Consider the following 72,089-nt stretch of genomic DNA (forward strand, 5'->3'; position numbering starts at 1 on the left):
CCCTAAACTCAGCAGTGCAGTTTATTGCCTGGTGCAGTGGTAAATAATCCTTCAGGCAATGCAGGAGACATGGTTAGATCCTGGGGTCAGGAAGATCCCCTGGAGGAGGAAATGGCAACCCACTCCAGTATTCTTGCCTGGAAAATTCCATGGACAGAGGAGCGTGGTGGGCTACAGTCCATGGGGTCACAAAGTGTCAGACATGAGTGAGCATGTATGCACATATGCAAAGGATTAATCTAGGACATTTTGACTCTGCATAATTTTTGCCTGAAGACTTGAATATCCACCATACCCCTTTACTTGTCAGATTTTATATGGCAGGTTCCTCCAAGAAGACCTTTTAAAACTGACACCATGGTAGGGAAGACAAAGATATATGTACCAACCACTATCAAATTAGGCAGAAAGCCACAGCACCTGTTAGACTGTTAAAATATGTGAACTCAAACGGTAAACTAACATTTCTGTCAGCTCGAAAGAAGACGTCTTAGAGGAGGTAGCATTTGACATAGGTCCTCAAGGAAAAGGAGGACTTCAAAAAACAGGAATAGGATGGAACAACTTTATACCCAGCAGGCAATTGCATAAGTAAATCCATAAAAATAAGAAATTAGATTTTGTGCTGAAGAAATAGACAATATTCCAGTGGGACCAACATGTAGGAAGCATTTTTTTTTTTTTTTAAGTAGGGAAATGTGTGTGTAAATAGAAGCTTGGGCCCAATCCCAATATGTCGATCGTGGTAGAACAGGCTGTGATTCTAAGCCCCAGCGTGCATAACGGCCCAAACACAGCAAACGCTTACTTTCCATCCGTGTGACAATGTCCAGCAGAAACCTAACCTGAGGGGCGCCTGTCCTCCACAAGGTGATTCAAGGATCTGGGCTCCTTCCACCTTGTGGTTCCACTGTATTTCAGGGGGAAGAGGTACAATAAGGTCTGTATTTCAGAGAACTAAGTATGACTTTTACATTTCTAAAGAGTTGTAAAATACTCAAAATAAGAAAGATTTGTATTGACATACCATTCCACAGAGCATGAATATTGACTATCTGGTCCTTTCCAGAAGAAAGCCTTGGAAGCGTCTGCCTCAAGGCCTCACTATCTCCCATATGCAACAGTCACAAAGAGAAAAAATTTGTGGAGTGGCTTCAGCCCTTTCTTAAAAGCCTTGCCGCCAAATGACATCCATCACTTCGGCCAAACATCACTTCTCCTTCTATTGGCTAGAACTCAGTCACATGGCCAGCCCTACTTCCAAAGAAGGCTGGGAAAGGTAGTCCAGCTGTGTGTCCAGGAAGAAAAGGAAATAGGATTCTGGTAGACAGCTATCAGTCTCTGAACGTCCAGCTTATATTTTCTTCAAAAAGCAATGAGGAGCCACAGGGAATTTTAGGAGAGAGAACTGATGTGATAAAATTGCTTAAAAGCATCTCCTTCTGAAGTTTTAATAAGCATTCATCTGCAAGGAGCAGAATCAGGCATTCTCAAGGCAAAGAGGCACTAACCAGACTTACATGCACCTGGCAAATGGCCCAAACCATTTTTAAAACCACCTATTTGTCAGTTAAACTTCACCACAAAGCAATTAGCATACTGATTTTTATTTCCACAAAGCACAGACTGTAGTTGTAAGGATTTACAATAACAGTAGATTCTCATTAATGGTATGTGAAAAACATCAACAGCAAAGTATTGATTCAAAGATAAATTTCCTTCAGTAGAGAAGCACAGACCAGATACCATGGAAACACAAGGAACATACAGGGAGTCAGCAGTTCAGGCTCTGACAGTCTCTCCATGAGATGAAACGAACAGAGGCTTAGAAATCAGAATGGCCTGGCCTCTGATTTCCACTCTGACACAAGCTATATGACCACAAAATCACTTCATGTCTCAGTTCCATCATCTGTAAAACAGAAGTTAAAAAAAAAAACTGCTTTGCAAATGATTGTAAGGATTAATAATAATTAACAGAAGGCAGTTGATGCAGTGTCTGGCACAGAATAAACCTAAATAAATTTTAACTACTACCAGTACTATTATCATTAGCATGCCCATTTAGGCCTCTTTTGAATAAAAATGAAGTCATTTGTATCTTAAAATGGTTTGCCAATGACACGTAATTTACAAACATATTAAAATATATAGTTACAACTTGCTCTTTCATTTCAAATTTACAAGAGAAGCAGAAGTTCAAAAAGCAATTTCCTTAATTAAAAGGAATCTGATATTCAATACGCAAATGAGGTTTCAGAGCCATTAGATGAATGAATCCAGCCCATTCTTCATGCTCCTTCGTGGTTTTCAAAACTAGTCTACCTTTAAACACTTAGAACCTAGTGGTTGCTGGATGAGAGTTCCAGGAGAGTCCTTCTCCATTATGAGACCCTTGCATAAGTCACACAAGTCATCATTTAGTAGAGAAAGGACATAAAAGACAATGTAAGAACACAGCATTTTGTGACATTCATCTGGGGCTTTTTGCTCCATGACAAAATCAGTGGTCAGCTTATTAGAGCATTATGTACTATGAACTTCTTAGCTGAAGCACAAAGCAGGCATTCAGTGAGGATCTGTTGTTTAACAAAATGGTGTGGACCTTGGGCCTCTAGTTTATGAGTTACTCTTCTTAAAGGCACCTGTCATCTGCTTTCAAAGTTGATATGATTCCCACCTTAAGCTGGGTTCCCTTGAAAGCAGGCCTAAGACAAGAATTTGAAGGTGCATGGTTTATTTTTTTATGCTACCCCAGGAAGAACCAGTGGAGAAGCCAATGGCACCCCATTCCAGTACTCTTGCCTGGAAAATCCCATGGATGGAGGAGCCTGGAAGGCTGCAGTCCGTGGGGTCGCTGAGGGTCGGACACGACTAAGCGACTTCACTTTTACTTTTCACTTTCATGCATTGGAGAAGGTAATGGCAACCCACTGCAGTGTTCTTGCCTGGAGAATCCCAGGGACGGGGGAGCCTGGTGGGCTGCCGTCTATGAGGTCGCACAGAGTCGGACACGACTGAAGTGACTTAGCAGCAGCAGTAGGAAGAACCGGGAGGGAAGCCAGGAAGTAAGGTGCAGAGAGGGAGGGAGCAAATTAACCAAGTTTCAACAAGAAGGTTACCCCTGCCAGAAAGTGGGGCTCAGTCCTTCTGGGAGCCTCTAGGGGGCAGTGCCTCAGGGTTGTTCCATGAGATGCAGGGAAAACGAAGGTGTTTAGCCACTAACTCCTTTTGTTAGGTTGATGGAAAGGCCTGAAGGTGTTAAGAGCCTGGTACTGCATCCCGCCCAGTTAGGCCAAAAACTTTTCTCTTCCTACAGCCAGAGAAAACCCCTTTGTGGTGCTGAAGAGGCATGGGTAAGGTGCTAACAATGTGTATTAATACATACCATTATATTATATGCTGTGGAATTACACTAGCTATTACATATAAACATAGTAATAATTAACATTCTATTATATAAAAATTAGTTAAAATAATTCTAATAATATTTAATGATAAAATAAGCCAAGTATTGTCATCACCACTGGTACTTTACCCAAAAGGAAATATGTTTAGCTACCCGAAACCATGCCAGAAAATCTGTCTGTTGTACTAGGGTTCTCCAGAGAAGCAGGAGTGGTGTGATATATGTATAGCTGGATACAGATATAGAGATGGAGAGGGAGTTACAGAGACAGATAAGGAATTGGCTCACACATCATGTTTACAGAGGCTGCCGAGTCCTGAGGTCTGCATGGGGAGCTGGCAAGCTGGAGAGCCAGGAAAGACAACAGTGTGGTTCCAACCAAATGACGCCAGGCTCCAGGTCCACAAAGAGACGCTGTTTCAGTTCACACCTGAAGGCAGGATAAAACCAAAGCCCCAGATCAAAGGCCCTGGGGCACAAAGAATGCTCTCTTTCTCGGAAGAAGGCCAGTCCCTCAGTTCAATGCAAGTCTTCAACTGATTAGATGAGGCTCACCCACATTAGGGAGGGCAATCTGCTTTACTCAACCTACAACTCAAACGTTAGTCTCATCCAAAAGCACCCTCACACTCAGTCATAAAAGAACGAAACTGGGTCATATGCAGAGATGCAGATGGACCTAGAGACTGTTACACAAAACGAAGTAAGTCAGAGAAAAACAAACAGTGTATATTAATGCATATATGTGGATCCTAGGAAAATGGTACCGATGATCTTACTGCAAAGCAGAAACAGAGACACGACATAGAGGATAAGCATATGGACACCAGGAGGGGAGGGGGAGGTGGGATGAGGTTGAGACTGGGATTGATGCATATGCACTATCAATACTACGTATAAAACAGGTAACTAATGAGCACCTACTGTAGAGCACAGGAACTCTACTCAGAGCTTCATGGTGACCTAAATGGGAAGCAAACCCAAAAAAGTGTGGGTATGTGTGTATATGTATGTGTATATATATATATATATATATATATATATATATATATATCTGATTCACTTTACTATACAATAGAATCTAAGACAACATTGTAAAGTAACTTATACTCTACTCATTGAAAAATAAGAACAAACAAAAAAAACCAGAAACAAAAACACCCTCACAGAAACACACAGGATAATGCTTAAGCACCTACCTGGGCAACCCGTGACCCAGCCAAGCTGACACATAAAACTAACCATCACATTCATTTAGCAAATGGAGTACCCATTAGTTTTTTTTCAGATTGAGAACTCAAAATACTTAAATTTCTTCACACTTTCACATGACAAGAACTAAACCAGGGAAAACAATTATAGGAAAGAGTGTTTGAACTAGCCCCCACCGAAACACATTATGAGAATAGCTATATTTTATGCTCAAACATTTCCATCAGTCCGACTTGTTTTTAGGGTCAAGGGTCACAGATCTGCAGTCAAGGATGTTTATTTCTAAGAGCTCTGGACAGACCACTATGGGAAGAAACACCAACTTCCTTATATATACATATGACACACAGGTTTCTATAATGAAGCAAGAAATGCAGAGGCCAACCTGCTTTGTAGATACATCAGTAACCTAAATAGCCCTGGCATTTGAGTTCCTAGATATATACAAACACATCAAAATCTAGTTAATGACTGATCTTTGTTGTGTATGATAAATCAGGTTCTCAGTTCAGTTCAGTTCAGTCACTCAGTCATGTCCGACTCTTTGCGACCCCATGAATCGCAGCACACCAGGCCTCCCTGCCCATCACCAACTCCCAGAGTTCACTCAGACTCACATCCATCAAGTCAGTGATGCCATCCAGCCATCTCATCCTCTGTCGTCCCCTTCTCCTCCTGCCTCCAATCCCTCCCAGCATCAGAGTCTTTTCCAATGAGTCAACTCTTCGCATGAGGTGGCCAAAGTACTGGAGTTTCAGCTTTAGCATCATTCCTTCCAAAGAACACCCAGGACTGATCTTCTTTAGAATGGACTGGTTGGATCTCCTTGCAGTCCAAGGGACTCTCAAGAGTCTTCTCCAACACCATAGTTCAAAAGCATCAATTCTTCGGTGCTCAGCCTTCTTCACAGTCCAACTCTCACATCCATACATGACCATATCCTTGACTAGGTGGACCTTTGTTGGTTTTACCTTTATAAATATTAACTGCTTCATACAGTTATCTCTGACACCCTCTGCTTAAAATCCAATAGGTCAAAGAGATTAGGACGCCTCTCTTTCAAGGTCTGTGTGCTTATTGGAAATCACAATGAGTGAGTGTTAGCTTCTCTGCTCTGGGTTTATTTGCCAGAAATCACAGTGTCTCACCACAAACTTTATCAGCTAAATGTGATAAATTCATGGTACCTCATTGTGTGTTTTTAATACTTTTTGTGGTAAACATGATATTTTACCCAAAAAAAACAGAAGAGAAGACTTTGTAAGGGGATGGGAGGAAGGTGTTTTTTATTAATTATTTTCTTACCTAGGTGTCAGGTAAGAAGTTAGTCAGGATCTCTTCCTGTTCCTGGGATGTAAGAGAAAATAAACTAGATAGAAATATATGCTCTTGTGGTGTTTACATTCAAGGGCCAGAGAGGGAAGATAGAAGTAAGTCACTAAAATGTAAGTAAAGTCCTCAGAGAAAGGCAAGCTGTACAAGAAAAACAGGAGAAAACTGACCACTCCAAACCAGCAGCCAGGAGAGGCTCAATGAGCTGTGCTAGACAGATAACAAAGGTCCGTCTAGTCGAGGCTATGGTTTTTCCAGTAGTCATGTACGGATGTGAGAGTTGGACTTATAAAGAAAGCTGAGCGCTGAAGAATTGATGCTTTTGAACTGTGGTGTTGGAGAAGACTCTTGAGAGTCCCTTGGATTGCAACGAGATCCAACCAGTCCATCCTAAAGAAAATTAGTCCTGTATATTCATTGGAAAGACTGATGCTGAAGCTGAAACTCCAATCCTTTGGTCACCTGATGTGAAGAGCTAACTCTTTTGAAAAGACCCTGATGCTGGGAAAGATTTAAGGTGAGAGAAGGGGAATACAGAGGATGAGACTGTTGGATGGCATCACCAACTCAATGGACATGAGTTGTGTAAGCTCTGGGAGTTGGTGATGGACAGGGAGGCCTGGCGTGCTGCAGTCCCTGGGGTCTCAAAGAGTCGGACACGACTGAGCAACTGAACTGAACTGAGACAGATAACCTGAGTGAGCACTTGTGACAGGAAATAGAATGGATAACAGAACTAACTCTGAACTTTAAGACTGTAAAAACCTAACTTTAGGTTATTAAGTGCGATTTCAACTGTAGCAGGGTCTGTGACATCACTGGGCTCTCTACACTTACTCACCTTATAGATTTTCTTAGAGTCCAGAGTGAGAGCCTGGAATGGCCAATTGCCCATCATGGCAGCCCCTCCTGTTATCTGGCAGGTCATACAGACCTCTGCAGCTGTGGATGCAGGTATACACATCCTCACACTGCACCAGAAACTGGAACACGCCAAGGAAGAAGCAGTGTCTCTGGTTTAAAAATTCAGTTACTCCTGCAAATTTCCCCGTGATCTGCGGATAGTTGGGACATACGTCTTCTTGCTGCCTAATGTAGCACACCACAAGTTATTAGTAGTAAAAACTTATTTTAAAAGAGCCAGACACCCTTTATGCCTTGACTTGTATTTCCGGGCCTCACCACTTTGATTAGGTCATTCCTGCAACAACCAGCTGCTGGAAAGGTTACCTGGCGGCACACCTGCCCAGGGCTGAGGTCGGATGCCTGCCAGAGACTGCCAAGATCAACTTGAACTTGGACGAGCATTAACACTGCTAGGGGAGTGGTTCCCAGGGCTGAGGTCGGATGACTCCCAAGATCAACTTGAACTTGAAGGAGCATTAACACTGCTAGGGGAGTGGTTCCCAGAGGGTGGCCTCTGGATTAACAGTCTCAACATCACTTTAGACCTTGACAGAAATGCCAATTCTCCAGCACTACCCAAGACCTACTGAAACTCAACAGAGAGAGTTCAGCAATACAATAGAATCTCATACCCTTGGCTTGGCTTTCCTTCTCTATTCTGCTCTTCCGAGCCCCATGCTTCAATTCCTTGGGAATCACTTCCCAAAATAAGATAAGTCCTTGTCTCATGCTCTGCATTTCTGGAGGAACTCATGCTAAGCAGCACCTATTCCATCAGTGTCAACACACAAGCTTACTCTCCCACAGATCTCAATCTTCTTTGCAATATCCACTTGCTCAGTGCACAACTCACTCCCCTCTGATTTTAACAAGTGCTTGTATTTATTTCCTTTGGTTTGTTCCTAATATTCAGGAGGAATATCCCAGCTTCTGCCAGAATCACCATTCACCATGTCTTAAGAGTACTCTTTCTGTTTTCATTCCCAAATGAATACCTTCTAACTCCCAAATTCTTCAATATCAGCATTCAGATTATTATCAAGCAATCAGCATCACTATCTGTGGCAGGATAACTGCTACTAGAATATAACGTCCTGGTGACATCCGAGGTGACGTCAGTGGCGTGTCCTCTGGAAAGCAGGATGGCACATGGTTCATTGTGCTCCAGTGGGACTGCTGATTAAGAAAGCAAGACCCTCACTCAGTTTGCAGTGGTGAGCTTCTTCTCCCTGGAGTGTCCCCATGCCCTGGAATTCCTTCCAATAAAGACTCTTCCTGTGATCTTTGGTTTTTTAGGACCCTCCATACTGTTCTCCATAGAGAGTGCACCAATTCACACTCCCGCCAACAGTGTAGGAGGGTTTTCTTTCCTGCACACCTTCTTCAGCATTTATTGTTTATGGATTTTTGATGATGGCCATTCTGATTGGTTTGAGGTAACACCTTATTGTAGTTTTGATTTGCATTTCTCTACTAATGAATGATATTAAACACCTTTTCATGTGTTTATTGACCATCTGTATGTCTTCTTTGGAGAAATGTCTATTTAGGTCTTCTGCCCATTTGTTGTCTTTTTGATATTGAGTTGTACTAGCTGTTTCTATATTTTGGAAATTAAGCCACTCCTGGGCATATATCCAGAAAAGACAAGAACTCTAATTAGAAGAGATACGCACACCCACAGTGTTCCGTGCAGCATTGTTTATAATAAGATATGGGATTTTCCAGGCAAAAGTACTGGATATGGAAGCAGTCTAAATGTTCATCAATAGATAGATGGATAAAAATGAAGTGGTACATATATACAATGGAATATTAGTCAGCCATAAAAAGAATGAAACAATACCATTTGCAACAGCATAGATAAAACTAGAGATTATCATACGAAGTGAGGAAAGCCATAAGGAGAAAGACAAATATCATGTGACATTGCTTATATGGGAAATCTAAAAAAAATTATAGAAATGAACTTATTTACAAAACAGCCCACAGACACAGAAAACAAACTTACAGCTGCCAAAGGGGAAAGGGGAGGTGGAGGATACATTAAAAGCTTGGGATTTACAGATACACACTAGTTAGTATATATAGAATAGATAACCAATACGGATCTACTGCATAGCACAGGGAACTATTCAATATCTTGTAATAATTTATAATGGAAAATAATTTGATTCTGTACACCCGAAACTAACACAAAACTGTACGTCAACAACAGTTGCATATAAACATTCTTAATGTTTTTAAAGTAAGAAAAAGGAAAGGATTTAGTTAAACCTAGGTCTTCTATGATCAGGAAAGAAAGTCACCAGCAGTCAAGCAGCCAAGAAACAAAGGAGGGAAAATGAACAGGAAGTATGTCCAACTCCAGGCCCATTGAGAACCTCTATAGCTTGCTTTAAAATTGCTGAGATGAGAGAGGAGCATCAGATAGAAGTTCGGGGTGTGTTTCTCTTTTCCTTTTCTGTCCAGAACATTTGTGTGAAAAACCGTTCAGTAAAAGAAATAAGATCAATCAAAAAGGGTCTGTGGGAAGAAAAAAAAAAGTGTAATGAAGCCTGTACTCCATGTTGTCGCTGTTGTCATGGTACAAGCAAGAAAGAACGGGATTGTTAAAGCAGGAGGAGAGGTGGGCTCCAGGGAAGTTTCAGCCGAAGGAGAATTCTAGATCTCAGCACCTAGTAACTTACAGCATCCTGATGTGAGATAAGTCATCTCACCTTTGCCGCTTTTGCCTCGCTCATTTATTACAACAAATGACTGGAAACCCAGAGCATGTGATTTATTTATCTATCAACTTGCTAAAGTCCAGACTAACCCAGAGAGAAAACAGGAATGAGAAAGCCATCTTTCATTTTGAACTAAACACTTGTTACCAAATCATGAAAATTTGTCCTTTATCCAACCTACATCCAAGATCAATAATAAAAGGTCATGTCTTGGGACCAAGGTGACTTCAAGGCTTCCACTAAATCTCCAGCCTTCCGTGAACTTGAGCTTCAACCTTCAGAGACAACGGGGTACAGAGTTTGGCAGCAAATGATCCAATTACTTTAATGCCAATGTGAAAATTGTGACTCGGTTAATTTAAAACATAGTTTCACTGTGAATAGTTCAAGTTTTATTTTTATTCTGGCTTTTAATACTTACTGATAAGTATTCAGAAAGAGATACTTTGGGACTTTTTATTACCATATTTCCATTACTGCTTCTGTGTTTAAAAGATCTGCTTATTGTAAGCAGGGTACAGTCAATTGTGCATATTGGATTTAATTTTCTACTAAGCAAATAAAAATGCTTAAATGCAATTTACAGATCTTCTTTTTTTTTTCAAATACTGTATATGTATATGTTGGTTTCTAGTGCCATCTGAATGACCCCATGCTGAAAAGGTTTTCATTTTGCATTTCCAAAATATATACAGAGCCCATTAAAAGAAAAAACGTAAGTCATAACTTAGATAGGAAAGAAAATGCTCCAATCATAACCCAATGGTTTTACATAACCAATATGTCTCTGGCCTCATCAGCCTACAACTATAAAATAAGGTCACATTTTCTTTTGTTTACCAAACTGCTACAGCAAAATCCTTTCCTAATCACCAGCCATTCCCCCAGTGACCTTCAGCTATTTCTGAGGGTGTCGCAAGATGCTCCTTGCCACCTGTGAAACCGGGAACAAGCCCCTGACTCTGGCCCTCCACTTCTGGGGTCTTTGTCGTTTGACCGCTACTGCCTATGACCTGGACCATATCAACAAGCGCGTGACATAGCTGCCTTGTCCCACGTACTGCTGCTGCTCCCAGACTTCCCTTGGGGAGACCCTGATCGTCCAGTCCTGCTCCACAGGCAAAGGACAGGCAAGGGCCGCTACTGAACTCGCCAACATGCCAACAGATGATCTCTTGGCAAAGAGAACTAAGGTGATTCAAGCTCACTGCAAGAAGGGAGGACACCATCTTCACAGAGGCTCCACAGCATCTTAGAAGGAAAATCGGAGGTAAGGTATTTACAGGGCTATAGGGTCCAGGCTCAAGTTGGTTAGGCCCTATCTTTTAAGGTGGGGAATTAGCTGGGATTGGGCAAAGTCTGTGACCTGATAGTTTAGATCAGTTGATACAGAGCTGAGACTCTGGAAGCAAATACCAATAAGTAAATTGTTTGATAAGCAGGCTGTTTGCCTTGGTGAGCAGACTACTGGCTCTGATCAATTAATCAGTGGAAATTTCCCAAAGCAAATGGTCAGGTTATTTACTGGCATACCATCTCATCTTTCCCAGGCAAAGGCTTCCTGAAACGAAAACCTGATGTTAACATAGGTGCCCTAGGCCTTATGCACATATTGTTCCCACCAAAGGGCTCCGTTTCCCCTCAAAGTCCAGCTTCCTGTCTCACTCCTGATCAGCCTCACTCGGCCAAGGGCAGATCATTCCTTTCAGATTCTCAGAATCTGCCCAACTGACCCTCAACCTTGTTTGGGAAAAAGAAGGAAGGAGGGGAGGGAGGAAAGAAGGGAGAATGAAGGAAGGATGGAAAGAAAGGAGTGGGGAGGGACATACACCTTCACCAAGCTCAGCCTTTCCCGTCCCCTTTTCTCTCGCCTACACTTCATATGGGGGCTTCCCCGGTGGCTCAGTGGGTAAAGAACCTGTCTGCAATGCAGGAGACACAGGACATGTGGGTTCAATTCCTGGGTCGGGAAGGTGCCCTGAAGGAGAAAATGGCACCCCCTCCAGTATTCTTGCCAGGAAAATCCATGGACAGAGGAGCCTGGTGGGCTACAGTCCATGGAGTCGAAAAGAGTCAGACTTGGCTGAGGCCACACACACACAAACTTAATGTGGACTTGCAGTAAGAACCCCCTGACTCCCACTAAGGATATGGTCTCGCCTTAACCTGATAGCCCAACAAGAGGGTCACATTCGTGTATTTCCCAGTTTCTGGTTCTTTTGATCTTTTTCATGGTCCACATGTAACTTACATTTTCTAGAAACTGGACATAAAGCACATGTTTTTTATGTTTCTATGAATATATTCCTACCCAGATTTTCCTTCTAAGCATCAACAAAGAGATTTATTCTAACTGTGGAGGACAACGAGAACCTTCTGCTCTGCAATTCAAAATTTGACTCTAGGTAGCATATTAATTTTTAAAAAGCCTGACCTTAATAGTCCAAAGCAAAAGAAGCCTAGAACAAATAAATATATACCAATTTAAACTAAGAAAATAAAAGCTATTCAATACATATTTTCTTTTAAGTATGTACTGCATTTTTAATCCATTCAAGGAAATAGCCTATCCCCAAGCTAGAGCCATTCATTCACATGTTGTTTAAAATATGAGTTGCTACCCATTGATGACTTCAGTCAATGCCTTAATTCTAAATACAATGTCAAAACCATCCAACTCTAGGATATAAATTCTGGAGCCACAAAAGCACTAAGGTCTATGCAACATCCTATTTTGTTGGGGAAATGCTTGAAATTTCAAAATCAAGAGACAACTGGGGTATCTTGAAATTAACTCCACAGTGAATATCCTCCTGGGAAAGACATGTCCAAAATGATGAGTTGAACGTGCACAGGGACTGAGACTAGTATTATTATTTTTTCTGAGTCTATGAGCCCTCTGAAGGCAGAGCCTGTCCCCAGTACTAAACACAAAATAACTGTTAAATGTTTGATGACTGACTGACTGAGTGAGTGAGTGAATGAGCAAACAGAAGACTTGCCACCAGCCGGCCTGGGCTCTGCACCCTGAATCTGGTCTAGAGGCCTTGGAGCCACCATCAGGTAGAGCTGCATCAAGAAGAATTCTTCATTTTGAAAACTGCTGATGTAGCAAATTTATGGGAACTTCTAAGTTCCACAGAGAAGTGGTAGACCATAAAATGGACCTAGAAATAGTAGAGCAGGCCAAAATATCAACAGACCTGGAGACAAACCCCTGGAAGAGGCTGGGAACCAGGGCGATGCTAAGCGGTGGGGAAGAGCCAGAACATCACACTGGGCTGAAGCTGCCCCTCCCTCGGGAAGCACAGTTAATCCAGACAAGCTAGGCCCTCAGACACTGTCCACACCTCACAGCGGGTGGGAGACTTTGGGGATCCTGCCTCCTGGCATCTTACAATTGACCGTGGTGGCAAGTGCAGAGAAAACTGCAAGGTCGGGGCCTCTAACCACCCAGCAGGTACCCTGCCACTGAAAGGAAAAATCTTCTCAAGCTTTTCTTTTCTGGTGAAAAGCAATGTGACAATCCTTCAAAATCCTTCAGGACTCGGGTCCCAAGTATTGCTCTTCCTAATAGAAGACTGTCGTCTCTGAGGTACTGCAGGATGATTAATTCTGACTTCAAAGGAAGTAAGGGCTTCCACTTGCCCCTCACCAACAGCTAGGCTTCATGGTGAACACGGCAAGTCCCCTGCCTGCAAACCTTCAACTCAGGAGCCTTCAAAGATGCGGACATGGCCCTGTAAGCCAGCTGTCATACTCTACCTTTCAAGGTACCATTTTGTAAAACTAAAAATGCTTTCTTTATATGTGTTTGTTTTATGCATTGTTTGTATGAAAAGTATTATGACCCTATTACAGTGCAACACTGTTAACACAATATAGCTGATTGTGCTAGTTGGGTGTGTAGGCTAACCTTGTTGGACTCACGGACAAATCAGATCAGGAACGCACTCTCAGAACAGAACTCTTTCATATGTAGGGGACTCACCATACATGTTTCAGAACGTATTTAAAATCTGATCCACACTCCCCATAGGAGCTATTCTTGTTTGGACGTCAGTATCCTTCTCACGAAAGCAGGAACAGAATTATCCCCTCCCGTGGGAAAACCTACGGACACTTGGGCCAGATCTTAGAGAATTCATCTCAGGGATTTTTTTACGGCTCCCTCCCTTTCTTCTCTCTCTCTCTCTCAGGTCCCCAAGGCTGTGATTATCTACTTTGGCAGCACAGAAATAACATCTTACGAGCTTCTTTGAAAACTGATTCCTGAGTCCACACACTGACTTTCTGGCCTGCTGGGAAGGTCCAGGTGTCCAAAAAAAATTTAGGTGATTCTAATGTACAAGCACTCTTGGCACATACTCTCTCCCTGAGCTCACAATGAGGCTGAAACAGAAATTCAGCAGAAGAGACCCTCCCAAGAGCAGAGCAAAGGCCTGCATTTACAACCAGGTTTTCCCCCCAGTGGAATGAAAGCCTGAGGCTGCGGAGAAGGAGGCAGAAGGTGAGGGAAGGGGTGCAGGAAGACAAGGGCATCCCTGACGTGGGAGATGGAGCTCCTGCTATAGGGGATCCGAGACTGGGATGAGGGGACTTCCAAGGCCAGCCTGCCTTCAGCGAAAACACTCCCCTCTGCCCAGAGTCAACCTGCCAATCAAGGGTACTAGATTCTTATCAGCCCTCCAGACAGCATGGGGGATTTTAGACTTTCTGTGTTAAGATGTGGGCATGAGGGGAGACCCGCTTCTCATAGAGATGTATGGACACAAACAGAACAAAGAGTATCACTCACCATCCGGTTACATAAAGGGTTAAGTCACAGCCCACTGCAGCCCACCCGCTGGTCACAGTGCCCCCTGGGGGGAATTCAAGATGGAAAAAGCAGGATGAGGCATTCCATGCTTTAGACAAACTAGCTTTTAGATAGTTAAGCTGCAAACCTCAGGAAGAATTCCATGATCCCAGGCTCATGCACCTTCTCCTACTTAGAAGAGCACTCAAGTCATTTTGAGATGCTGGTTCTTTGTGATTGCATGCGTGTATGCCCAGTTGTCGGAGAAGGCAATGGCACCCCACTCCAGTACTCTTGCCTGGAAAATCCCATGGACAGAGGAGCCTGGTGGGCTGCAGTCCGTGGGGTCGCTAAGAGTCGGACATGACTGAGCGACTTCACTTTCACTTTTCACTTTCATGCATTGGAGAAGGAAATGGCAACCCACTCCAGTGTTCTTGCTGGAGAATCCCAGGGATGGGCGAGCCTGGTGGGCTGCCGTCTATGGGGTTGCACAGAGTTGAACACAACAGGACTTAGCAGCAGCAGCAGCATGCTCAGTTGCTAAGTTGAGTCTGACTGTACTGGGACCCCATCATCTGTCCGTGGGATTTCCCAGGCAAGAAGAACACTGGAGTGGGCTGCCATTTCCTTCTCCAGGGGATCTTCCTGACTCACGGTTCAAACCCACGTTTCCTGTGTTAACAGGAAGTTTCTTTTACCACTGAGCCACCAAGGAAGCCCTTCTTTGTGATTAGCAGTCATCTTTTTACCAAGATATATGCTTTACTACATGTATTTCCCAGCCAAAACTTTATGTGTGTATATATATACATATATATATGTGTGTATATATATACATATATATATATGTATATATATGTTCAGTCTCTCATTCATGTCCAACTCTTTGCAACCCCATGGACTGTAGCCCCCCAGGCTCCTCTGTCCATGGGATTTCCCAGGAAAGAACCCTGGAGTGGGTTGCCAGTTCCTCCTCCAGGGAATCTTCCCGACTCAGGGATGGGACCCACCTCTCCTGCATTGGCATGTGGATTCTTAGCCACTGAGCCACCCGGGAAGCTGCTCCTGGGCTACTCCACAGTCATACCCTGACTAAAACTTAAACTCACAGCTCTTACGTTGTGCGTTTTCTTTTAGTTGACAGATGGGACTTGGCATTGCTGATGAGGAACGACCTGCAGGCTCACCCGAACCGTCCACATTCTTTGCTTACGTTGTGCAACATAAGCCACCACAAAATGTGCTGCTCTGCATGTGGACTGTTTGGGGTTGAAATCAATTACAACCTCACAGACACAGGAAAAGATTTTTACCACTCCCTTAACTGCCTAAAAGAATTTGGTGGGGGAGGGCCTGTACCAAGAAGAGAAATATTACCAGAGACAACGTTTTATATGAAAAAGACTTATCTGCATGGCCTGGCAAACATTTTCTTCGTATCTTCCTGTGAACTGTCTTTCATCCCAGCCCCAGGCTCTGAACTCTTCTTCTTAGCTCAGGATGGCGTGTAAGTCTCAGTATCCTGTCTTTGAGTCTCTTATTTTTATTGGACTCCCATAATATGAAGTTTGCTTTTCTCCTGTTAATCTTTCTATATCCATTTAATTATTACACCAGTCAAGGAACTTAGAAGTTCTTTACCCCCACAACATCAATTCACCAAACTCCCAGTACTGCCATAACTCTGACAGGAGCTTCACAGGGAAGGCAAAACATTTTAAAAACCCACAATCTCAAAAATACCTCAAGAAGTTCTATCCCACATTCTCCTTCCAACCATTAACAATTGTTCTGTGATGTAGAATATTTCAGAGAAAAAACAGACACACTTAATAATGTGGTTTTATTTGGTGGCTGATAACATCCACATAGAATTTCAGATACCATGGGCTAACTGGTTTAGGCTCATTGCAATCCAGGGATAGTTTTCCAACATGGTTTATTCAAATCTAATCCATTTCTGGAAATGTAGCAATCTTAGGCTGTGAATTTTCAGATAACGGCAGCTTCTATCCCATTATTTTAAATGGAAAAGAAAGGATGTGTCCCTAGCCCATCCAAAATCCCCAACACATTTCCCCAAATATCACTAAAACCCATAGACACCTCAGTAACAGTACACCAAGGAGCTCTGCAGATGCGAACATTTAGAACACCAGTTACTGAATTATTGAACACTTAATGAACTCATTAGGGGGAATGTTTATATGTAGTACTTGTGATTACAAACAGTATTAACCATAAAGTATATTTTTCTTCTAGTCTGCCACAAAGAAGTATTTACTGTATGGACACAACTGAAGCGACTTAGCATACATGCACATATATAAAATAAGCAGTATGTTCAAGATACCAAAGGACATCAAAGCTACCATCTAAATTGGTTGGTGGAACAGCAGGAGACGGTGATGAAAGGGGAAGATGAAATGCGTCCAAAATCAAGCAAAGCTCCATGGCGGGCGATGCTGGCTCCAGCCCACGGGGGCGCAGTGACTCTGACGTCACACCCGGAGCTGCTCCCCACGGGGGCCAGAGAGCGGGAGTATGTTCACAACCACCTGGACCTCACGGACCTTGGTTAAGAGCTGCCTCTGTGATGAGTGGATTCCCAGGTACTTCTGACTCTCCTTGCGTTCAGACAAAGCAGATTCTGGATGGCTGCGGGTGGCGGCCCGTTGACACTGTGGAGCTGGCTGATGGTGGCACAGGCACCCAGGATGACATATTAATATAGTCCCTCCCTGGCCCCTTTTCTGCGCAGATGCAAAACACGCCTGCAGAGATGCAGCAACTTGTCACCTGGTGACTGAGGCATTCAAGCAGAGCCAGCAGGGCCTGTGACTGCCTCCTTCTTTATTTTAGTACTTTTGATCATGTAAGTCTTCTCAGCCTTCACTTTTCCCACCAGGAAAGCCTAATTGCTTTGGAGTTCACTCACACAAAAGCCATCCACTGATTCTCCGCTTGGATGCCTCAGGCGCTGTCTTCAAAACCATCCCGTTGCATTTTGTTTCTCCAACCTTTTAACTTCAGTGGATGAGAAACGGTCCTAACCTTTCAGGAGACCACGGATGCAGTCTTGCACGTGAGGAAGACTTGCTCACTTTGCGACGGTGCCTTTGCAGTGGCTACTTTGGTGAGAGGCGCCCAGTCATGTCTCTGGCACTAGTTGACAATGATGCCTGACCTCATGTTATCGCCCTTTTTTAAGACTTTCTACCTGAAAAAGCTCTCCTCAGATCACTACACCTCCTCCACCAGACAAAGCTCCTACGTGTTCATCTTTAGAAACAGTTCCTTTCTAAGGGACTTTAGAAGCTCCTTCAGAAAGCTTTAGTGAAGCTTTCCCCACCCACTTCCATCCAGGTTGAGAGGGCCTGGGTGCTGCAAAGGTGTGCATTATCCAGGCTTCCCTTGTGGCTCAGCTGATAATGAGTCCGCCTACAGTGCGGGAAACCTGGGTTTGATCCCTGGGTTGGGAAGATCTCCTGAAGAAGGGAAAGGCTACCCACTCGTCTTCTGGCCTGGAGAATTGCATGGACTGTATAGTCCATGGGGTCACAAAGAGTCAGACACGACTGAGCGACTTTCACTTTCAAAGACCCTTAACACTGGACCTACTATACTGTCTTCTGTCTTCTAGCTTTATTTTCCATTTATACCATCAGATACTGAAAACAATACCTGTATTATTATTGTATCTCCCAGTGTTTGGCACAGGAAAGGTTATCTACAGGTAACTGTTGAATAAATAATTTGCAAAAACATTTCTTCCTGAATCACCCAATGGATTGTTCAAAGCTCTCAAAAAAATTACAGACTGAATCCATTCTTCACCAATATAGTAACAAGCAAAAGTGTTCACACATTAAGTATTTTCAGAGGACTTCCCTAGTAGTCCAGTGGTTAAGACTCTGCACTTTCAGTGCAGGGGGCACGGGTTTGATCCCTGTCAGGAAACTAAGATCCTACATGCCGAGCGGTATGACCAAAACAAAAATAAATAAACAAAATAGCCTATCAAAATTAAAATAAAAGTATATTCAGCTCACCTTGAAACTCAGAAGGCCACTTGGGCACATGTCATCTTGGACACAGAGGCAATATCCTTTCCTGCAATCACTAATGAACTGTAGAGCTACCAGGAAAGAATTAAGTCCTAGCCTTCTCGTGTGTTCAAACACAATCCTAATAAAAGTCAAATAAGTCAGCGCAGGAAATAACAAAGTGAATATTACTACTCTGATCCTACCCTACCTACAAGTTTGGCTATACTTAAACACGTATAGATTATCTACATCTGCTGCTGCTGCTGCTAAGTCGCTTCAGTCCGACTCTGTGCGACCCCATAGACTGCAGCCCACCAGGCTCCCCCATCCCTGGGATTCTCCAGGCAAGAACACTGGAGTGGGTTGCCATTTCCTTCTCCAGTGCAAGAAAGTCAAAAGTGAAAGTGAAGTCGCTCAGTCATGTCCGACTCTTTGCGACCCCATGGACTGCAGCCCACCAGGCTCCTCCGCCCATGGGATTTTCCAGGCAAGAGTACTGGAGTGGGGTGCCATTGCCTTCTCCGTTTCTACATCTATGACCTACTAATTCTACTTTTTGTATGAGCATAAATATTTCCCACAATTCAGAACTGCCTCTGGATGCAGCACTAGACCACACCCAATGACTGTCTTAAGAGTCTTTCTTCAGCTCCACTCCTCTCATAGATGCTCTTCAAACAGATGACTTGGCTGTGGAACACTGAGTACCACATGGAATGCAATGAATCTTACAGGTCACCAGGTTAAGAGCCAATACTGTGTGGCCTGACAGTCACCTCCACACAATACTTTCCTTTTTAAAATAAATGTTCCAAAGTGACACTCTGAATTCCAGTTCTGGTCATAAAATGGCTCAGACAGTTGAGCAAACTCCATTCACAAAATATATCACAGCTAAACTGTTACCATGGTGATGAATTTTATTCTCACAATCAACAAATTCTTTGAAAAGGATACTATTTTAATCACATTTTTACTGTCAAGTCTTTTTCTCAGCCAACTGGAAATCCTCTGCTGAGTTTAGCTAGCCTTGCCTGAGCTTGGCTCCAGATCACAAGCTCTGTTTATCTCTGATCCAGTGGTTCTTAACCTTTTGGGGCCAGTGGGCTGCCTGGAATTTGTTCTTCTCATGGGACAGCAGATCCTCAAAGGCACAACCCCAAAGCACCGGCCTCTGCTAACAACCTACTGACTGAAGCAAGTCAAGGAACACAGAAGTATAGTCATCCCTCAGTAGCCAAGGTCCTGAATGCTCTATTCCCTTATATACAATGGTGTCAGACTTGTATATAACCTACACACACCTTCCTGAGTATTTTAAATCATCTCCAGATTACCAATACTATCTATTACAACATAAATGCTATGAAAATAGTTTGGGGCATTCAGCAAACTCAAGTTTTGCCTTTGGGAACTTTCTGGGGTATTTCCCCGAAAAATATTTTGATTCAGCATTTGGTTGTATTTGCAGACATGTAACCAACAGATACAGAGGGCTGACTGTAGATCCATCTTACATGGAGTTGGAGATAATAGAGTGAGCATGTGTGGAGCAATGACCTAATCGACCACAAATGATCTGCATAAAACCTCTGCTGTGTTGCTGTCTTATTGTACAATGGGCTTGACACCGTGGTATGTCAAATGAGGCTGGAGGTACAGGATGGGACTTGTAGCCCATATTAATGATAATAATAGTTACAATGATAGTCACCACTGACTACAGCAGGATCCCATAGGTCATGATAATAGTAATTACTTACTTCCCCCTCGTGGAAACTCTTCTCCATCTCCTTCAATGTCTCAGCTACATGTCTTTGAACCTGATCCTTTTCCCTCCTGTCTTTCTCATGTAATCTTATATTTGTCCATTTTTGCATGAGTTTTAAAAGATGAATCCAATTCAGCATATTCATCAAGCCCCAAAACACACATGGGTTTTGGACCCTTGTTACTGGGAAAGATATAAACAGAAGAAAAGTAGAAAGATGGAGTGATACAGTTAACAGTGCACAGCAAGGTTCAGAGAGGGCACCCTCCTCATTATACCTGCATATAAAGGTAGAGCCCCCCATTTAGAGCTCTGAAGTCATCTGCCCTCAGAGGAACAGATCCAAGGGAGCACACTCCAGCATACATTCATGCTCATGGCACTGGGTCCCGTCTCTGGGCACTAACACCACAGATTTGGGATGATGTGATTTCTTACCAACACCCACTGCTAGAGTAGGAACTCCGTTAAGTGCAGCTGTGATTTCTATAACTGTGCTGTGCTATGCTTGGTCACTCAGTCGTGTCTGACTTTTTGTGACCCATAGCCCACCAAGCTCCTCTGTCCATCGGGATTCTCTAGGCAAGAACACTGGCGTGGGTTGCCATGCCCTCCTCCAGAGGATCTTCCCAACCCAGGGATCCGTCCCAGGTCTCCCATATTGCAGGCAGATTCTTTACAATCTGAGCCACCAGGGAAGCCCAAGAATACTGGAGTGAGTATGGAGTGAGTGGAGTAGCCTATCACTTCTCCAGGGGGTCTTCCTCACCCAGGAATTGAACCGGGGTCTCCTGCATTGCTTCCCTGGTGGCTCAACTGGTAAGGAATCTGCTTTCTATGAGGGAGAACTGGGTTCTATCCCTGGGTTGGGAAGATCCCCTGGAGAAGGGAAAGTACCACTCCAGTATTCTGGCCTAGAGCATTCCATGGACTGTATAGCCCATAGGTTGCAAAGAGTCGGACACAACTGAGGGACTTTCACTCACTTTCACTCCTGCATTGCAGGCAAATGCTTTATCAGCTAAGCTACCAGGGAAGCCCCATCTTATAACTACCGTATACAAATGCATTGCCTCTGTTTAAGATAATTTTGTGGAATTAATAAAAGAATGAATGTTGAAAGTAAACAGAACAGAACACATGCACCAACACCTTCTGAGAGCAACTCAGGGTGAAAAAATTAACAACAGAAGCACTTCCAACTGAGCTGCTGGGAGACAAGGAAAGGAATGGGTGGGTAGCTAGACCATCTCATTTATCAGTATCCCCCAAGCCCATGGAGGGTGCTTAGAAAATACTGAATATGCATACAGTAAATGAATAAACAGTGGATAAGCTAGAGGAGACAGATTCGAACTCTAAGGGTCTATTTCATTTTAAAACGTGTTAAAATGTGGGTTCGACTGATTCTGATGCCTATCATGGATCTTCATTCCCTCATAATTAGCTCTCTGCTGCTACTGCTGCTAAGTCACTTCAGTTGTGTCCAACTCTGTGTGACCCCATAGACGGAAACCCACCAGGCTCCCCTGTCCCTGGGATTCTCCAGCCAAGAACACTGGAGTGGGTTGCCATTTCCTTCTCCAATGCATGAAAGTGAAAAGTGAAAGTGAAGTCGCTCAGTCGCTTCTGACTCTTTGCGACCCCATGGACTGCAGCCCACTAGGCTCCCCCATCCCTGGGATTCTCCAAGCAAGAACACTGAACACTGAAGTGGGTTGCCATTTCCTTCTCCAATGCATCAAAGTGAAAAGTAAAAGCGAAGTCGCTCAGTTGCTTCTGACTCTTAGTGACCCCATGGACTGCAGCCCACCAGGCTCCTCTGTCCATGGGATTTTCCAGGCAAGAGCACTGGAGTGGGGTGCCATTGCCTTCTCCAATTAGCTCTCTATTCAACTTCAAATAAAGGCAATGGACCTTCCTAAATAATTCCCTCCCTAAACAAATCCAAGGACGGAGCCTTCTTGGCTCTTCCTAAAGTCAGTCAAAGAAACAACACAAATCTCTGCTTTGGACATGCCACTGGAAGTCATCCAATGACTCTCTTAATTTTAATCATAATATTTTACTCATTATTTCATTAAGCTATTCCCTTAAGGAAACAAATATAAACATGATTGCTGGCAGCTGTATCCACTTTGGCCCTAAGATACTGAAGAATCTCTGGTTATAAAGACTGTCTCCATCTGGCTGTGCTTTTCCATGTCCTCTTTCTATTTTAGCCCAGTTTTTGGTAATTCATCTGGTACTCTCGAATGAGAAACAGTCTCCATCAAGTACAAATCCAACAGAAATTCGTAAAGAATTAATTTACTGACTCCCCTACCACCCCCAACAAAAGTTGAGATAGATTCTTATTGCTTCTATTTTTTGGATGGTATCATTTTTGACTTGGAAATCTATGCTTTGCTCTAATGAGCTCTACTTTTCCATATCTCCTGTCCTTTTCCTGTCTAATTACAAGGTGACTCCAGTCACTGGAGAACCCAACCTAATTTTTCCAAGTCCCTAACAATCATCGTTTCATACTGTTCATACTGTTCATGGGGTTCTCAAGGCAAGAATACTCAAGTGTTTGCCATTCCCTCTCCAGTGGACCACATTCTGTCAGACCTCTCCACCCTGACCCGCCTGTCTTGGGTGACCCCACAGGGCATGGCTTAGTGTCATTGAGTTAGACAAGGCTGTGGTCCATGTGATTAGATTGACTAGTTTTCTGTGATTATGGTTTCAGTGTGTCTGCCCTCTGATGCCCTCTTGCAACACCTACCGTCTTACTCAGGTTTTTCTTACCTTGGACGTGGGGTATCTCTTCACGGCTGCTCCAGAAAAGTGCAGCCGCTGCTCCTTACCTTGGACGAGGGGTATCTCCTCACCACCACCCCTCCTGACCTTGAACGTGGAGTAGCTCCTCTAGGCCCTCCCGTGCCCACGCAGCCACTGCTCCTTGAATGTGGGGTTGCTCCTCTCGGCCGCCACCCCTGACCTCGGACTTGAGGTAGCTCCTCTCGGCCACTCCTGCACTATCACAGCCTGGCACTCAAGGCCTCTGCCCCTGACCTGGTTTTTCCAGTGGTCATGTATGGATGTGAGAGTTGGACTGTGAAGAAAGCGGAGCACCGAAGAATTGATGCTTTTGAACTGTGGTGTTGGAGAAGACTCTTGAGAGTCCCATGGACTGCAAGGAGATCCAACCAGTCCATCCTAAAGGAGATCAGCCCTGGGTGTTCTTTGGAAGGAATGATGCTAAAGCTGAAACTCCAGTACTTTGGCCACCTCATGTGAAGAGTTGACTCATTGGAAAAGACTCTGATGCTGGGAGGGATTGGGGGCAGGAGGAGAAGGGGACGACAGAGGATGAGATGGCTGGATGGCATCACCGACTCGATGGACGTGAGTCTGAGTGAACTCCGGGAGTTGGTGATGGACAGGGAGGCCTGGTGTGCTGCGATTCATGGGGTCGCAAAGAGTCGGACACAACTCAGCGACTGAACTGAACTGAACAGTCATCTAGTAGACTCTGCTGCTGCTGCTGCTGCTAAGTCACTTCAGTCGTGTCTGACTCTGTGTGACCCCATAGACGGCAGCCCACCAGGCTCCCCATCCCTGGGATTCTCCAGGCAAGAACACTGGAGTGGGTTGCCATTTCCTTCTCCAATGCAAGAAAGTGAAAAGTGAAAGTGAAGTCGCTCAGGCGTGTCCGACTCTTAGCGACCCCATGGACTGCAGCCTACCAGGCCCCTCCGTCCATGGGATTTTCCAGGCAAAAGTACTGGAGTGGGGTGCCATTGCCTTCTCCTCTAGTAGACTCTAACTTATTAAAAATAAAATGAGAAGCAAGATGAAATGGAAACATTTTTCCTCATTCTCAGCAAATACAAGTTACGGGTTTTCTTCTCTTGTTTTTAAATGTCTTCAAATATGCTAGCCATATATTTGGGAGGAAAGCTAATAAATGGGTTTGTTGAGCAGAAAGTCTTTCCTTTTATGAATGCCTGCTATTTTCTATTCCTAGACTTTTATCTTGCAAGAAGATATATCATAAATTTATGTGCTGCTGCTGCTAAGTCGCTTCAGTCGTGTCCGACCCTGTGCAACCCCATAGACGGCAGCCCACCAGGCTCCCCCATCCCTGGGATTCTCCAAGCAAGAACACTGGAGTGGGTTGCTATTTCCTTCTCCAATGCATGAAAGTGAAAAGTGAAAGTGAAGTCGTGTCTGACTCTTAGCGACCCCATGGATTGCAGCCCACCAGGCTCCTCTATCCATGGAATTTTACAGGCAAGAGTGCTGAAGTGGAGTGCCATTGCCCCCTCCGTATATAGTCACTGCTGCTGCTGCTGCTGCCAAGTCGCTTCAGTTGTGTCCGACTCTGTGCGACCCCAGAGACGGCAGCCCACCAGGCTCTACTGTCCCTGGGATTCTCCAGGCAAGAACACTGGAGTGGGTTGCCATTTCCTTCTCCAAAATTTATGTGCACTTAACAGCAAAGCTCCAGATATTGAAACAAGAACTGGTAGATATGAAAGGAGAAATAGACAAATCACAATTATAATTTTTTTTTAAAAATCCAACATCCCTCTCTCAGTAGTTGACTAAATTTGAACACAGGAAAATCAGTATGGATACTGACAATCCAGAAAACAGCATCCAACAATTTGACTTAATTACCATTTCTAGAACACTTCAACCAACAGAACCAGAATACATTCACCAAGACAGACAACATTCTAGGTCATAAAACCAATCTGGAAAATATATTCTCTGACTATAAGAAATTAGTATCATGACATACTCAAATATTCAGAAATTAACAACACACTTCTAAACAATTCATGGATCAAAGACAAATTCACAGAGAATTAGAACATGTTTTAAATAGAATGAAAATTAAAACATACATATGAAGATGTATGGGATTCAGCTAAAACAATTCTTAAAAATAAATTTATAGCATTGTATGCTTATAATAGAAAAGAAAAATGGTCTAAAATACATTATATATCCTTCCACCTTACTATAAAGAAGAGCAAATCAAACCCACAGCAAGCAGAAAAAAGAAAAATAATGTTAAGCATAAGAAGGTAAAATGGAAAACAGAAAAACAATAAAGAAACTCAGTGAAACCAAAAGCTAGCTTTTTGAAAAGATCAACAAGAGTGATAAAGCTCTAGGAAGACTGACCAAGGAGGTTGGGGGAGAAGACACATATTACCATTTGAAGAATGAAAGAAAAGACATCACATTAGATCCTTGAGACATTAAAAGGACAACAAGAGAATATTTTATGCCAATCAACTCAAGAACTTAAATAAAATAGAAAGATGCCTTAAAAGAAGCCAGCTATGTAAGCTCATGCAAAATGAAATGGATAATATAATAATCCTGTATCTATTAAAGAAATTTAATTTGTGGTTTAAAACTTTCCACAAAGAAAATTCTAGGCCAAGATGACTTCACTAAGGAATTGTATCAAACACATGAGGAACAAATAGTATCAGTGGTACATAAACCCTTCCAGAAAACAGAATACGAGGGAACACTTGCCAATTCAGTTTATGAGGCCAATAGTATCTTGATACAAACACAAGGGAAAATATTACATAAAAAGAAAACTAAAGAGTATTTCTCAAAGGAATCTTGCTAAAATAGTCACAGACTGATCCAGCAGTACATAAACTTCAAAGAATTAAAAGAGGAGTAAATTTAGATATTAAAAGACATGTAAAGTACATATCAACTAGAAGTTTTGTGTAGATCATGCATGGATCCTGGTTAAAACAAAACAAAATCAGAGAGATTTGAACACTCTTTCTACATTTGTTGATACAAATGTAAAATACAAATTATTGTCAGTCTCTTCAGTGTGATAAGGGTATTCTGATTACATGTCTTCAAAAGGGTACTTTAAAGAAACAATCTGTGATAAATGTTGGAAAAAACCTATGGATCACATGACGTAATCTTTTTCTTTTAAAAACCGTATGGGATGGTGGTGGTGAGGAATGGGAAGGGTCATAGACGGAACAAAACTGGGCAGAGGTTGAGATCTGTTGAAGCTAGAATCTCTACACTATTCTCTCTAGCTTTATATATGCTCAAAATTTTCCAAAAAATAAAGTTTAATAATACAAGTTCAATATAAGAGATTTAAAATAAGTGGTTAAAAGTACCACTCACTCAAAAGGGAACCCTTCTACACTGCTGGTGGGAATGTAAATTGGTGTAGCCACTATGGAGAACAGTACGGAGGGTCCTTAAAAGACTAAAAACAGAGCCACCATATGATCCAGAACTACCAAACAAAACTACCAAATCCCATTTCTGGATATGTATCTGGAGAAAGCCGTACCTGGAAATGATACATACACCCCAGTGTTCACAGCAGCCCTATTTACAATAACCAAGACATGGAAGCCCTCTAATGTCCAGTGACAGGTGAATGGATCAGGAAGATAAGGTACACATACACAATGGAATATTACTCAGCCATAAAAAAGAAGTGAAATTGTGTAATTTACAGAGAGGTGGATGGACCTAGAGACTGTCATACAAAGTGAAGTGAGTCAGATGTAGAAATACAAATGTTACATGATATCACTTATATGTGGAATCTAAAAAAAAAAAATGATACAAATGAACTTATTTACAGAACAGAAACATACAAATTTCAAAAACAAACTTAATGGTTACCAAAGGGGAAATGTGAGGAGAGGAGGGATAAATTGGGAGACTGGGATTAATATATACACACTACTATATATATAACATAGATAAATAACAAGGGCCTATTGTTTAGAACAGAGAAATTCAATATCCTATAATAACCTAGATAGGAAAACAACATAAAAGAGAATGAATGCATGCATATTTTAAACTGATTCACTTTGCTGTACACTTGAAACGCAACATTGTAAATCAACTGTACTCTAATAGGAAATAAAAATTAAATTAAAACTTAAAAAAAAATTGTAAAGTACCACTCTCCCAATACATTCCTAAGAGGTTCATTCTATTGAAGAACAACAATAGTCCTGCTGAAGTATAGCTCTTTTTCCTTCAACTCTGAAAGGGAGCTTTTGAGGTTTTAGCTGCAGACACATGCCCCCCACCCAGTTGGTTTACTGTGAAAATAGTTAAAAGCCTTCATATTTCAAGGTATTTTAATTTACTGATGGTATAAAATGTTATACAATAAAACTTACTTTATTATTAATAACTTCTGTTCCCACCCCAGGAAAATCATTTCCTGATTTTGTGTGTGTGTGAATCCTTACTAGCTGCCGTGCACTCCGCAAAGCTACAGAGGTATGAAGATAAAGGTCATCTTTCTTTTCAGTATCTTCTGTGCAACAATTACTACAATGCCTATATTTCATTGAGACATATACTGATCTTCGATTTGTAAGTGAGAAATCAGATTTAGTAACTTGATTCGTGATCTAAAATATATGTCATTGTTGAAACAGCTCATTTATAAGGCTAGGAAGGATGCCAGATGATGTTGTTGTTTTGCTTTGTCTTCTCTGCACCATGGGTCAGCAAGCTCTTTCGCAAAAGGCCGGTTAATAAACATTTTAGGTTTCTCAGGCCGTGTGTCACATATTCTTTGATGTTTGTTTTGCTTTGTTCACAGCCCTTAAAACTGAAAATCGTTCTTTGCTCTCAGGCTTAAAAACAGGCCAGACTTGACCTGCGGGACACAGTTTGCGAACTGCAGTATGTTTCACTTCAATTCATTTATAATATCTCATTTCAGTTAAAATCACTGACAGATTATATTGCACTATTCAGTACCAATCATAGCAGAAGGAATCAGACAAGCTTTCTGTGGTTGCCATCTGATCGCTGATCTTCCCTGAGAAGATCTGAGAATGTTAGAAGCCACGTGTGGTGACCTGACCTGAGGAGCACGACTTTTTGTTGTTTTATAAAGGGGAAAAAAAAAAGTGCTTATCTTAATCTATGATTCTATCTTCTGTATGAACTGTATTCATTCTGTGGCCACAATAACAGACAATAGAAGATCTATATCAAGACAACAAAACACATCTGTCTTCACAAGGAAGACAGGAAATACGGGATCCAGATTTCTTATTCAGACACTTAGCACAAAAACTAAGCAGGTTATTTCTGCTGAGTTAATCGCATTTCTAATGGCAAAAAGTGAAGTGGAACTAAAGAGTCTTGATGAGGGTGAAAGAGGAGCGTGAAAAAGCTGGATTAAAACTCAGTATTCAAACAACTAAGGTCATGGCATCCTGTTCCATCACTTCTCGGCAAATAGAAGAGGAAAAAGTAGAAGCAGTGACAGATTTTTCTTTTCTGGGCTCCAAAATCACTATGGAATGGTGACTGCAGCCACGAAATTAAAAGGCACTTTCTCCTTGAAAGGAAAGCTATGACAAACCTAGACAGCATATTAAAAAGCAGAGACATCACTTTGCCAACAAAAGTCTGTATAGTCAAAGCTATGGTTTTTCCAGTAGTCAGGTATGGATGTGAGAGCTGGAGCATAATGAAGTCTGAGCACCAAAGAATGACATTTTTGAACTGTGTTGCTGAAGAAGACTCTTGAGAGTCCCTTGGACTACAAGGAGATCCAACCAGTCCATTCTAAAGGAAATCAGTCCTGAATATTCATTGGAAGGATGGATGCTGAAGCTCCAATACTTTGGCCACCTGATACAAAGAACTGACTCATTAGAAAAGACGCTGGAAAAGATTGAAGGCGGGAGGAGAAGGGAATGACAGAGGATGAGATGGTTGGATGGCATCACCTACTCAATGGACCTGAGTTTGAGCAAGTTCTGGGAGATGGTGAAGGACAGGGAAGTCTGATGCACTGCAGTCCTTGGGGGTAGCAAAGAGTTGGACACAACTTAGCAACTGAACAACAACAACTGCATTGCAGTAGAATGTGTTCTAAATTAGGATGGATGTTGTGAAATAAAACATGAAGGCTTCCTTACTGCCCCCATGGTCTCCCCGGTTCTTCCATGCCTTCGGAGGCCTCACTTGTCCTCAGGAAGATAAGAATTGCTTAGCACGAGTCAAAGAGGAAAGAAAGACTTATACTCAGGTCTTTAACTTCCAAATCAATTTAAAAATCAATAACAGAGTCGGCAGTCTTAAAACCAAAGCATCTTTTTTTCCAGAGTCAGGCTTCCTGAGAGAAGAACCGTTTGAGAATCCACAGTGATGAGAGCTGCAGTCTGCAGGCCTAGAGGTCAGGCCACAAACGAGAGGTTGGAAGGAGAGGGGAAACAGATGCAGGGGAGAGGAGCTGAGGGTGGCTTGGGAGGTGGGGGGACCGGAGGGGCAGCTCCCAGGGAGACGGGGATGTGGCCAGAAGGGGCCTTGGGGGCAAAAGCAGAATCCGCGTTGTAAGAGTGCTAGCCTCTGCCAGCGTAGACACTTCTTTCCCGACACTGAAGTACCAGCCCAGCCCAGCAGCAGGCAGTGTGTGGCCCTGTGAGTGAGTCCTACAAGTGGTCTTGTTTGTGCCAAGAACAGCTCAGTGTGCACTGTCCTTCCACAACGCCTGCAGGGCCTTTGGTGATCATCCATCAAAAATGATCCTCAAGGCAGCTCTGTCATCATTGTTCAGTCACTCAGTCATGTCCAACTCTTTTCAACCCCATGGACTGCAACACGCCAGGGCTCCCTGTCCTGCACCATCTCCCAGAGCTTGCCCAGAGCTCAGCACGGTTCGAACGAGCAAGGTCAGGCAAACTGGAACCAGCTTGAACGCCCCTCCCTCCACAACGCCACCCTTACCTTAAAACTCCAGGTATCACAAGACATTTTAGGTTCAGGGAGTGTCACACACACAGGGACACCTGCTAGCAAGGGACAATGCTGAGGCTTGCCAACTGGAGAAGGCCACTCACCGCTCAGCTCTACAAGGACTGAGTCGGGAGGCACCGCAGTCCCTGGCCTTCAACACATGCAGACACCAAGGTGGAGATCAGGAAAGAGGCACTCAGCGCTCTGGGGAAACTGGCAGGACGGGCCTGCGGGCAGTTATTTTCGGAGAAATTTTCTATGAACCTGAATACCTGCATGTTCCCATACTTGGAAAACATTAAAGCCATTAAGAATGGGTTCCTTGAGACTAGCAGCAACCTTCTACTGAGATGTGTGCCTGGCTGCGTGTACCCCCTTGGCCAAAATCACATATTTGCTAACCCTTACTTCTTGGAAACATTTTCTCAGAGCTCTCTGAGAGTCTGTCTCCTGGGCCATAGTCATCAGCTAGACACTGAATAAACTTGACTCTCAGCTTTATGCTGTATGTGTGTGTGTGTGTTAAATCAGCAGACTCAAGCCCAAGTTCTTCTTGCTCAAAAAGAATTGCTTGCCCAAATTCATCCTGGGCCTACATTCCTACCATGCTTTCTTACAAAAGTCCATCTGTCTAGAATAAACAGAGCAGGAAGAAATCTCATCTGAAAAGCCAATGACACACAAGATTCCTTATCTATATCCCTGGCATGCCAAAGTTCCTTGTATACAGTAGCTCACTGAATCCCCACAACCCCCACAATGTAAACAGTGCTGGGGTGGGACCTGGATGCTCAGACACGCCAGTCAGTCCAGTCAGTCCAACCAAGGCCACACAGCCAGCACGTAGCAGAATCGGGAGCTAGATCTTGTCCAACCTAGATCTGGCTGAAGCCAAAGACATTATTCTTTATACCACAGCAGTTCGGCAAAGAAGTGTGTGTGTAGAACTTAAAAAAAAAAACAAATTGCATTGTATTTTTAAATTTGCCATTTATTTCATGTAAAATAAACTGTCTACTCAAATTCCTGTCTATTACCCTCCAATTTCATGGACGACAGCTGAACATAAACTTAATTTTGTTCTGCTTACAATGCTGATCCTTGTCTTATTAGATTATGTTCCTGACCTTAAATATTTATTTACACTCAGTTCCCAGCATAGCATTCAGATACACAAGTGATGAGAGAAGAAAGAGAGAAGGAAATGAGTCAGGGAAAGAACAAAACAAATGACTAGAATTAGGAGTAAAATGATTACAAATATCTGCCTAGAATAGGTAGGCTTAAAACCACAATAAGAAATAATGTCTCAGGATTTCACAAATAAATACGCCATACTTTTTTGTAAGTAAAACACTCTATACTATTTTAGGGAAACAAAATTTGCTACCCCAAAATATCTGTTTGGCATGAGAAATATTTCAAGCTGAAAATAATCAAGGCCCAAAAGAGTCAGGAAGAAACCCTGACCTTCCCCTCAGCTGCCTGAAGAGTGTAGACAGAAGACTTGCTCCAGGAAGCATCATGGTAGGTAACTACAATCTGAATCAGATGGGTAGACAGGGAGGAATCTAGCCAAGTCTGCTAAAATTCTGCTCTGTGTCCCATTGACTCCACTGGTCCAGCAAACATTCATTTACCAAATCTTTGGACTTCCATCTCCATATGAATTACCTTCTCCCCTTTGAAGTCCCAAACCCACACCCGCAACATTCTCCTCAGTTTTAAGCTAAAGGTAATGTATAAGGCGAGGGTGTTCAGTTTTACTGGGTGTCTCTCGGGGGTTGCTGTTCTTCAGTCTCTCAGTCATGTCTGACTCTTTGCCAGCCCATGGACTGCAGCACACCAGGCTTCCCTGTCCTTCACAATCTCCCAGAGTTTGCTCAAATTCATGTCCATTGAGTTGGTGGTGCCATCCAACCATCTCATCCTCTGTCACCCACTTCTTCTGCCTTCAATCTTTACCAGCATCAGGGTCTTTTCTGATAAGTCAGCTATTCCAATTAGGTGGCCAAAGTACTGCTGAGCTTCAGCTTCAGCATCAGGCCTTCCAATGAATATTCAGGGTTGATTTACTTCAGGATTGCGTGGTTTGATCTCATGCTATCCAAGGGACTCTCAAGAGTTTTCTCCAACACCACAGTTCAAAGGCATCAGTTCTTCAGTGTTCAGCCTTTTTCATTGTCCAGCTCTTACATACATACATGACTACTGGAAAAGCCATACCTCTGACTAGATGGGCCTTCATTGGCAAAGTAATGTCTCTGCTTTTAATGTGCTGTTTAGGTTTGTCATTGCTTTGCTTCCAAGGAGTAAGCGTCCTTTAAATTCATGGCTGCAGTCACTGTCCACAGTAATTTTGGAGCCCAAAAAAATAAAGTCTGTCACTGTTTCCATTCTTTACTCAACATCTACTTACCATGAAGGGATGGGACTGGATGCCATGATATTTCTTTTTTGAATGTTGAATTTTAAGACAGCCTTTTCACTCTCCTCTTTTACCTTCATCAAGAGGTTCTTTAGTTCCTCTTCACTTCCTGCCATAAGGGTGGTGTCATCTGCATATCTGAGGTTATTAATATTTCTCCCAGCAATCTTGATTCCAGCTTGCACTTCATCCAGCCCAGAATTTTGCATGATGTACTCTGCATAGAAGTTAAATAAGCAGGGTGACAATATACAGCCTTGATGTACTCCTTTCTCGATTTGGAACCAGTTCATTGCTCCATGTTCAGTTCTAACTCTTGCTTCTAGACCTGCATATAGGTTTCTCAGGAGGCAGACAGAAGTGAAAGTGAAGTCACTCAGTCGTGCCTGACTCTTTGCGACCCCATGGATAGTAGCCTGCACCAAGCTCCTCCGTCCATGGGCTTTTCAAGGCAAGAAGTACTGGAGTGGGTTGCCATTTCCTTCTCCAGGGAATCTTCCCAACCCAGGGATTGAACCCAGGTCTCTCACATTGTAGACAGACGCTTTACCATCTGAGCCACCAGGGAGGCAGATAAGGTGTCTGCTATTCCCATCACTTTAAGAATTTTCAACAGTTTGTTGTGATCCACACAGTCAAAGAATTTAGCATAGTCAATGAAGCAGAAGTATATATTTTTCTGGAATTCTCTAGCCTGTTCTATGATCCAACGGATGTTGGCAATTTGATCTTTAATTCCTCTGCCTTTTCTAAATCTAGCTTGTACATCTGGAAGTTCTCAGTTCACATACTGTTGAAGCATAGCTTGAAGGATTTTGAACATTACTTTGCTAGCATGTGAAATGAGTGCAACTGTGCGGTAGTTTGGACATTCTTTTGCATTGTCTTTTTTGGGATTGGAATGAAAATTGACCTTTTCTAGTCCTGTGGCCACTGCTGAGTTTTCCAAATTTGCTGGCATATTGAGTGCGGCACTTTCATAGCATTATCTTTTAGGATATGAAATAACTCAGCTGAAATTCTATCACCTCCACTAGCTTTGTTCATAGTGATGCTTTCTAAGGCCCACTTGACTTTGCATTCCAGGATGCCTGGCCCTAGGTGAATGATCACACCATCATGGTTATCTGGGTCATGAAGATCTTTATTGTATAATTCTTCTATACATGTACTCCCAGGGGTGCATGTTATTAAACCTTTGTGTGATTTTCTCCTGTTAATCTGTCTCAGGTCTATTTAATTCTTAGGCAAGCCAGAAGAATATAGAAGGGTTGAAGAAAATCTCTTGGGCAAAGGGTTGAAGAGAACACGGACAGTATGTTCCATGTCAGGTAGTTTTAGCCATGCCTGACATAACTCTGCATTGTTCACATCAAAACCAGGTACAGTGTCTAGAAAGTTGCCTAATCATGGACAGACAGAGACTGTCATACATAGTGAAGTAAGTCAGAATGAGAAAAACAAATATCACACAGCATCATTTATATGTGGAATCTAGAAAAACAATGCAGATGGACTTACTTGCAAAGCAGAAATAGAGACAAAGATGTAGAGGGCGGACGTGTGTATACCAAGGCGGGGAGAGGGGGTTGGACGGATGCGGAGGTTGACATGTGTACCACTGACACTATGTCAATTACGTAGATGACTAGTGAGAACCTCCTGTGCAGCACAAGGGACTCTACTCAGTGCTCTGTGGTGACCTGAATGGGAAGGAAATCCAAAACAGAGGGGACATATATACTCCATAAAAATATAATTAAAAAAAAAAAAACTTTGTGAAAAAACTATCAACAGCTCCTCCAAGTGGACACATCTCAAGCACTGCAAACTTGCCAGCTGAGGTTCAGTTTTACTCAGTCTATCTGAAGTAATTTTTAAAGGAAGGTTAATTTTTAAGGCTAATTTTTAAAGGAATTCTCACTGGCATTATTTACAGTTCATTGTTACATAACAAGTTATTTGTGTACTAGGAATTTTTCATCTTTAGCAACGATAAACATGAGGTTTGGATACACGATCAACAGGCTATAACCTTTTTTTAAGGATTCGCTAGCTTGTAAGGGGTGTTGCTTCTTGGCCACAGCCATAAAATACTTACTGGAGTAAATAACGGCATGCACATGGCATGGTAAGGCCATAAGAACCTATATTCCTCTCTAGGCCAAAATGAAACACATTTCCTCCGTCTGAATTCACTGAATACGCTGGGAGAGATCCTGTAGCCACGTGGTGGTTCTCTATCCAGTGCAAATGACAGAAAGCAACGTTCACTCCGGCAAACCCACTTAGCAAACTTACTACCAGGCACAGCCTTTAAATCTGCCCCCCGATGACCCTTCACCTTCTACCCTTTGGATGAATTTATTAGGGTCAGTGCCAGAGAAAGCTGTAAGAGAAGAAAGGTGCATTTCCTGTGTCAACACCTCCATTTTACTGTAGGTGACGTCATTTCAGCTCAAGACCACACAGCCCTCCCATCCCAAGCTGGTCAACTTCACCCTCAACCCTGTGGCTCCGTGCTCAGTCCTAATCTACACCCCTGCCTCCATCATAACCCACACAGGTCACGAACATACATCAGTAAGGCTGAGCAGTTGCACACCACCCCCACCTGGAGCAGTGGGGTATTTACAGAGGCATGTGAAGACCAAAGCATTCATTAGAAATCAGGAAAATGGAACTTCCTGGGGACCCAGGGGCTAAGGCCCCATCTCCCAGTGCAGGGGCCCAGGTTCGATCCCTGGTCAGGGAACTGGATCCCACATGCTGTGGCTAAGAAGGTCCCCCATGCTGTGACTAAGGCCCTGTGCACCAAGCACATAAATATTTATTTTTAAAAAAGGAAATCACAAAAATGCTTTGACTCAAGGGCTGTGGTGCTTTTCAAGCCACCATAAAGTGGTGACATAAATCAACACACCAAATTTTTAGAATGACGATCAGAGGCCACCTTCACTGCCATTTTGGAAGCAGAAAAGGGATGAACTGAAGTGAAACTCACTTAGTCAGGTGCAGCTCTTTGCGATCCCATGGACTGTAGCCCACCAGGCTCCTCTGTCCATGGGATTTCCCAGGCAAGAACACTGGAGTGGGTTGCCACTTCCTTCTCCAGGGGATCTTCCCAACCCAGGGATTGAACTTGGGTCTTCTGCATTGCAGACAAGATTCTTTACCGTCCCAGCTACCAGAGAAAAGAGATAAGCCACACTAATATGACTTTGGATAGAATGCAGGTTTCCCAGACCCCCTTCCTTCATTCAGCTCCTCCTAAGACTGTCCAGGCACTGTGCTGGGTGCTGCAAGCTACGTGGACCACATCACTCTTTTCCGCAACGGTCAAATTACAGTGGGGACAGACACCTACACCAAGAGTCACCATATAGTGTGACAAGCATTTAACAATTAAAGCTACCTAACACGGATGACAGGACCAGGCTGTGCAGCGGAAGGAAATAAGGGTGGGAGGATTCCGGGAAAGCTTTCCAGAGGAAAAGACGTCTGGGCTTAACGCCTGCCAGACAGAGAAAGGGCGCGAGAGATGGGAGGAGGCCGGTCAGGAAGATGGATGGCAGGAGGGTGGGAAAGCCAGTCTTCAATTCAAAAGATTTCATCTCTATCCCTCGACCCAAGGAACTCTGGCAGCCTGAGAGGAGGCCAGGCTCACGTGGGCTGGCTCCTGAATTAGAGCGGAGCGCCAGCTCCTGTTAACACCACCGCAGCCCCAGCAGCTGAACCCAAGTTACCACATGCCTGCCCTCCTGGGACAGCCTCTCCCCAATGCAACCTGTCAACCTGGCTGACTCTCACATCCAGAGGGTTCCAAGGAACGGGCAAGAGTGCCCCCAGGATTTTTTTTTTTTTTTTCTCACAGAATTACCTCCAAACAGTGTATTCTGTTACAAAATTAAAAACTCTGGGCCAATTCTGACCACATATTTTGGGGGGCACAAATCCACATCCCCGGTTTTATTTTGTTTTTCCAAGAAAATCATAATTTTAGAGCTTGCTTCCAGGCTTTCAGATTTCAGTTCATATTTCAGTTGGCTCTGTATATTCAAACCCTGAATACAATGGGCCCAAGTCAAAAGTTTCTGCTCCCAAAGTGGAAACTTGTCCTCCCTGGTGGATTTGGTGAGTTTGCCATCTTCCCAGTTTGGTGTGGCGCTGCTTTTACAAATGATGAGCATGAAAATACTTCTATCTAGGAGAATCAAATGGTCAGGTTTATTAAAACATCACAGAAGCCACTAATGAATGGAGACTCAGAGTAGCACCAGCAGCAGATGCTCTCTGTCACATGTCCTGGGAGCTGGTTAAACACCCTGGACGTTCACCAGCCATGTGGCCCTTCCTACCACACCCTCCACTTCCTTCCAAGAAAGGACCTAAAGGAGCCTCTGTTATAAACCGCTGTCACAAAACTCATCTTTTATTACTCTGTTCTTACATCTTCTCGGTGGGAAAAAAGATAAATGCTAGAGTTTGGGGCTTTCTGGAAGCAGATTTTAATGTGCGTAAGCTGCAGTGCATGTGTGCCAAGTCACTCAGTTGTGTCCGATGCTCTGTGACCCCATGGACTGTAGCCCACCAGGTTCCTCTGTTCATCGGATTCTCCAGGCAAGAATACTGGGGTGGATTGTCATGCTCTCCTCCCGGGGATCTCCCCGCCGCAAGGATCGAGCCTGCGTCTCTTCTGTCTCCTGCGCTGCCAGGCTCTTCAGCCCTACCGCCGCCTGGGAAGCCCCAGGTGGAAATACGGAAATGTCCCAGCTGTAATAATGTCAGATGCCAGTGTCTAGGGCTTCTTAGTAGGCTGCATGCTAACATTTTACTAACTGTGTAATAAAGGTTTATTTAACCACCAGGGCATGGCTGATTTATGTACAGTGGCTCATTCTACTCTCACTGGACGAGGCCAGGAACAACAGAAAGTGATACCTTAACATTTTATTGCTTGCCCCTAAACACTGCACGCACCCCAGTTTTATGCCAGTCAGTTCTCAGATTAACTGGAAGACACAGACCACACAGAATGCTTGAAGATGTCTGTCCAAATATCACGTGTACCAAAGCAAACAAAAAAGTGATGTTAAAATAGCATGTTACCAAAACCGCTTTTAAATGAGATGACTTCTGACTATCCAAAGGAAGAAAAGTCATTTTTCTTCTTCATCATTTGAGGATAGAAGGAAAAATGTCATTTTGAAAAAGCGTTGAGTTCCCTAGTTGAGCAACTCCAGACCGAGAAAAGGATGAAATTACCTCTGAGAAGTAAACTCAAGTGGTTTAATGCTATAAACCACAAGTTTCTACCAGAACTGTATTTAAAAGTGGTTTCATAGCTCCAGTCTGGATTCACTTCCATGAAAGTCGAAGAAGACTTAAGGCACGCCTGATTCTATTTTTCCACTCATGAAACTGTCAGTTTCACGAAAGACACTGCAGAGGGTTACACTGAAGCTCAACATGACGCACAGGGAAGCAACGTGGGACGCTCAGCAGGAAAGTCGCAAGACCGTCCGCTTTACCGCAAAACATTCAATGTTGAGTTTCCATAAAATTATGAATCTTGAACTGGGTTATGTTTTGTCCTCTATCAAATACATATGCTGACCTGAAAGAGCCCTGCAGTTTCATACCTGATTAAGTGTGGCTTAAAACATCTGATCACAGAGCATGAGAGTTATTAGAAACCTTAGATAATCACTTCTTTCTTTAATGATGGGGAGAAACTGAGATCAAGAGGGGCCCTCCCACTGGTTTTCTCCTTCCCCGCCTCCCAGGCCCCTTCTTCCTCCTCTTCAGTCCTCAGCTCACAGCCTGCCTGTCCCCAGCTCCACCCCCATCACAGGAACTCTTCCCCCCGACACGACTGTCTTTTCATCTTGGAGCTTCCCTTCCCATACCCCACGCAGTGGTCCCCTGATTGTCTCACTGTCTCTGGTGCCTTTGCCTTGGGAAGCTCTCCTCTTCGAGCTTCGCCTCCAGTGCTGGTGGCCAGGGCTTTGACACTGATCCTCTAACTTCTCCATCCACACAGGCTCCACCAGGCGGATCCAATTCTTCTGCAAAGCGCTGTGTACCCAAACCTCCCTCCAGAGCATCAGGCCCTGGTCTCCAAGTGCTGACCTGAACCTCTGCCCTGCCTATCGCACAGATTTCTCAAACTTGCCATGTCCCAAACGGACGGCCTTCTAGCTCCTGCCTCAAACCCCTCTCCCTCCCAGGATTCCTAAATTAAAGAACGACATTCTAGCTGTCCAAGCCAAACCCCGACATCTCATCCAAAACTCCACCTTCTCTTCCCTTCCTCAGCCCCAACGCTCAGTGAATCAGTAAGTCTTACGATCTTATTTATCAACCACCTCTCTGCTTCTGGGATTCCCCGGAGGTCTAGCGGTTAGGACTCCGCACTGCCGCCTCAGGGGCAAGGCTCGCTCTCTGCTCAGGGAACTAAGAGCCCACATACCTCACGGTGTTGTCACAAAAGGAAAAAAAAAAGCTCCTTTGCTCTGTCCATTTATTTCTATCTCCACTGCCTCCATCCTGGCCCAGGCCATTGCATCAGCCTCCGAATGGTTCCCCCCTCCCTTCAATTCAGACTCTTCCCCAACATATCCTCATCAGAGCAGACAAAATGATCTTTCTTATCAATTTCGTTGCTAAATCCCTTCTACGTCTCCCCAGTGATCTTAAAATAACACCAAAATCCTAACATGAGTTGGGGCTCTGCGTTGTCTTGCTTCCACCCGCTCTGCAACAGGCACAAATGTCCCCTCCGTGGTTCTCAATGCAGCCTTTTTATGCATCCATTTCCTCCAGAAGGCTTAAAAACATGTAAACGCACGGGCAAGCACACAGCCCAAAGTTCAGCGATGTGCTCTACTGTGAGCTCTAATCTGGCCTCTTTTCTTTTGCTGTCCTGATTCTGCCATCTCACCAGGATGGATCTGCTCATTTATGCACACACCCTGGAGGACCAGAGAAATAATTACTGGTTTCTAGAAATACAGCAGCTATTTCTGTTTTCTCTTTTGACACTTCTCTCGATGCCCAAGTTCTACAAACCAGACCCTTCCACAGAAGGGAGCTCTTGCCAAAGGAAACATCTGACATCTTGTTAGAATATGAAAGTGCCACAGAGAACAAGGAATAGAGGGAAGATGAGAGAAGCAGCATCTCCTCTTAAGACAACTTACCATCCAGACCCCGCCAACAGCAATCCTAAGATCACAACTAACAAACTCAAATTGCCAATGGCTTACCAAGTGCCTCTTGGGAAAAAAAGCAGTTGTTAAGACAAATATACCAATGGTTCTAAAGAATATCAGAAACTTTTGAGAATCACTGAGAGAACTTTTGTAAAGTACAGATGGTCTCAAGTAATCCCTGAAGCCTCTGATTCAGTAGGTTCTAGATAACGCTGGAGCATACTGCTTAAGGCCTCCCAGCCATTGTGATGCACAAAACATTTAGGAACCACTGAGACACACGTCCATAATAAACACCTAGGAAATGTGCTCCAAGCATCCTCCAGAGTGTCCATGCTCTGCAACTGCCCTAAGAAACCTGCCACAGGAATTCCAGAATTCAAACTCTGCAGGTGAAGAAGATTTTCCAGAGCTTCAGGAAGCATCAGCATGCCAGCCATCAGGGGTAACAATCCACAGCCAACCCCTCCCTCATCTGGAGACACAGGAAATGCCAGGATGTAGCTCTGAAATAAACAAACAAGAATCTATAAAAAGAAAATAAATCAAGACAGTTACTATCCTTGTTTCTGATGACAGGGAAAAAAATGGGTGATTTTTTTCATTTTCCAGATATTTCAAGAATGTAGGCTTTAAGGAACTCTGCAGGTGTTTTTCCAGTTTTTTGATATGCTACTTTTATAGTGAAAAATAAAAGTCTTTGGATTCACATATTTCTGATCAAATCTTTGCTCTGTCACTTACAAGTTGTGCAACAGTGGGCAATCTGCTGACTTCTTTTGAACCTCAGTTTCCTCTGATGCAAACATGAGAATAATGCTAAGTAGGAAAAGAGAAAGTTCTCCACTGAATCAGACTGGCCCACAGGCGGCTGCAGAAGGGGTGTGACTTTCTCAGGGAGAGGAGAATGGAGGGTAAATCAGAAGTGTGCCTGGCAGGGGCGCTCTTTAAGGAGGGCTGAAAGACACTCTGTATTGGTAGGAGTTGCAGCTAGAGACAAAATAAATAGATAAACCAAAAAACCACTAACAGTTCATGACATTAACTCTCTGGTTTATGCCTAAGGCTGGGCCATTCCACCAGCCATGCCTCAGTCCCTGACACAGAGTTTTATGGAACAAGAGATAACAGAGAGTGGAAAAAGTGCTTTTAAGTTTAAGTGCTTTTAAAACACTTAAATACATCAGTCATATGAATGCTCATATTTCACCTGGAGGAGTTACCTGAAGCAGCCAGAAAACCCAAAACAGTAAACCAGACTGAGAGAACTTCAGGGTGAACACAACAGGGATACCTCCCAAACACACCCATGAAGGCTGGGCCAAAGACCATCGAGGGATGCAGAGGTTGGGAAAGATGACTGCAGATCAGTGCTGGTGCTGGGCTCCAGGGCACGGCTGCACGAGCGTCACCCTGGGTTGTATTAAGCTGATCCTATGCCCAGAAGATTATTTCACATGTATGTAAAACAGCTAGCACATACTAAGAACACAAAAGATTTTCTCTTTTCCTTCACACACCATTTATCCATTGAGTGGGCAATTGTCCTAGAGAAAAAACTGCTACCCTTCCAGGCTCGAAATACACAAGAACGTCAGGCCCTGGTAGGGAGATGCCAAAGACGCTTCATTACTCCTCCTGACACTTTAAACGACTCTCATTTGTAGTGCTAGCCGCTGACTGCATTAAACCCCAAAGGATGCAGAACGTGTTTATTTTGCTTTTCTGTCACAGAAGACAGCGAATGAGGCGCACTTGCTTCTGCGTAATGTCCGCTCGGTAACAGACAGTCAGGCACCGGGGCGACACCCAGCCAGTCACAGACCATGCAGAGCATGTAGGGAGCCAGGCTCAGTCTTCTGCCTGATTCCCCGTCTCTGCAGGGGAGCTGGGAGAGCACAGGTGTCTCTGCTTTCCTGAGGTTATTTAGAAGTAGTGTTTCAACCTAAACGTCCATCAACAGATGAATGGATAAGAAGATGTGGTACATGTATATACAATGGAATACAACTCAGCCAGAAAAAAGGGCAACTTAATTGTGCCATTTGCAACCACTTGGATGGACCTAGAGATCATCAATACCGAGTGATGTAAGAAAGAGACAAATATACGGTATTGTTTACATGTGGAATCTAAACGATGACACAAATGAGTTTTTCTATGAAACAGAAACAGACTCCCAGACAACCCTTTCCTCACAACAGAGAACAGACTTGCCAAGGGGAAGGGATAGAGTGGGATTTGGGGATTAGCAAACTAGTATATACAGCAGAAATGAACACAGCAGTGCAAATAAATTACACTTCAACTTAAAAAATTAAAGCATAAAAGTAGTGTTTCATACACATTATGCTGAACTTCCCCATGATACTGGGGTTATCTACTCAACATCTCTTTCCTAGGAACTCTCTGCCATCGGCATAATAAAGTCCAGAGCAACTATCTTAATAGAGGTTTGCTGCAACAACGGACTCCAGGAGTAGCTGCCAAGGCAAGCTGAGACAACAGGCCTCCTCCAGAATTTGGGACAGTAAGAAAACTTGAGGATAGCCCCTCGAGTTTTTCTGATGCTTCGCTCCCCGTTATGAGAGATGAACCTGTGCGGAGTGAGAGGCAGGGGCCGGGGTACAGCCTGGTTCCAGCTGCCTGAGCCCCACTGCAGCCCTGCTCTTCCCAAGGCCTTGCTGTTCAGGTCTTCTTGACCCCAGGAGAGCTGCCTTTATCTGCCTTTGATGATGTTGTAGCTGTGGTTTCTAAGTCAGCCTGCGTCCATTTCTGTCGCATACATCCTGACATCCTGAGGAACTTAAGCTAATACTTAATAATCAGCTTCCCAGCTCAGTTATCTAAGTGAAAAAAATGTTGCTATCGTTATTCAGTTGCTAAGCTGTGTCCCATTCTTTGAGACACCATGGACCGCAGCTCACCAGGCTCCTCTGTCCTCTAATCTCTCCCAGAGCTTGCACAAATTCATGTCTATTGAAAAATCACTTGGTCTGATCTTATTTTTAGTCTCTTTCTAAAGTATTTCTAACCATCCAACCAGGGATATTAGCACTTCCTGGTCTTACTTATATACTGTGAACACAGTAAGTATACTGCATACAATTCAGTAGACAGACAGTCCCTGACTTACAACAGTTTGACTTACGATGAGAAATACACACTCAGCAGAAGCTGTACTTTGAATTTTGTCCTTTCTCCTGGGCTAATGACACGTGGCGTGATATTCCCGTGTGATGCTGGGCAGCGGCAGCAGCCGCAGCGCCTCGTCAGCCAGGTGATCGTGAGGGCAAACAACTTTCAACCTTTCTGGTTTTCACTTTCAGTACTGAATAAATTACAGGAGATATTCAATCCTTTATTGAAAAATAGGCTTTGTGTTAGATGATTTTGCCCATCTGTCAGCTAATGTTAGGGCTCTGAGCATGTTAAACGTGGGCTAGTCTGAGTTGTGGCTTCGCCGGTGGTAGAGAATCCACCTGCTGATTCAGGAGATGGGGGTTCGATCCCTGGGATGGGAAGAGGAAAATGCAGGAAAAGGAAATGGCAACCTACTCCAGTATTCTTGCCTGGGAAATCCCATGGACAGAGGAGCCTGGCAAACCACACACCATACGGTCGCAAAAGAGTCAGATGTGACAGAGCAACTAAAGAACAACAGGCTGAGCTGTGATGTAGGTCAGGGTATTAAATGTATTTGAGTTGATATTTTCAACTATGAGTTTATTGGAACATAACCCCATCATAAGTCAAAGAAGATCTGTAGTGGTTAAGAACCTGAACTCTGAAACCAGACTGAAGCTTTCAATCTCAGCTCCACCTGTGGATTTTGTGATGTGCCAGCCACATCCCCCATTAGAACTAACTAATTTAATCCCCCGGCTCTAGGGAGTGGCGCCAACAGCACCTGCCTAGGAAATGTCTCCTACAGAAGAGAAGACAGCGGTTTCACCCAAGGTCACAACCCTTTTCCAGGGACAATTTGCACAAAAGAAAAGCCTGCCCTGCTCCTCCGCCCCCCACTCATCCCAGCTCCGGAAAACTGCAGGGCCAGACCTGCCCCAGAACTCCCCATGGGGTTCACTAAAGCCTCTGCTGGGACTGCATCACACCCTGACTTCTGCCAAGCCCCACTTCCTTCTCTGCCCCCAGGGAATGATCCCGGGAATGCTCCCTGACACCTCATGTGTGCAGATCTCCAGACCACACTTCCTTGGACACCCAACCCACAACAGCACACTTGCTGTGAGATCCTGCAAGTCGCTCAGCTTCTTTGTCCCTTAGTTTCCCCATCTATAAAATAAGGGTGATAATATGACCCACTTCACAATAATGGGAAGAGGATTCAATAAATGAATATATACAAAGTGCTTGGGACAGAATGGCGACCTGTATGATGTAACACCATTCAACTCTCACTCTTATCCTTACCTCACAGTAACAAGCTAACTCTCACTTCCTTTTTATACAAGTGAAATCAATTATAAAGATTAGACTAGTTCCCAAGGGACCCTAACTTTGAACACAAAGAAGTTCGGGCTTTCCAAGTCCAGACTTTCCCTGAATCATTTCCCTTCTGATTTGGTTCATTAAGAGTCCAAGGATGTAGGCCCTTGGGGCTCACAGAAGGAGATTCATCTTTTAACTGGCGCCTGTGCCTGAGACAGGGCAATGGGGGTTAGCCTTGGAGCCTGACTTTTGCCAATCTGTTGTTTTTATAAGTGGTGCTTTGTACTTGTGCCCAGAGGTGCGGATGATGAGTGCATTGCTATAAAACTCAACATAAAACACGTGAAATGGAGCCTAAATCATAAATACAAAAACTCTAACAGCAGGTTAGATTTTATGGCTCTAATTTGTCTTAAATTGACATGTAGCATGGCTCTTGGCATCACTTGGAGTGCTATATGCAAATCAAAGGTAAATATGTGCCCAGATAGTTAAATGCAGCTCCAAAGTGAGGTCAGTGTTAGTAAGTGAGCACTAACCATAATTTCTGATGAAGGGATACATTTCCTTTTTATTATTCTGTTGTGAAAGATAAGTAACATGTTTTACACTTGCTTTCACCTAGAAAGTGATTAGTGAGTATTTCAGTGAAAGTTTCCTATGAATCCAAGGCCAAAAAAAAAAAAAAAAGGAGATTCTGTTAGCAAAATAAAGGCAGGATCTGAACCACACAGAATGTGTCCCTTCCACAATGTAAAGTCATCATGGGCCGAGGGTCCTGATATATCAATGAGGTGAGAATGGAGAGAAAGCAGGTATCAAAGGAGGTCAGCTGGCTGCAGCTTGGAGAAGAGGTTCTCCTGGGCAGTACTGTGGATTTTAAAGTGAAAAGTGTTAGGCACTTAGTCGTGTCCAACTCTTTGTGACTCCATGGGCTGTAAGCCCACCAGGCTCCTCTGTCCATGGAATTCTCCAGGCCAGAATGCTGGAGTAGGTAGCTGTTCCCTTCTCCAGAGGATCTTCCCAACCCAGGGATCAAACCTGGGTCTTTTGTACTGCAAACAGATTCTTCATCATCTGAGCCACCAGGGAACCCCTAAGTCCAAGACCATTGATATGTCGATAACTCCCACATCTACATCCATATCCTCTCTGTAAAATATGGGTCTCCTACCAAAAGCTTCCTTGAATGGCAAGTAAGTATCTCATATATTGCACGATGCTTGACTTGTCCTCAAACTCTGCTTCTCCCTTGGGTTCCTCCTCTCTGTAAACAACACTAGTATCCTTGTGGTTGCTCAAGTCAGTAACCTAGGCCTTACCCTTGGTTCTCGACTCCCAGTTAATCTCCAAACATACTCAGAATCTACATGCTGCTTCCCGTCTTCAGCACTGCCTCCTGTACCCACCTCCCATGCCACTCTCTTCTCCCATGATGCTCCAGCCCTGCTGGCTTTCCCTCTGTCCATCAACCACCAGCTCTCTGCTCTTCACTCTGATATCTCAGGTCACCCCAGCTTCATGCCTTTTTTGAACTCCTTCCTTTGCCTCCAGGGCAAGAACTCCTGGTCTGCACCTCAGAACCTCCTTCTTGCCACTCGAAGCTTTGCTTATGTGTCTCCTCTCCAAAGATGCCTTCCCTGATCATCCAAAATAAAGAAGACATCAAGAACCTGTATCTCCTTTAACTTGTTGCAGATTCCTCATTTCCATCTGATAGTTTCCATTGTTTATTTATCCAGAGGTTTATCATCTGTCTTTCCTATCAGACTGCATCTTACAAGAAAACAGAGTAACTTCCCTAGTGGTCCAGTGGATAAGAACTCACCTGCCAACATAAAGGACATGAGTTCAATCCCTGGTCTAGGAACATTCTACATGCCGTGGGGCAACTAAGCCCGTTCTCCACAAATACTGAGTTCATGCTTCAGAATCAGGTGCTCTTCAACAAGAGAAGCCACCACAAAATCCCTGCACTGCAAGGAAGAGAAGCTCAGCTGCAACGAGAGAAAGCCTGTGTGCAGCAACAAAGACTCACCACAGACAAAAATTAATTAACTAATTTTCAAGAAAAGGTATCACTAAAAGAGAGAGAGAGAGAGAATAGGGACCCTGGCTGCCTCTGTCCCCACTGAATACCCTGCCAAAAGGAGGACCCTGCCAGAAATACAAGTTCAGCAAGTATTTGTTGAATGAGTGACTGGGTAGTAGTCACTGAAAACTGGACAGTCAAGTCTAAAACCAGAGCTACTTGACAAAGGAAGGCATGTGTCAAGTCTGCCATACTCTGGGTTCTATGTTCACCACGTATGTGTTTTATCTTATTTAATCTAATCCACATCTCTCTGAAGTGGACTGTGCTATGATCATCTCAAATGTCTACGTCAAGGAAACAAAAATTCAGGGAAGCTAAGTAATTTTCCCAAGTTCAGACTGCTAATAAATACAAAGCTAGATCTGGCTGTAGAACCCAGACCCTTCCTACAGTCACGCTGGTTTGCTATCAGCTTATAGTCTTGCACTCATTTCTCTTTTTTATTGACAATGGGAAATAGGTAATCAAAATGAAAATTATTTTTCCATATCCTACGTGTGCAAAATTTCTCAGATCCCACTTATATCCTATGCAAAGAATTACCAGTTCTCTGTTCTTCATACTAATAAAGGAGAAAAGAGATTTGTATTGGAATAAAGTTTAATAGTAAAAATGTATTTTATGTTTGTCTATGGGAAAGAGAAAAATATAATTTTAGCGCATTGAGCTAAGCTAACCTGTGGCTGAAGCTTGTAGAGAGACAGGCTGGGTTCATGCTTCCTCCATCTCTCCTCACCTCTTCCTCTGCTTCTGTCCGCTTCTCCTCTTCTTCCTCCCATTCCTCCTCTGTCGTCTCCTCTCTCTTTTTCTCATTAATACTGCTCCTGGAATTTATATCATAAATGTTATCTGGGGAACACAAGCTGGGGGAACCACGGACAAGAGACATGGCATCTCTGTACTTCAGTTTCTCCCACTATACACCCCAAGGGATCCCAACTGTTCCCACATTTGTGGGGATGGTGGGGAAGAAAAAAAATCTGTAGACCATTCCAGAGTTCCCAAAAGTAAAACAGTGGTCCATAGATGGATATCAATTCTCCATAGATGGATTCCGTTGCTTCTCTGGAATGTAGAAAGCACAGCACATTTCTACAAATAGGACCGTTTTTATCTTTTGGCCCACTACACGTGAAAAGCGGGGGTGTTACCAGATGGCCTCTAAGACCCCTGCCAGCTCTAGCCTCCCAGGAATCAACCAGCAGAATGAAACAACTCAGGCTTTGAAGTAAAACAGACTTAAATTGCAACAGTGACTATCTCAGAACCTCTATTACTCTGTAAAATTGACATAATAAATGTACTTCTCATCGTGGTTATAGAGACCAATGAGGCCTTGCTATAAGGACCAGCACATACATATTTAAGAGGGGCCCACTTTGAATTGTGTCCTCCCCAAAAAAAAGACACACTGAAGCCCTGAACCCTAAATAGCTCAGAATGTGACCTTACTTGGAGACAGGGTCTTTTCAGAGGTAATCATGTTGAAATGAACTCACTAGGGTGGGCCTTGACCCACCATGACTTACAGAAAGTCATGATTTTAGAAAAAGAGAAAATCCGGACACAGAGATAAACATGTGCACAGGGAGGATGCTGTATGCAATGAAAGCAGAGATTAAAGGGGTGTACCTGCAAGCCAGCAACCCCACAGATGGCCAGCAAAGCCCTGGAAGTTGGGAGAGAGGAAGGGAACAGGTTCCCCCTCACAGCCTCAGAAGGAGGCAAGGTCCACCTTGCCAATGCCTCAGTGGTGGACTTCCAGCCTCCAGAACTGAGAGACAGTACGTGTCTGCTGTTTAAGACACTCAGTCTGTGGGACTTAGCTACAGCAGCCCTAGGAAATGAAGACACGATTCTTAGAGGCTAGTTTCTCCTGATGTATTTGTAGTATCTTTTCTACCTAGAAGTCAAAGTTTTTCTTATGTTTTTGACAGCAAGCTCAGTGAGCAAAGGATTTTAGAGTCACAAGTAATATAAAATGATATTGGTTGTTATGATCTAAAATTCACTCTGACATTTTCTACACTGTTATTTTCAATCTGGTGGTGACCTACTAAATTAATTTCACAACCTGCCTGAGAAACACTAAGCTGGACCTCAAACTCCTTCAGAACAGAGAGTCTTCTCTGTTCTCCTTCCTCTAACCCAACACTGGACTTGTAGAGAGTAAATAAACCTTTGATGACTGACGTTGAAGGTCAATATATATTCGATACCTTTTTAGGCCACTACTTGGGGTTTTGTTAATAAACCTCTGCCAAAATATTCAATGGCAGTGGGAATTTTGAAATGGTTGTTTCCTTAACAGAAACACACTCACAGACACAGAAAACAAACTTAATGGTTGTCAAAGGAGAAACTGGGAGGGGGGGATAAATTAGGAGCCTGGGATCAGCAGATACACACTACTATACGCGAAACAGATAACCAACAGGGTCCTACTGTACAGCACAGGGAGCTCTATTCAATATCCTGTGATAAACCATAATGGGAAAGAATCTGAACAAGAATATAAACGTCTATCTGAAGCTCTTCGCTGTATGCCAGAAACGAATACAACATTGTAAGTCAACTATACGCCAAGTTAAGAAAAAGACAAACTAGATCTGGGAACTGTTCATGTGCCAGAACAAATTATCGCTCCCCTGCCCCTGACACTGCCCGGGAGGACCCAGCAGCCAATGCCTCAAGCTTTTCTACTGGGGTTAGAACCACATTCCCCCCACAAAGCCCGCCTTGCTACCCTGATCCCCAAGGCAAACGTGGCAACCTCAGAGCCTCACCTCTGCAGCCTTCACAACATGATCAGCTGTACATATGCTTTGAAAACTTACAAAAGTAAGACATTTTAACTGTGTGTTTCCATTCTGACTTCCATGGTCTTTCTCTAATGCAGGGTGGTGTGGGAGAGGCCTCAAGTGGCCTCAGCTCTTCCTGTCAGTCAAGGGAGGGCTGAGTTTAGGATATACTTGTGGGTGTAGTGGGAACTATTTGTTCCCACTATTTGATTCACAGTCAGTTCTGAGGTAGTAAAGTTAATCCTCCAGTGGAAGAATGGCTTTGGGGAATTCTAATGCCCACTCTGCTAACTCACTCAGCCAAAAGTTGCATCATGATGTCAATGCTTCCTATAGTCCCCAATGCCAGACAGATGCAGATCATGGAGGAAAAGCATCGTATCTCTCATATTTGAAAGAAACTCAATAAAAACTTTGCTAAATTTGACAGCACTCAAAATACACATATTACTAACAAGTTGGAAGTTGAAAGAAACTTGCCAAAAGACAAACAATTAAAAATTAATAAAGCAAAAAATTAATTTAAAAGCAATAAATTAAGCAAATACAATGAAATACCAATAATCTATTATAGAGGAAATATTTATGCATCTGCCTATTCTCTTTGAAATAGTAATTGGAAATAACGTAGGCAAAAAATTGTAATAAAAACTCCCAGAGGTGTCAAGAAGTATAGCAACTGCCGTGCACAGGAACAATAAATAAAGTCAGCTTCATGGCAGGAGATCTCAGAAAACCACACACACACACACACACACACACACACACACCCTTTCTGAAAGAAGGGTTTACCCTAAAGTGAAATGTATAGCTTTTGCAATTGCCGAGGATGTAGGGAAGACAGGTAGGAGATGGAGAAGGCAGATAAATACAAAAGGACTCTAAAGGGGTAGTGAAATAGAGGCAAAATACCTCAAAACTAACCAAGACAAAGGATTTCTCTAAAGGGAATGGCTATAAAAACCTAGGCCAGGAAAGTGCAACTCATTCTTTCTCGAAAAAGTAGTAAAAAATTGGTATAACCTCAATACAAGAATATTACCAGAAAAATGAGAGGAAAGAGTAGCAAAATTTACCAGACAAAAAACATCCACCATGGAAAGGTTGTCATGGAACAGAGGAAAAGAGTGATGAAATACTTTGCCACAAATTTTTCTTAAAGTTACTTATCTAAAAAGTAAACCCATAAAGCAGATATGCAGAAACTAGAGAACAGATTGTGAGAAAACAAGAGCAAAGGGTGAGCAAAAGGATTGACATGGATGAAATATTGTGAGAACTCAAGGAAAAAGTTAAACGAAAAGGGGCTTTAAATAAATAAGAACTAAATTAAAATGAAAGCAAGAGAAAATAAGAAAGCAAGAAGCTTCAATAGTATGTGAACCATGAAATTCCAGATGTTCAAGCTGGTTTTAGAAAAGGCAGAGGAACCAGAGATCAAATTGCCAATGTCTGTTGGACCATAGAAAAAGCAAGAGTTCCAGAAAAACATCTACTTCTTTATTGACTACGCTAAAGCCTCTGACTGTCACAACAAACTGTGGACAATTCTTAAAGAGATGGGAATACCAGACCACCCTACCTGCCTCCTGAGAAACCTGTATGGAGGTCAAGAAGCAACAGTTAGAACCGGATATGGAACAATAGACTGATTCCAAATTGGGAAAGGAGTACATCAAGGCTGCAATTTGTCACCCTGCTTCCTTAACTTCAATGCTGCTGCTGCTAAGTCACTTCAGTCGTGTCTGACTCTGTGTGACCCCATAGACGGCAGCCCACCAGGCTCCCTTGTCCCTGGGATTCTCCAGGCAAAAACACTGGAGTGGGTTGCCACTTCCTTCTCCAATGCATGAAAGGGAAAAGTGAAAGTGAAGTCGCTCAGTCGTGTCTGATTCTTAGCGACCTCATGGACTGCAGCCTACCAGGCTCCTCTGTCCTTGGGATTTTCCAGGCAAGAGTACTGGAGTGGGGTGCCATTGCCTTTCCAAAACTTCAATGGAGAGTACATCATGCAAAACGCCAGGCTGGATGAAGCATAAGCTGGAAATAAGACTGACAGGAGAAATATCAATAACCTCAGAGGATGAGATGGTTGGATGGCATCACCGACTCAATGGACCTGAGTTTGAGCAAGCTCTAGGAGTTGGTGATAGACAGGGAAGCCTAGCATGCTACAGTTCATGGGGTCACAGAGTTGGACATGACTAAGCAACTGAACTGAACTGAAATTAAAATGAAAGCAAGAGAAAATAACTATTGGGATGAGAATAGTGATTAATAATAATTATAGATATTAAAAAAGCAATCAAAATAAAACAAATAAGACCTTATAAGGAAGAAGGAAAAATTGGGAAATGAAAGAAAAAAGCAGGCAAAAGTTTCTACCATAATATGAAACCAACATTCCATATCCTCAGGTACCGCATCCATAGATTCAACTAACTGTGGATCGAAAATATTAGGGAAAAAAAATCCAGACACTTTCAAAAAGCAAAATTTGAATTTGCGACACCCTTGTAACTACCTACACAGCTTACATTGTATTAGGTATTATAAGAAATCTAGAGATGGCCAAAGTATTGGAGCTTCAGCTTCAGCATCAGCCCTTCCAACAAATTTTCAGAGTTGATTTCCTTTATGACTAACTGAAAATTCAGCTCTTTTTTTCCCAGAAAGTTTATCAAATTATAGTTTCAAAAAATTTGTTCTGAAAAGAAGAGTTGATCAGAACAAATTCTGAAACTATAATTTGATAAACTTTTTGGGAAAAGACAGTTGAATTTTCATGTTGAAATGGCATACCATGTCCCTGACGATGTTTATCCAGAGCAGTTAGGACTAAGACAAATCCTAGCAAGATTATTGGAATCCAAAAATTAAAAGAAATAATTTCATTTGTCAGGCAAATTGACCAAGACACTGAGAAGGGAAAGAACTAGCCTCAGATCAGATTTTTTCATATCATTCAAAGCCAAAGACAGCATAGAAATTTCTAGAAGACTCTCAGGGAGAAAAGTGTGAGCAAAGGAATTTATAGCCAGCCCAGCTGTCTTTGTGAATAAAGACTACTGGAAAACACCGTTGCACATGTAATTCAGGGAATGTCTCTCTCGTGAGCCCTTCTTAAGGAAACACCTAGACAACAAATTCCTGCCAACTGAGAGATGACTGGGGAAACCACAGCAAAATGATTGCATATATTAAATGAATTTAACTGTGGGACCAACATTTAAAGAAGCGTGAGAGCTATGGGAACATCAGATTATAAATATCAAATATGTATACACTCTGTGCCAAGGAACTGCCTTCGTGGTTATATTCCCTAAAGAAGCACATGTATCGAACGAGCTGTCTTCAAGAACTTTATTGCAGCATCATTTATTTAAAAAAAAAATGAAACAACCTAACTTCGTGAAAATCTATATGCACGCAAAACAGTATGATACAATGCTTATGTATACAGTTAAAATCAGGACTAGTTACATAATTTGCAGGGCTTAGTGAAAAATGACAATGCCTTAATACGTTTCACAAGTGCTGTCTTGACCTAGTTTTGAAGTCCTGGAAGAAAAACCTCAATTTCCCGTTAGCAGCAGTTTGCTGAACCTCCGCTCTAACCACGTCCTCTGCCAGACTCTCACTTCCCCGGGGCTGCTGTACACACACCTAATCAGGGCCCCACCCCCCAGGGCCAAGTCCAACCACTAAGGAGGGCCCTTTCTTCCCTATCGTGTGAAATTATTCAGATCAGCCGACCTGCAGGGTCCCCAGGAAACCTAGCTCACCCCATCGCCACTGTGCCTTGCATAAACTGTTATGTTAAACAGCTCCGGCTTCGTTACCCTATGGGGGCCATCCTTTTTGAACCCCAAGTGGCATTCTTCTCTCATTTGCAGCTCTAAGGAAGAAATCTGCCCTTCACCTATCTAAGCATCAGTATGTTACATCACACCATCAAAATAATCTTTAAAACGTACAAAACTGGGGCCACTTGCCTTGTTCAAAAATAGGGAACATCAAACCAAACACAGAACCCTTCTAAACACAGGCCCTATACACACCTGTAAAGCCTTTCCTTTAAAGTTTGAAACACATGTGACTCAGAAACAATGAATTCAAAACAGTATGGACTTCTAGAGAAGGAAAGGGAATTAGACTAGCAAAAAGAATTTCACCTAGGATCTTTAATTTTGTTCAAAGGAAAAAAAAACCTGAGCCAAAGATGATGAAACATTAAGATCTGATGAAGCTATAGGTGATGGTTATATGGGTGTTTGTCATATTTTCTGAATGCTTGAACTATTTCACTTTTTAAAAACTGATGATTACAGTAATATAATTCATGCAGAGAACAGTTTACAGTTAAATGCTAGGATGGTATTCAAAATTCTTTATGATAGACTATAGAGCTCATGAACTGTAAGACAGATTTTGAAAGGAGACTACAAATGAAGGGTGAGTTAGGAAAAGTTAGAAAGTAAACGGTGTTTGGAATTGTCTGGAGGAGGGGAAATGAGGACCTGCTCATCAATGGGCATGAAATCTGTCATGGGAGATGAAAAAGTTCCAGAGACTAGCTTCAGAATAGAACATTGTGCTCATATTTAACCATACTAGACTGTACACTTGACCATCTGTTAAGAGAATAGATCTACTTTATGTGTTTTTTATCATAATAAAAAAAAAAACATACATTGGAGATTAGGGTATGTCCCTAAGTTTTAATTTATCCAACACTTAAACGACACTAAAAATAATTTGGTCTATTTTCAGCATTAGAGTAAGAGTCAAAGAATATATATTAATCATTTAGTACAGTCTTAATATTTACCATTGGTATAATTAGTATATTAGCATAACCGTATCATTGAAAAATACAAAGTAAGTTGTTCACAAACAAGGAAAATAGCAAACAAACCAAAAGTGGAAAGATATTATTGTAACATAAAGTGTAAAGGGGGCTGGATCAAAATAAATTACCAATCAGTTCAGTTCAGTTGCTCAGTCGTGTCTGTCTCTTTGCGACCCCATGAATCACAGCACGCCAGGCCTCCCTGTCCATCACCAACTCCCAGAGTTCACCAAGACTCACGTCCATCGAATCAGTAATGCCATCCAGCCATCTCATCCTCTATCGTCCCCTTCTCCTCCTGCCCCCAATCCCTCCCAGCATCAGAGTCTTTTCCAATGAGTCAACTCTTCGCATGAGGTGGCCAAAGTACTGGAGTTTCAGCTTTAGCATCATTCCTTCCAAAGAAATCCCAGGGCTGATGTCCTTCAGAATGGACTGGTTGGATCTCCTTGCAGTCCAAGGGACTCTCAAGAGTCTTCTCCAACAGCACAGTTCAAAAGCATCAATTCTTCAGTGCTCAGCCTTCTTCACAGTCCAACTCTCACACCCATACATGACCACTGGAAAAACCATAGCCTTGATTAGACGGACCTTTGTTGGCAAAGTAGTGTCTCTGCTTTTGAATATGCTATCTAGGTTGGTCATAACTTTCCTTCCCAGGAGTAAGCGTCTTTTAATTTCATGGCTGCAGTCACCATCTGCAGTGATTTTGGAGCCCCAAAAAATAAAGTCTGACACTGTTTCCACTGTTTCCCCATCTACTTGCCATGAAGTGATGGGACCAGATGCCATGATCTTCGTTTTCTGAATGTTGAGCTTTAAGCCAACTTTTTCACACTCCACTTTCACTTTCATCAAGAGGCTTTTGAGTTCCTCTTCACTTTCTGTCATAAGGGTGGTGTCATCTACATATCTGAGGTTATTGATATTTCTCCCAGCAATCTTGATTCCAGCTTGTGCTTCTTCCATCAGATCAGATCAGATCAGTCGCTCAGTCGTGTCCAACTCTTTGTGACCCCTGAATCGCAGCACGCCAGGTCTCCCTGTCCATCACCAACTCCCAGAGTTCACCAAGACTCACGTCCATCGAGTCAATGATGCCATCCAGCCATCTCATCCTCTGTCATCCCCTTTTCCTCTTGCCCCCAATCCCTCCCAGCATCAGAGTCTTTCCCAATGAGTCAACTCTTCACATGAGGTGGCCAAAGTACTGGAGTTTCAGCTTTAGCATCATTCCTTCCAAAGAAATCCCAGGGCTGATCTCCTTCAGAATGGACTGGTTGGATCTCCTTGCAGTCCAAGGGACTCTCAAGAGTCTTCTCCAACAGCACAGTTCAAAAGCATCAATTCTTCAGTGCTCAGCCTTCTTCACAGTCCAACTCTCACATCCATACATGACCACAGGAAAAACCATAGCCTTGACTAGATGGACCTTTGTTGGCAAACGTGCTTGTTTCTGAAGTTTTTCCCCTTTTCTAGCAGGAAAGGGAAATTGAGATTCATTATTTCTCTGCATAAAGTCTACCACCTATTGATTTTGTTAATATTTTTCTTTTTTAAAACTGCAACATTATAGTCTGAAGACTCAGCGACACTTTGGTGTGGAGGTCTGTGAGAGAACACAGGTAAAACGGCTCAATTAGGCTAATTACCTAGATACAGGTAAGATGGCTCAAGACTGAGTGGGCTAACTGCCATCTTCCGGCGTTTTTAGTTGAGTTTTAAATTCACTGCTGAAGATGCACATGGGGCGAATGTGAGGTATCTCACTTCTTCGAAGAAGTTGAGCCATTTCCCTTCTTCAGAGAAGGTGAGGCATCTCCCTTCTTTGAAGAACATGAGGAATCTCACTTGGAGAACGTGAGGCATCTGCCTTCTTCGGACAACGTGAGGCACCGCACTTCTCTGGAGAACGTGAGGCGTCTCCCTTCTTTGGGAACGTGAGGAATCTCCCTTCTTTGGGAACTTGAGGCATCTCCCTTCTTGGAGAACGTGGGCATCTCCCTTCTTCGGAGAACGTGAGGAATCTCACTCCGTTTGCAGGCCTCACGTGCCCGCGGGCAGCAGGCAGGACCCCCTGGGAGCGTGAATCCCGGCTCTCGGCTCTGGCAGTCCAGGGTCACGTCGGCGACAAGTGGCCTCACGAGACCTGACCGCTGGCGGGCACGGCCGGGAACGCGATGCGTTCTGTGCGCCCCTCAGGACCGCGCTCGCCCACCCCCGCGGGGCCCTGCGCTCTGACCGACCTGTGCACGCGCGGCAAAGGGCTCAGGTGCAGCTCTCTGGTCCAGGCGGCTGTATCCGAGCAGGCAGGAGTCTGCACAGGGGCGACGGTGAGGTCAGGTGTCTGGCCCTGGGTCCCACCCCACCCCTTCACGGTGTGCCATGGACACCTGGGTCCCCACCTGAGGCCGGGACGCAGCGGACAGGCCTCCTGGTGGAGTGCCCGCCCTGGCCTGCCTGTGCGAAGGTGGACGTCTGAGCTGCCCACGATGGCTAGCCTCCTTGCCGCACCGTTTCCTCAAATCCTGCGGCATCTTTATTAGGCTCTTCACTAATCACCTAATTGGAAGGTACCATCCATGTCCTGTTGAGACAGGGAGAAAGGGAAGTGCAGTATCAGAATGACTCAGCCACAAGAAAGGAAGGAAATTGTGCCATTTGTACAGACCTGGATGGACCTAGAGATTGATATACAGAGTGAAGTAAGTCGGACAGAGGAAAACCAATATAGGTGGAATTATATGCGTTAATTGTGGAATTAACGCATATAGGTGGAATCTAGAAAAATGGTACTGCTGCTGCTAAGTCGCTTCAGTCATGTCCGACTCTGTGCAACCCCATAGAGGGCAGCCCACCAGGCTCCCCGGTCCCTGGGATTCTCCAGGCAAGAACAGTGGAGTGGGTTGCCACTTCCTTCTCCAATGGATGAAAGTGAAAGTGAAGTCGCTCAGTTGTGTCCGACTCTTAGTGACCCCATGGGCTGCAGCCCACCAGGCTACTCCGTCCATGGGATTTTCCAGGCAAGAGTACTGGAGTGGGGTGACATTGCCTTCTCCATGAAAATGGTACAGATGATCTTATTTGCAAACCTGAAATAGAGATGTAATGTAGAGAAGTAATGTATGGATACCAAGGGAATAAGGCTGGGAGGTGGAGGAACTGGGAGATTTGGATTGGCATATATACACTACTGATATACATGAAGAAGAAGTGAAGTCAAAGTCGCTCAGTTGTGTCCGACTCTTTGCAACCCCATTGACTATACAGTCCATGGAATTCTCCAGGCCAGAATACTGGAGTGGCTAGTCTTTCCCTTCTCCTAGGGATCTTCCCAACCCAGGGATCGAACCCAGGTCTCCCGCACTGCAGGCAGATTCCTTACCAGCTGAGTCACAAGGGAAGCCCATTGATATACATAATAGATGACTAATCGGAAGCCACTGTATAGCTCAGGGAACTCTACTCAGTGCTCTGTGGTGACCTAAATGGGAAGAAAATCCAAAAATGAGTGGATATATGTGTACATACAGCTGATTCACTTTACTGTACAGCAGAAACTAATACAACATTCTAAAGCAACCATACTCCAATAAAAATTAATGCCCCATGGGTGACTCAGCCCACGCCTCACCACTCAGTGTCACTCTCTTAGTGGGGAAAACCAAAAAAGAATTAACTACATATGCAGTTAAATATACTAAATTATTAGGAATACCATAATTATAATTATTAAATGCTTCTGAACAAGTCAGTATTTTGTGGAAAACTTTACATCACTCAGGGCTTCCCTGGAAGTTCAGACAGTAAGGAATTTGCCTGAAATGTGGGAGACCCAGGTTTGATCCCTGGGTGGGGAATATCCCCTGGAGAAGGAAATGGCAACTCACTCCAGTATTCTTGCCTGGAGAATTCCATGGACAGAGGGGCCTGGTGGGCTACAGCCCACGGGGTCACAGAGAGTCAGACACGACTGAGCAACTAAGACATTATTTAGTCGTTTATACCCTCACCCCCAAAACATGTAAGCAGCTTAAGATAGAGATTAGTCACTCTTAAAGAAATAAAGAAGCAGAGCCCTGGCCCCAAACAGCCAACTGATTTGTAATACAAGTGTCTTGCAAGAGGCTGGAACCCCCATTGGAAGGATGTAAATCAGTACATGCCTTCTAAGTGGTCTCAATGACATTCCCACCCCACTTAAACTACTGCCTACAAGCTTTAATGTGCCTGATTTAACACCTTCGTTAGCTCAGTACCATAAATAATGGCTTTCATTGCCTGACAATCTGTGTTGCAATAGGAGAGGTGAATCGAAATTAATAAGATGCCACACAGGAAAAGCTGGCTGCCATGTCACTCCCAGCTAAGTATTCTGGGTCAAGGGACACTTATTTCCAGAAGGAAATTAGTCCCAGAATTTCTCATCTCCTTCTTTGCAAACCAAACCCAGAGTGCCCCCCTGTGTATAAAGTGGAAATAAATGCCTACAGTTGCCATTATTACCAAGATAAGTTGATATATGAGTGCTGATTCTTCTGACAAAAATACATAATTATGCTGATAGTTTTCAAGTGCAGTGTGTTTAACAAGTTGTCATATGGTAGGCATCATTATTTACAGTCCAAGCTATGTATTGTTTATTGGTGGAGTTCCAGAAAACTCAGAATCTCAGAAATGGGAACAAGCCTAGTTTTACACTAAATTAAAATTAAAGGCCCAAATATCTATTATTCACGTCTTGTAGATAGTTATCATTTGAGATTAAAAATTGTTCAAACACTTGAAAACATCACAAAATTTACTAACCCTCACCGTGGATGTCAAAGGTTTTTCTCTCATCAGGGCTTTTACCTAAATAATTTGCCTGGGATAACTCCCTTTGGCAGCAAAGAGAATCCCTGTTTTTTGGGGTTTTTTTATTCTGTGAGCCTTACTAAGTTCTCCATGTTCAAAGGGCTTGTCAGACAAACCCAGCTCATCAACCTGCAAAGGACTTCATCAGTCAATGAAGATTAAATTAAGGTTAGGCTGTTAAGCAGAACTTCCAAAGCAGATTCCGACATAAAAATGTAAAAGTTACTAAAATAATTTATGTATTTACCTCCCGGAAAAGTCGTTCATCAGCCATTTCTAAAATTACAACTCTGAAAGACGAAAAGCATCAGCGATAGAGTTTGTTTTTCAATAGAAATATTGATAATTGGTCAGTTCTGTACTTAGCCATGAGGTTTAATTTTGGAGAGGAATCTGTCTGCTTTTGTGCAGAGGATTTAAGTTCCTTATGTATTCCTGCATTCTTGTCTATTTGCTGTGCTCTGGTGTCCTCCAATGGCTGTTCTCGATAGTACTGCTACTACAGAATCTGTTTGAATCTGAGGATCACCAGGAGCCAGGTGGACAAGAGCTTTCTGAGCAAACAGTCCCTAAAAGAACCCAGTTCTCCCCATCTGAGCTGAAATCAAGTAACACTTGACGTACATCCAAAAATCATTCTCCCTGATAGACAATGAGTTCCAGAGTCATTCAGATTAAATTTCCTTTCTCTTCTTATCATATTGAATAATCTCAAAAGTTGGACCCATATGTATGAAAGTTGTTGAAATATAAAAAGAGTATGGCTTTAGAGGTATGTGGCACAGAGTTAGACTTTGGATGTCAATGAAGACACAATTAATGTTGTTTGATTAGCCTGGTAAATAACTGAAAGTACTCTAGAGCCCAGGGCTCCCCTGGTGGCTCAGTGGTAAAGAATCTGCCTGCCAACGCAGGAGACTCAGGTTTGATCCCTGGGTCAGGAAGATTCCCCTGGAGAAGGAAATGTCAACCAATTCCAGTGTTCTTGCCTGGGAAATTCTATGAACAGAGGAGCCTGGTGGGCAACAGTCCGTGGGGCTGCAAAACAGTCAGACATGACACAACAACTCTAGAGCATAAAGTTTGATTCTAGAAGAGTTTGTTTTGCAGGCCTTCTCTGGTAAAGAATCCACCTGCAAAGTGGGAAACTGGGTTCGGTCCTGGGTTGAGAAGATCCCCTGGAGGAGGGCATGGAAACCCATTCGAGCATTCTTGCCTTGAGCATTCCAAGGACAGAGAAGCCTGGTGGGCTGCACATGGGTTGCAAAGAGTCAGAAACAACTGAGAGACTAGCACTTGCTATGCAACATTAGAAAAATAAGGGAAAAACTCGTATTCGTTGACATTAATGAATAAATCAGTCTGAATTATTGAGAAGTCTGAATTATTGAGAAGTCTAAATTAGAACATATCTTTTAAAAAGCAGTGCTTCTGTATTTTCTTGGCCAAAATTAGAATGTAGTTTCAATAGATAGCCCAAGTAATTATAATAAAATCCAGAGCTATTCTTGTAAATTGCTTGTGTCTAGGGTTATTTAACAACAATATGCCCCATATATTCTTATTTCTATTTAAATAATCCCTCCATTCCCACAATAAGTGTTGAATCTTGTATTCAATCAAGTGTCCCAATTTCGATCCAGAAAATATTGTGACTCAAACTGTGGGTGGAAGAAAGGGTGTGCGTGGAAAGGAACTTCCTACTAGATATATGCAAATAACTCCTGGAAAAAATAAAAGCGTGACCCTCACCCTGCCACCACACAGACATTAGTTCAGTTCAGTTCAGTTACTCAGTCGTGTCCGACTTTTTGCGACCCCATGGACTGCAGCACTCCAAGCCTCCCTGTCCATCACCAACTCCTGGAGTTTACTCAAACTTATGTCCATTGAGTCAGTGATGCCATCCAACCATTCATCCTCTGTCATCCCCTTTTCCTCCTGCCTTCAATCTTTCCAAGCATCAGGGTCTTTTCCAATGAGTCAGCTCTGCGCATCAGGTAGCCAAAGTATTGGAGTTTCAGCTTCAGCATGAGTCTTTCCAATGAAGAGTCAGGACTGATCTCCTTTACAATGGACTGGTTGGATCTCTTTGCAGTCCAAGGCACTCTCAAGAGTCTTCTCCAACACCACAGTTCTATAAGTATCAATTCTTCAGCGCTCAGCTTTCTTTATGGTCCAACTCTCACATCCATACATGACTACTGGAGAAACCATACCTTTGACTAGATGGACCTTTGTTGGCAAAGAAATGTCTCTGCTTTTGAATATGCTGTCTAGGTTGGTCATAAGTTTTCTGCCAAGGAGGAGGCATCTTTTAATTTCATGGCTGCAATCACCATCTTCAGTGATTCTGGAGTCCCTAAAAATAAAGTCTGTCACTGTCTCCATTGTTTCCCCATCTATTTGCCATGAAGTGATGACATGATCTTAGTTTTCTGAATGTTGAGTTTTAAGCCAAAATTTTCACTCTCCTCTTTCACTCTCATCAAGAGGCTCTTTAGTTCTTCTTTGCTTTCTGCTGTAAGTGTGGGGTTATCTGCATATCTGAGGTTATTGATATTTCTCCCAGCAATCTTGATTCCAGCTTGTGCTTCTTCCAGCCCAACGTTTCTCATGATGTACTCTTCATGTAAGTTAAATAAGCAGGATGACAATAGACATCAGTTAATGTATAATGCTTTCTTATATCTCACAGGTGTATATATTTCCCTACTTACTGGAGCATTATATATAATACACACACACACACACACATATACGTATGTGTGTGTGCTCAGTCACTCAGTTGTGTCCGACTCTTTGTGACCCTCTGGACTGTTGCCTGCCAGGCTTCTCCATGCATAGCATTTCCCAGGCAGGAATACTGGAGTAGGTTGCCATTTACTTCTCCAAGGGATCTTCCCAGGGATCAAGCCCAAGTCTCTCATGTCTCTGCGTTGGCAGGCGGGTTCTTTACCCTAGAGCTAACTGGGAAGCCCATATGTGTGAATCATTTGCTCTACCACATTGTAAATCAACTATGCTTCAATAAAAGCAAATAAAATAGCCCTCTAGCACTATAACTTATCTGTAGGAACAATATTACAAGTGTCTTTCATTTACCCATCCTTTCCATCCATGGGGATTCCAAAGACTTGCTGTGGTACCTGCAAAACAGGAGGTCTGGAAAGTTCCTGAGCACTGGGTGGCTGCCAGATAGTTTAATAAAATGATAAATCGCAGTCCTTAAGGAGCTCCAACAATTAGAAGTTAACTTCAGATAGTGATGACTGTATCCTGAGATAAAATGAAATAACACCGGTGGCACAGCTTAAACGCAAGCGAGAATAACTCTGTAAGTGGAATGTAAACATGAAAGTATATAGGCTTGCAGGTACTTTCCCAGGGAACCAAATTACAGTTCTGCACACGGTGCTCCGAGTCCCGCTGGGCTCTCCCATCAAGAAGACAGTAGGCCCTTCCTTGGCTCTTTCTACTAAGTTTATTGACAAACACAAACTACAGAGCACAGAGAGCGTGTGAAGATGCATGCATGCAAGTCTCACATGTGGGCGAAATGAATACAGAAATAGCTGTATCAGGAGCTACCCAAGACTGGAAGCCTAGCATCTTGTGAAAGAAAATCCACTAAGTTCCTGAGAGTCTATGTGGGATTAGCAGAAATAGAGGAAGTACTAGTATTTCCTGGATGCACTTCACCAATGCCTGCAATTGTACATTTTTATCACCAGATAGTTAAGATGCTCCTCCTCCTTCTCTGGTGTGGTACCCAGCACAGATCCAGAGCAGCTTACATGTGGAATTGCTCCCATTCTAGTTCACTTAGGGGGCTTCCCCTATGGCTCAGCTGGTAAAGAATCCACCTGCAATGTGGGAGACCTGGGTTCGATCCCTGGGTTGGGAAGATTCCCTAGAGAAAGGAAAGGCTAACCACTCCAGTATTCTGGCTGGTGTCACAAAGAGTCAGACATGACTGAGCAACTTTCACTTTCACATTAAGTCACTTAGAGTCAGGTGGTTAAGCTCTGGGAAGATCTAATATGATTCTCACTCACTCATGCATTAGCCTTCACAACTATGCCATTTAATAAGGCTCTTGGTGTACCTAGACAGCATATTAAAAAGCAGAGACGTTACTTTGCCAACAAAGGCCCATCTAGTTAAAGCTATGGTCTTTCTAGTACTCATGTATGGATGTGAGAGTTGGACTATAAACAAAGCTGAGCACTGAAGAATTGATGCTTTTGAACTGTGGTGTTGGAGAAGACTCTTGAGAGTCCCTTGGACTGCAAGGAGATCCAGTCCATCCTAAAGGAAATCAGTCCTGAATATTCATTGGAAGGACTGATGCTGAAGCTGAAACTCCAATACTTTGGCCACCTGATGCAAAGAACTGACTCATTGGAAAAGACCCTGATGCTGGGAAAGATTGAAGGCAGGAGGAGAAGGGGACAACAGAAGATGAATAGTTGTATGGCATCACTGACTCAATAGACATAAGTTTGAGTAAGCTCTGGGAGTTGGTGATGGACAGGGAGGCCTGTCATGCTGCAGTCCATGGGGTTGCAAAGAGTCAGACATGACTGAGCAACTGAAATGAGCTGAACTGAACTGGGGTCCAGAAGCTTATAACTTATAGAGAATATAGCTTATCTCTCTGCTAAGTATCCTAACTACATGGACTTCCTTCTCTATCCTTTAGATAAATAAACCTTACTTTATTCATCCATGAGCTGTCTCTGTTTCTCCATCAATCTGAATCTAGTATTTTCATTTAAACAATGCAATGATCACACAGTAATTTAAAGAAAGATAAAACCTGCATGAAAATGTCATTATGAAATTTCTATAATGCATACACTGTCTCTTGTGATAATCACATTTACTCTGCAGATTCAATAATCACACATTTCAGAAAAGTCACAGCTCCAAATAGCAAACTAGTCACAAGACATTTTGGAGTGAATATTCTGGTAGCATGACTACCTGTCTCATTCTATAGCCAAGGCTGTAGGGCTATCTGGTTCTTTTCATAATAATGGAAGAAGTTCAGAAAGGCAAGCCGAACCATGCAAGGAAGTCCATTAGCCAAAGCAAGTTACATAGCTAAGGGCAAAGCCAAGTATCAGGGAAATTTACTCTGCTCATCATGAAGTGTGGAGATGGCAATGGCACCCCACTTCAGTACTCTTGCCTGGAAAATCCCATGGACGGAGGAGCCTGGTAGGCTGCAGTCCATGGGGTTGCTAAGAGTCAGATACGACTAAGCGACTTCACTTTCACTTTTCACTTTCACGCATTGGAGAAGGAAATGGCAACCCACTCCAGTATTCTTGCCTGGAGAATCCCAGGGATGGGGGAGCCTGATGGGCTGCTGTCTATGGGGTTGCACAGAATCAGACACGACTGCAGTGACTTAGCAGCAGCAGCAGCATGAAGTGACGGATGCATGGATGTATGGATGCATGCCAAGCCGTTTCAGTCAAGTCGTGTCCAAATTCATGACCCCGTGGACTGCAGCACGCCAGGCTTCCTTGTCCATCACCATCTCCCAGAGTTTGTCCAAGTTCATGTCTGTTGAATCAGTGATGCCATCCAACCATCTCATCCTCTGTGACCCTCTTCTCCTTCTGCCTTCAATCTTTCCCAGCATCAGGGTCTTTTCCAATGAGTCAGCTGTTCGAATCAGGTGGCCAAATTATTGGAGCTTCAGCTTCAGCATCAGCCCTTCCAAAGAGAATTCAGGGTTGATTTCCTTTAAGATTGACTGGTTTGATTTCTTTGCTTTCCAATAAAGGAGGCAGAGAGCTAAAGAATTGATGCTTTTGAACTGTGGTGCTGAAGACTCTTGAGAATCCATTGGAAGGAACAAGTAGACTGAATGATTTATGAAGTTTTATGAGATCCCAGTTATTCTCTGAGTTCATTACCTGTCACTTTAAATTAATTCCTTCTCCTATCATGCATGTCATTTTCAAAGTCATCGGTCTCCAGTTCAGGATCAATAGATTAATGCTTGATTTCTATAACTGAGTAATGACTCAGTCCTATTAATATCTCCTTTCAACAATGAGGGCATTGCCCTCAGCCCCTCATATATATTGCTTCCTGTCCTTGACATTTAACTTTAATCCTAAATTGTTGAACAAATGTCCTAGAAGATGTCATAATTCTTGTATCACTTAGAATACTTATTTTTTTAAATAGCCCTTCCTCAAGTCCACATCCAAACCTTTGGTGAATTCCTCCCCACCATTCCCTACAGGCCCCAGTTCACTAGCCCACAGCTCAAAGATTTCCAAATTCACTTCTCCTTTCTTTTTGCTGTTCACTACAGCCACTCCACTTGAAGGAAACAAAATCCTCCCAGTATGCTAACCTTCTTAACTGTATGCTAACCTTCCTACTGTTAACAAAAAAACTCATCAAAAACACGGAACAAAGGTTGAGTATCATATCCATTCAACGTCATTTGGAGCCATTGCTTAAAAGGTCAACTTGAGGATTATTTAAAGGCATATACTTTGTTCAACCACTTTTTACCATTAAATAAAGACCTAGATGTAAAGAAGTGACTGGTGTCTCAGATGGTAAAGAATCCACCTGCAATGTGGGAGACCTGGGTTCAATTCCTGGGTTGGGAAGATCCCCCTGGAAGACAGCATGGTAACCCACTCCAGTATTCTTGCCTGAAGAATCCCATGGACAGAGAAGCCCAGTGGGCTACAGTCTGTGGGGTCTCAAAGAGTCGCACATGACTGAGCCACTAAAACTCTTTAACACATATGTCGACATCCAGATTTTTGTTTAACAGAAAAGATAACCCAGTGCTACAGTTTACTGTCTTACAGAATATTATCTAGTTTTGTCTCTAACCCAGAAATCATATCCTAACTTTCCTTCATTAAATTTCTGAGGATACCCAGCACCTCGGATGCTCTTAGGAGCAATCACTCCATTACACTGATTTCTTCAGTATATACGAATTAATGAGATGAATAATATCTTTGACATGTGTTCATTTTAAATTTGTAAAACAGCTATGTTTTTAACTCTTTGAAAAGTGTCCCTTATGACTAATCTCTTTTTAAAAACTTTTCTCCTTCTCCTTCTGTTCCTATCAGAAATGTCTGCCACTTGTCCAAGCTTATCAGAATCCTAGCTCTCCTTCAAGTTTTTGTCCTAACTCCATTTCCCAGAAAGGATCTTATCTTCCCTTAAACGGATCGGGCATTTATAGCCTGCATTACTTTTGCTTCTTTGTGATTTCATTTATTTTTAAATGTTTGTTTTGTTTTCTTGACTGTTGCTCTTGAATTTTTGTCATAAGAAAATAAATTTAAAGTCTGCTAAACACTGGACTTCCCAAGTGGAGCTAGTGGTAAATAACCCACATGCCAAGGCAGGAGATATAAGAGATGCCGGCTCAATTCTTAGGTGGGGAAAGCCCCCTGGAGGAGGAAATGGCAACCCACTCCAGTATTCTTGCCTGGAGAATTCCATGGACAGAGGAGCCTGGTGGCCTATATAGTCCAAAAGGTCGCAAAGAGTCGGACATGACTGAAGGAGCTTACCACACATACACACATGTTAAACGCTGATATTTATAAACACAAAGAGTAGCAGCTGTGTGGCAATTCCTAGAACTTTTGAAAGACGTAACATAGTAAATCTCCTACATATGAACAAATTCTGTTCCAAGAGTATATTCACAACTCCGATTTGTTCATAAGTCCAATAAAATTAGCCTGGGCACACAGCTAACACAGTCAGCTGTATAGTACTATACTGCAATAGGCTTATCATAGTTTTCTCACAAATAATACAGAATAAACAAACACAAAAAATAAGGTACTTTAATATTACTGTTCAGTACCTTGAAAAGTACTGTAGTGCAGTCCAGCAGCGGGCAAACAGGCAAGCAGAGCCACTGCCTGGAGGAGGGAGAGGGTGGGAGATGATAAACCGAAGGCTCATCAGGAACAGAAGCGGGCGAGCTGCAATGTCACTCATGCACGACGCTGAGGGAAAGCACATTCACAGCCTTAGAAGTTCCCCACTTGGAGGTTCATGTGTAGGGGACTTGCTGTAATTGTTACCTTGGTATCTCATGAAAAGAAAAACTTTTCTTCTTTTCTTCAGATAAGAAGAAAAAAGTTGAATGAGGAGACATTCAACTTCAAAAACATATTAATTAACACTTTTGCTACTTTCCTAGGTCAGCTTAGACAAGATCTGGGAAACGCTCTAAATAAAGTCTTTGCAAAGTGAGAAGGAATCAGCACAGATAGAAAGAAGGTGCCAGACACAGCTACGGAGTCAGCCTTCTGTGAGAAACTCACTTCTAGAGAATCACTTGTAAATTTATGTAGCACCCAAAACACTGTCATTTCAAAAAGAAGCTCAGTGGGAAGTTCCCAGGGTGGGAGTGTGAGGCTTCTCGCACTCACTCACCGGTGGACCAAGGTCCTTCTGTGTACACATTTGTTTAAGGTCTTTGCCCTCAACAGGTGGATATTGGAACAACTATACTTGGGCATAAAACAATGGGAAAATTCAATTCTGAGCTTCAGTTATAGTTTCGTGGAAAATTCTTTTTATTATTGGCTAGTTGTTTCAGCTGGAAATACAATTTAAAGACACTGCCCAAATAAAATTGAAATTCTACATTTTTAAAGCCGATTTAGATGGGGAAAAAAGATGTCCTCACTATTAACCAAGCCCTTTAACCAAGTTTCTCATTCTGGAGAGCTCCTGGGAGGCTAGGCTGATGGGTAGATGAAGAGCAGTATTAAAATCAGGCTTCATGAACCAGGAATTTTGCCTGGCTCACTCTCACATCTCCAGGGTTTTGTTCTCAGGCCACTCCACCTTCCTTCCAAGGCCATTCTCAGAAACCTTCAGGAGCCACACACTGGCTCCTAAAGAAACTTCCAGCTTCTCATCCTGTCATTCAAGACTCTCATCATCTGACCCCAAACTACCTCTCCTAAGTTGTGGGCGGTCGATAGGCTATGCTACAATATTACTTATACTTCTTCACAGCCATATCTTGGTCCTATTCTTTTCTCATTGGAAAAGACCCTGACGCTGGGAAAGATTGAAGGCAGGAGGAGGAGGGGACGACAGAGGATGAGATGGCTGGATGGCATCACCAACTCAGTGGACATGAGTTGAAGCAAGCTCTGAGATGGTGAAGGACAGGGGAACCTGGTGTGCTGCAGTCCATGGGGTCACAAAGAGTCGGACAGGACTCAGCAAGTGAACAATGCTTTGCTCTGCTTATCACATCCTTTCCCAATCATCTCTGCTTAGTCTTCTAGGTTTTATTCAAATACTATGTAATCCTTGAAAAATTTCCCAGTCACCACAACTCAGCGTTATTTGTTTTTTTCTAAATTCCTGTATGTTTTTGTGTTGTATTGGGTTGGCCAAAAACTTTGTTCAGATTTTTCCATAAGATCTTACGGAAAAACTTGAACAAACTTTCTGACCAACCAAATATTATTTTGTTTTGTTAATCGTATAATAGGCACATGTATTTCCTCCCTTATACAATGATGAGAACAGCAATCCTTATCTCATATTACTCTCTCTGTATCCCATAGCATAATAGATCCTCAATAATTTCTTGTTGAGTGAGTGAACTGAAAAGAAATGGTAATAATGCTTTATGCTGGTTTTACAAATTCAATTTTTTAGAATTAAATCACATGACAATTTTTTATCATTTGACCATTTTTCTATTTTCTCCTCATCTGTGCTTGCATGCGTTCGTGCTAAGTCGCTTCAATCATGTCCAACTCTTTGTGACCCTTTGGACTGTATAGACCACCAGGCTCCACTGTCCATGGGATTCTCCAGACAAGAATACTGGAGTGGGTTTCCATGCCCTCCTCTAGGGGAGCTTCCTGACCCAGGGATTGAACCTGCATCTCTTATGTCTCCTGCACTGGCAGGCGGATTCTTTACCACAGCACCACCTGGGAAGCCCATTCTCTCCATAATCAGGCAATGAAAAATCTTTAATTATCAAGTTGACCTGAAGGCTGACAAGCCTATAAAATTCTAGTTTATTTGAATCAACCTTTTGGTTTGACCTTAGCGTAACCTTCTGACGATATAGTGCAGAATCTGTAGGACACCAAGTTTCCCTTCCAAGAAAATTGTTTAACAGTTTTAATCAGAAGCTAATTGCAGTTGCCTGAAGAACCTTGGGAGAGATCTGAGGTCGGGGTTCGGGATTAAACAGTTCTTTAGAGTTTACCAAGTGCTTTCACACACACTGATGAGAGCCCTGTGGTGCAAGCTGGGTTCAGGAACTTTGAGCAGGATGTTCATTGGAGACATAGGGCATGAGGGGCTGGCAGGGGAGAAGCCAGGCTGCAGTGCCGTTATGACTAAGCCTGACACAGGAGGGTGCCTGGGGCTGGCATCACCCTGTTCATGCCAGGAGGCACCCAGGCCTTTGTACCCCTGGACTGATGGGTGATGCACTGCCCTGGGAAGCAGGCACCCTTGGGCAAGGTGGCACTCTTCAGTAGAGGCAATTCTCAAAGAGGGGTGTGGCGATCTCTCAGTGTACAACCTCTGCATTGGGAGGAATAAATCCTTCATTCCCCAGGGAGAGATTTTGGCCAATGAAGTCCAGTATCCACAACTACCTCTAAATACCAATGCATGTCATGTTCTTTCCATTAAGTACTAAAGTTTGGTGTGGCTTCTTGAGCACACATTTATTCTAGACGGCAAAGAAGTGTTTATAGTCCCACATTCCTGATATGAGTCCGAAACCTGTGTCACAGTGCTTTCCCCTAACTCCAGCGATTTTCGATTCTTGAAGCAAATGAAATGTGTGTTTGTATCTCTTTCCTTTGTGCCAGTGGTCCTACAGCAACAAGAATGATAAATGAAAAGACATAAATGAGATCTATAATTATTTTTTTATTCTCTAATATTTCCATAAAATTAACCACTGGTTTTTCTATCAAGTTTGTCCGTTAGAACATGCAGATACTTATTGCATTTATTCCTAAATATTTACAGCTGCATTGTTCACATAAATCTGTATACGAATTTGTGTTATGAAGATGATCTTACTGTACATACTCTGCAGCCAGATGCTGCCTCTTCGTGAGCTCTCTACTTGGAAAACTTCCAGAGAGGCAGTGCATGAGAGGCCAAGAGCATAGGTTTGGGATTAAACAGGACCAAGGAGGAATGGAATGCAGAGTTTAAAAGCACGGATCCTAGAGTCAGACTGCCTAGGCTCAGCTCTACCAACTATGTGCTGTGTGATCTTGCATATTTCACTTAATCTGTTTATCTCTTGGTTTCCTTAAATATAAGTGGGAAATCAATCATGGAATTCTTGTGAAAAATAAAAAGCACACAATGTATTTAGAGCAAGGTCTCAACACACTTAAACCATCATCAATTGTTATTTATTGTTGCAATTGTTACTAAAATCTTCACATTCCCAGCTTTAAAAAAAAAGAAAGTAATAAGAAAGACGGTGAGATATGTCTGGAATCACAAGACGGTGAGATATGTCTGGAATCACACTGTGGAGCCTTCTATTTTATTCTACTTGGGAATGCATCTGAGGCAATATTATATTCATAAAGTATTCTGAAAAGCCTGCAAATACTTGGCAAAATTGAACAAACAGGATAACTGAGGGTCTACATGGATTTATTTGCCCCTTGATATTAACTCATTAGTTTTGCTCTCTTTGCTTTGTAGCTCACCAAGAGCTTTCACATACATTGATTAGTCATTTTATCAATGATTCTGCAAAATAGCCTAAGATGATGACTGTCTCTAAATTTAAATATACAAAGTATAACCCAGAGAATTTGAGTGATCTTTTTCAACATCACACAGATAAGCAATGAGAAGAGTGAATCCTTAGCTTCACTATTCTCAGTACACAGACAGGTCTAACATCACAGCAGCAGATGTCAACTGCGACTCTGCCATCCACTGCAAGACCCTCACCAGTCATCTGTGACTGGAAACAATACGTGAAGCTTGCAAACAACGGAAATTGAAACCCTTCCTTTTATATTTAAGGAAGTGTTGTCTGCATAAACATCTATCTCTTGCTCATATTTGTGTTCAGAAATGCTTTCTCTAGTAGAAGAAATGGCTCCAGTGGGAAGAAAAATGTTTAGGGCTTTGATACGCCTAAGGGAGTGTGTCTGGCATGTGAATGTTATTTATCAGGTAAGCCTTGGTGGCAAGCTGCATTGCCTCACCTTGCCACTAAGATCTGGGACCATGTTTCCCCCTTTACATTTGCCTCTATTGACAACACTTGAATTTTGGCATCACCTCTAGAACTCTTTTTAAAGATAGAGTTAGTTCAGTTCAGTCGCTCAGTCATGTCCAACTCTTTGCAACCCCATGAATCACAGCACGCCAGGCCTCCCTGTCCCTCACCAACTCCTGGAGTTCACTCAAACTCACGTCCATTGAGTCGGTGATGCTATCCAGCCATATCATCCTCTGTCGTCCCCTTTTCCTCCTGCCCCAAATCCCTCCCAGCATCAGAGTCTTTTCCAGTGAGTCAATTCTTCAAATGAGGTGGCCAAAGTACTGGAGTTTCAGCTTTAGCATCGTTCCTTCCAAAGAACACCCAGGACTGATCTCCTTTAGAATGGACTGGTTGGATCTCCTTGCAGTCCAAGGGACTCTCAAGTGTCTTCTCCAACACCACAGTTCAAAAGTATCAATTCTTCGGCGCTCAGCTTTCTTCACAGTCCAACTCTCACATCCCTACATGACCACTGGAAAAACCATAGCCTTGACTAGATGGACCTTTATAGGCAAAGTAATGTCTCTGCTTTTCAAAGATAGAGTTAACCACATATCAATTCCCTAAAATGACTAACTAGCTGCTTATAGGCTAATCAAGCCCAGGGTCTTCTCTCCTTTCCTCCATCCACCATACCTAGTTGCTTTTCTTCTTTTGTGCATAATTCTGTGGCATGACAACATTTCATCAGTAAGGACTTTATAAAGCATAAAGGACTAAACTCAGAACAACAACATGAATATTTATGTCAGGGGAGTTTGTAATTTCCTCAGTTCTGTCTCACTGCAACAAAATGAAGCGACAGACCAGCGTTACAGCCCTTGGATGGACCAGTGTTACACCTGGTCCATGTTACAGCTCAGTTTTATTCAAAAAGTAAAGGAAAATACGTCCTTGAGGCTTGAGGGCGGGCCGACCCAAAAAGACACAAAGAGAAGAGAGGCCCCCTGCCCAATTTGGGGCCCCCTTTTTATATGTTTTCTCCTCCCCCTGGGCCTGCTTATGTAAATTGGGCTAGCTAGGAGGGCTGTTTGTTCTACCTAAGGTCCTCTCTCTGATCCTCAGACTTT

This window comes from Bubalus kerabau, chromosome 2 (assembly GCF_029407905.1).
Source record: "Bubalus kerabau isolate K-KA32 ecotype Philippines breed swamp buffalo chromosome 2, PCC_UOA_SB_1v2, whole genome shotgun sequence".
NCBI classification, from domain to species: Eukaryota; Metazoa; Chordata; class Mammalia; order Artiodactyla; family Bovidae; genus Bubalus; species Bubalus kerabau.